The sequence below is a fragment of the Calliphora vicina genome, chromosome 4 (assembly GCF_958450345.1).
Source record: "Calliphora vicina chromosome 4, idCalVici1.1, whole genome shotgun sequence".
Lineage (NCBI taxonomy): Eukaryota > Metazoa > Arthropoda > Insecta > Diptera > Calliphoridae > Calliphora > Calliphora vicina.
The window spans coordinates 8127137-8179657 of record NC_088783.1 but is presented as its reverse complement, the minus strand read 5'-3'; the positions used below and the strand labels follow the sequence as shown (position 1 = coordinate 8179657).

At 28.9% G+C, this 52521-nt stretch overlaps 2 protein-coding genes across 2 annotated transcripts; one reads left to right on the top strand and one right to left on the bottom strand.

Annotated features, from left to right (window-relative positions):
• Positions 1-545: 545 nt before the first annotated feature.
• Pdcd4 (Programmed cell death 4) lies at positions 546-41168 on the bottom strand. The gene is made up of 5 exons (XM_065506761.1): positions 40592-41168; positions 28158-29234; positions 27622-28049; positions 26777-26916; positions 546-2354 (listed from the first exon to the last, which is right to left on the bottom strand). The coding sequence occupies exons 2-5, from the start codon at positions 28969-28971 to the stop codon at positions 2282-2284; spliced, it is 1455 nt and encodes a 484-aa protein (XP_065362833.1). The 5' UTR covers positions 28972-29234; positions 40592-41168; the 3' UTR covers positions 546-2281.
• Positions 41169-44499: 3331 nt separating this feature from the next.
• On the top strand, positions 44500-46120 carry LOC135956749 (transferrin-like). Its single transcript, XM_065507320.1, has 3 exons — positions 44500-44933; positions 45378-45756; positions 46001-46120. Exons 1-3 carry the CDS (start codon positions 44500-44502, stop codon positions 46118-46120), a joined length of 933 nt encoding a protein of 310 aa, XP_065363392.1.
• The last annotated feature ends 6401 nt before the right edge of the window (positions 46121-52521 follow it).

Sequence of the window (52521 nt, the reverse complement as noted above, 5' to 3'; positions counted from 1 at the left end):
GGTTTTGGAAGTTATAGTCCAGGGGGGTTACTCTCTATTGCGATGCGAAAGAAAAATGGTACAATTGGTACCCTTTATTGCGTTTTCGCATCGCACAAAAAATTAATTTAAAATGTTTTTATTTACAAATTTTGACATTTCATTTTGTCATTCTTCGCTATTGTTTATTTTGTGGTGCCAGTATTGCTTCTTTTTGCGAAAGCGTTTGCGTAGACGATACAGAGTACAATTTCGTATTCTTAACGCATTTACCTTTCGCATCGAAATTGCTTTCGCATCGCAATAGAGAGTAACCCCCCATATCATGCCCCGTTCGACTACTATTTGTTTGATCGATGCAGAACGCTCTATCTGGGATACGCTTCACTTTCGAACAGAGTATTCGAAATTGGCTGGATTCGTTGTATATATCTACATTATAAAAAACGTAACGGACAGATCTCTCAAATATGTTTTTGGAGCTTCAAAAATGTGTAAGATTTTGTTAAAAAATCTGTTGTGAGCCTATGAAAACATAATTTAATTTAAAATAAAAGACAAGTGTATTTTTATTTTATTTTTTGTGTATTTTGTTTTTTTGTTTTTTCGAATATATAATAAATTTTTAAATTTTAAGTTTTATAAACTTATGATTTCTGTCTTATGAGTTTTTTATTTTCATTTTCCTCTTACGTTCTTCTTTTTTTTCTTAGTTTGTTTGTTTCTTTTACATCTTTAATTAAGAACTACAAATATTGTTATCATATAAATCGTGGGAATTTATTTGTGTATTTGTTTTTTATTTATTTAGCATATCAAGTGGTTTATAAAAATGTTTAGTAAAAAAGAAATCGAAAAAATAAGGAATATAAATACAATACATAAAAATAAAATTGAAAAGGAAAAATTCAAGTTAGGATTTAAGTTTTTCTTATATTTTCTAAGATTATTTATTTTATGTATTTCAAATTAATGCAAAAAAGTACAGTAGAATTAGAAAGAAATCAATTTAGTTTAATACATGAAATTAAATTAAAAGTTCATACATATTCAAAAAATAATCATAATTTTTCATAACTTTTAAAGTGCTATTTTTAATTATCTCACCATAGAAAATAATAAAAAATAGCATTTAATGGCTATTTTTAGTATTTAAAACTAAGAAAACTTTGTAATAAAACAAGTTGGAAAAATATGCAAAATTTATGAAATCTGTATTTTTTCCATTTTTGAAATTATATAAAAAAAAGTACATACTTAAAATTACAAACAAAATGTTCGAAAGTGACTTAAAATTAAAAATAAGGGATTGATGATTACAGTTTTAAGATTTACTTTCTTTTTTTGTTGGGATGATAATTTTTATAATTTGAATGAATTTTTAAAATTGTTGTTTGCAATGATAAATATTTGTTGATGAGTTTTTTTGTTTTTTGTTGAATGAAATATGATTATTAGTACAATTATTAATTATTTTTGTTTTTCTTTTAACTTTTTGATGCAGCAAAGTAATACATTTATAGATAAAAAGTATATGATTTAAAACAAAAGAAAATGTTATAAAATAGTTTAAAATATTTAAACCATTTCGAATAAGTAGTAAGTAAAGTTTAGTTTTATATATGAAAAACGTTTCAAATTTTTTTATAGTTTTTAACGTTTTTTTTTTTTGTTTTGTTGTCTTAATTTTCATGGTCTTAACTGTGTTTTTTTTAATTAATTAGGAGTTTTTTGCTATTTTTGTTGGTAGGAATTGTGTTGTTATTATTGTTAAATGTTGCTGGCTTTTTTCTATTGTTGCACACAAAAAGGAAAAAAATTAAACAAAACATTTAAATAGAGATCAATTTCTTAATGATTGTGTTTTAAATTTTTAAGGATTATAATTTTTTTTGTTTGTTTGTTTTTCTTGCGATTTTTTTTCTTTGTAAAATGTTTAGTAGGTTGAATTATTTTTGACTTGCAATTTGGCCTTCTTTTTTTGGGCTTAAAAATGTCTACCATATATAAAATTTCCAATTGTGTTGGGTTTCTAAAATAGAATAGTTTGTTTTGTGTTGTTTCTTCTTATGAGATGCATCCATTATATAAAGTTGTTGTAGCTTATTTGTAGTTTGTTGTTGTTGTATTAATAAGTAAAATTTTTCCAAGTGGTCAATAAAAAATGTTGATAGATGATGTTGGTTGATTGATTTGTTTGTTTGTAGTTGCTGTGTTTTGTATTTAAAAAATGCTTCATTATTAACTTGTTGCTGTTTTACATTTAATAACATCAGCTTACACAAAAAGAAGAAAAAAGGATTTAGTCACGAATTGGCAAAGTTGGTGGTTTAATATGGCCACCATCTCCTTCGGAGACAAAACGTTTACGTCCTCTGCAAAGAAATTAACAAAAAAAAGGAATAAAATTAGTAAAATTTTATAATTTTTGAGGATAGACGTAAAAAGTATGGCAATTAAATTCTTTAATATCAATTATGGACCGATCCTCACAAAAGTTGGAAGAAAGTTTTAGGTTCATGTATAACTTGTTTATTTCCAATTTCATCACGATATTAATTATTACAAGACAATTATGAATGTTCAAGTTAATTTCCGAGGGGGATCTTGTATGGGAACTGGGGACAAACGTTGCCCGAACAACGCCATACTTTACAGTATAATTTCGGGGTACTTAAAACTAATTTTTGTGCAAAATTACCAAACAATCTGAGAGTATTTGTGAAAATTTCCTTTCCTTTCGACCCTATCGTGTTATCAACAGACGAACGGACATAGCTAGATCATCTTAGAATCTAATGAGGACCCATAATATAACCAGGGATTTGATCTCAATTTATTTCTAGTCATTTTAATTTCACAAAAGAACTCTTTAATTCAAAAGCTTTAACTAACATCCATTTTGTTCTTAATCTCATATTTATCTATTCTCTCTTTCCTTTTAAATCAATAATACTTGAAGCTTAAATTTCACTTTCGTTTCCCACCAAAAAGTGAAAGTATATTTAGTATTTTTTAGGGTGGTTGGGGGTACGTACAGACGCATGCATTTAAAATGCATTTTCTGAAATAAAATCAACTGCAACAGCAACAAGAAAACTAGGTTACCACTGTTTTGTGTTGCATTTTATGTGCATTTTACAAAAGGAATGAAATGACATAAGTTTTTTTTTTCTATTTTTAAAATATCTACCTACCACCACAAACAACCACCAGCAGCAACCACTCCACATTTAAAAAAAAACAACTTAAATTTGACCGGTTTCTCGTGCAGCTTTTAATTTTCTTGTTTTGTTGGATACTTGGACGTTACGAACAAAAAAAAGCTTTCTTTCCTAAACTAGAGTTCAATGCGTTTTTGGTTTTGTAGCAGTTTATGGCAAAAGCTTTTTTATTTGCTTCTTTAGGTCATTGCAGTTTAATGAACTCAAGGAGGTATTTATAATGAAAAAAAAACTATAAGAAAATTGTTGGTCATCGAAGGAAGAGAAGGGAGTTTTTGTTATAGAATCAAGGATTATGTTTTTTAACTTTGATGTTGTGCAGCTGAAAAGCAAACGAAAGTGAAAGGATATTATAACAATTTACTTTAATTTGAATTGGAAAACAAAAGAGTGCTATCAGGCCTGTTACACATTTTGTTCGGAATGGTTTCAATTAGGTAGTTTTTATTCCAATCGATTTTGTTTTAGGTTCTTCAGATTCGGTGTAATTTATTAATTCCAAAAAATATTTAATAATACTGTAGGAAATTCTGATTTTAATTTGACTGAGTTTTTCATATTAAAATAAATGTGAAGGTTTTGGTACAGAAATTGATTAAGTTGACTTTGAAAACTGAAAGTGATTTCATTCCGAAAGAAATTTTCGTTTTACTTTTTCCGAAGAAGCAAAATACGGAATTAATTGCACTTTCGATCGGAATGGAATTCTGTGACATGCCTGTATATTCAGCTATGTCGAATCTTATATACTCTAGACATTATTATACTTAAAGGTGCCTTTAGACGATAAGACTTTACGTACGACTTTACGAAGAAAGAAAAAAATGATAAACCATTCGTAGGCCAAAAAATATGATGAAAGTCGTTTGACTATTGCTTTTTGCTTTTACAAGATCCTTTTGAAGTAAGATAATGACAGCAGTTAGTGTTTTTTTTCTTATGTTACATACGACTTGCTTGTTTTTTTGAAAAATTTCTAAAAATAAAGAGTCGACTTTATCCGTATTTTCTCTCAATACCAAATAATTTCATTACATTTTACATTTAGACTAGTAAGTAAATCTAGACTCTAAGTAAATCTTCTTAGTTGTTTTTCTCAATACCGAGTCTTAGGATATGAGCCAAAACAATAATAAGCTAACGATATGTCTCATCTTTCATTATAATACACCCCTAATTTACTGGGCAACAGATACTTTTGCTGCTTTAAGTTTACTAAGCGGTTTCTAATTCATATCTAATACATTTTTTAAAATTTAATAAATTGGATCGGTTTTAGTTCTTGAATTTGTATAACATTACATTGCAAACACTTAAAAATATCTATTCAAAACATTGCTGATTGTAGTTCATAGCATTTTCATGGTTTTACATCATTTACATTTACATTTACAAATTTTCAAATTATTTTGGATTAATGTGAAAATCATACAATTGTGTTTTGTATGCTCTGCTGCTACTGTATACAAATAATAGAAAATCCAACAGTTACACACATATTTAAAATCTTGTTTTTTTTTTTGGACTGTTTTCAAATAGTCAAATTGCATAATACCCTTCCGTCATACATCGTTTAAAACTGTCAACTAAATTGCAATTTTTATATTTATATTGTTGGTTTTTTGTTGTTTGCTGTAAATATTGCAAATTGACAAACACACAAGCTAGTAATTTAGTTTAAAAATGTTGTATTGGTGTAATTTTAGTACAATGTACAAATAATTACTGACATGTTGTATTTTTTAATAGAAAAATCTAAAATAAATTTTGGACATTCTCTTGAAAATTTTTAAGGCATAATAAGATAGAGAATGAAAACTTTTTTTGAAAATTATATACCGTAATTTCAGTTTTCAAAAAGAAATAATATTTCAGTCCCGAATTCTTTTTCTAAACAATAATATGTTTACAGTAGATCTTGGACATGTAAGTTGGCTGAAGACTTACTAGGGCAGAGTAGAAAATGCATTGCAATTGTCTAAATTACTTTGAAAATGGTATTCTTTGAATTATAACGGATGCGTTAAAATTATTAAAATTTTAGAATTTTTCTCCAAATTTATGTTTATATAAAATATTTTTTTTAATTTTAACTTGAATATAAATTCATTCAATTAATCGATTCATATTTTATAAAATTATGACTTAAAAATACGGGATTTTTTAAAATTTGTTGCTTTTATTTTGAAATATTTGTACAATCTAAATGTATTCATTGTTAGCTTTGATCTTTTCCCATCTTTCTGAATTCCGAGCCAAAATAACTGCTCATCTTTTGAGGCCAAGAACGAATCAAGCCAATTTCGGACACTCGGTTCTAAAATGAAGCGTATCCCAGAGAGAGCGTTCTTCATCGATTGAAAAATATAGTAGTCGGACCGGGCAAGGTCTGGACTATATGGCGGCTTAGGCAAAACTTCCCAAACACTTCTTTCTATATAGTTTTTAACAGGTATTGCGGCTGAGCGTTATCATAATGGAATATTATGGTTTCATGTCTGGCAGCATATTCTGGGAGATTTTCGGCAAATGCTCGCTTCAAACGAAAGAGTTCCATTTGGTATGGGTCCCTGTGATGGTCTGGCCACATTTCAGCAGCTCATAATAGATAAGACCCATTTGCTCCCACCAAATGCAGAACGATGGATATTTGGCTTTGGTGTCTATTCGGCTGGTTGGCTGGGCTTCATGAACGTTCTCTTTCTTACGTTTCGATATCGTATTGGATCCATTTTCATCGCTAGTAATTAATAGTTGCAAAAATGATTTTCTTTTATAGCGTTCAAGCTGCATTTCAGACATAACAAATTGTCGTTCAATTTCTCTGCCTTTTAATGGATCCAGCTTCTCGCAAACGTTTTGAAATTGCTTGAGTAGCAGCCAATGATTTTGTAAGCTTTTGTTGAACTTAACAACAATCTTCATGGAATAATGCCTCCAATTCTTGGTCTTCTAACTTTTTTGGCTGGCCTGTGCTATCTTTGTCTTCCGTGTCAAAATCACCACATCTCTCCCACGTAGAAACCGAGGGAACACATCCACCATAAGCTTTGGTGAGCAATCGATCGGTGTGCTTCTATGGCACTTTTTTTTTAAATTAAAGTAAAGCCAATGATTACACTATAATGATCAATAACTAAGTGAAAATAATTGACAGATATGTATCCTTCAAAATGACATATACGTTTTTAAAGACAATAACCGCGTTCAAAAGATACGCCATCTGTTGTGAATCCCGCATTTTTAAGTTATACAATATTTTTTTTAATATTAATCTGAAAATAAATTCATTCCATTAATCGACAATTATTAATCGATTATTTTTTCATAAATTTTTCCTAGATTATTCTAATGACAACCCTATTATTCAATTAAAAAATCAACAGTTTCAAATGAGGCTGGTCTTGGTTGCTATCGTTCCTTGCAAAAAAACCACAAAACCTACTACAATTTCAAAAATATCATTTAAGTTATGGGTCCAATTCAAAAAAATAATTCCATGTTTTTTTAAAAATAATTTGATAACTTTATTTTTAAAAAAATATTTTAAAACCTAAAAAATTATGCTGATTTTTTTAAAATTTGAATTTTACCACCCCACCTCAAAAAATGAAAATAAAAATAAAAACATTTCAACAACTTGTTTTATATCAAAAAAAATAAAACCTAAAGCTCTCAATGCACAATGCAATAAATTTAAGCTAAAAAAAAAACGTGTTTTAAAAACTGCATCACACAAACAGAAAAAAAACCTGCTGGCTGGCTGCACGTTCTTTGCATTTAAACAGTCTTATTTTATTTGATTTTCTTTTGTTGCACAAGAAAAAAGGTCAATGGGTGAATGAACTTTTGCCAAGAAAACCAAAACATTGCAAGTTTATTTGTTGTCGCTTAACGTTAGACAGCAAAACGTAACGTCACGTTAAAATTCTTTCGTTTCCCTACCTCTGTAACTCAACGTTGCTAATTTATTTGTTGGCACAAATTATTGTATAAAAAAAACTAAAAAACAAAGAAACTTTAAATAAAATTATGTGTTTTTTGTTACTAGCGATTTTCTTTATTTCAATTTTACAGCTGAAAAAAATTTATAATTTCTTAAAAAATATAGTGTTTTGCATACTGCCTCAAACACATAAAGACCGAACTATAACGCACAGACGGACTTGATTTCTTGTTTGTTTTAGAATAAGTTGATGATGATAAACATCGGTTGTTTGTGTCAGTTTTAGTTTTTCTTTCGTAGTCACTTTTTTTTATTTGTTTGTTAAATATTTCTGCTTAAATGAATTTTAATTATTAGATGTTCTAGTTTATTTTAATTTGGTGTTGCTTTTGTTACAGAAATAATATTTATAGTTTTATTAAAGACAAATTTCAGTTTTTTATTTATTTTAAAGTTTTTTCACAGCACACCGTTTGCTCACCAAAGCTTATGGTGAATGTGTTCCATATGTTTCAACTTGAGAGAAATTTTTGTGCGGTTCAGAAATGGTGATTTTGACACGGAAGACAAATATCGCCTAGGTCAGCCAAAAAAGTTTGAAGACCAAGAATTGGAGGCATTACTCCATGAAGATTATTGTCAAAGAGCTTACAAAATCATTGGGAGCTACTCAAGCAGCAGTTTCAAAATGCAAAAAAAAATCCAAAAGCAGGAAAATTGGGTACCATATGAATATTGAATCGGAGAGACCTTGAAAAAACATTTTTCATATCCAAAATCATTACTTGTGATGAAAAATGGATCTATTACAATAACCCGAAGCGTAAGAGGTCGTATGTGAAGCCCGGCCAACCAGCCGAATCGAGACCAAAGGTTCTTATCTATTATAAACTGCTGAAATCAAAGTATCCGATATTGGCTTGCATCGTTCTTGACCTCAAAAGATGAGCAGTTCTTTTGGCTCATAATCTTTATGTTGCCAGAATGATGGGAAAAGGTCATGGCTAACAATAGCCAATACTTTGAATAAAATTGTATTAAGCAAATGTTTCAAAAAATGCTAAAATTTTTAAAAAAATCTCATTTTAAATTCAAATTTGTTTAATATACGAAAGTTGTAATACTTTCAGTTTTGTTATAGTTTTGTCACTGTTATAAAGTTTAGAATACAGGAATGTCTTCTCTACGATTTGTTATCCAATTTATTTGGAAAACCCCTTGTTCATACATAAGGAGTGAGATAGAAAAAACCTAACACACGTTTTTCCTTAAAACTTTTAACCCAATTATTATTTGATTTTTTTTTTGATCAAGTTACATTTGAAAATTATGCCAGTTATTATGTTTAATGTCAATTATGTTCATTTGTAATCTGATTAAAATGAGTTACAAGAAAAAAGTGCGTACTAAAATTATTAAATATTTTCATCAAAACCCAACATGGTCCTACAAAATGGCCAAACAATCAAAGAAGGTCTGCCGTCGAACTGAATCCAATGTTATTAAACAGTATCGGGAGAACTTGTCCGATGATAGAAAACCTTGTTCATGTAGAAGGAATGGTCCACATGATGTTTCTAAGGCCAATAAATAGAAAGCTTTTGAAAAGATCTCCCAACACATCCGGTAGGAAAGCCGTCCGATTACCTCAGTACTAGGAGGACTATTTGGTACGAAATGTTAAAGCCATGCAGTTTTAAAATAGCGAACTTTCGAATGTTTGGTTGCATGAACAAAGGAAAGAGGTTTTACAATGCAGTTTACAATTTTGTTGTTGCTAAAGTTGAATTCGGCAATGTTTTGAATGAGGAATAGGCTTATGTGAAGGAAAAATTGCAAATTTTTTGTAAGAATATCTCAATAAGATGGAAGAGTTCCCGCAATATTGGATCCGCCATCTTGAATTTGAAAAATTTTACATCAGATTTGAAATTAGCTACCCTGAAAACCTCCATATACCAATTTTCATGTAAATGAGAAGACATTTTAAATTTTACGCCGCCATTTTGAATTTGAAAAATTTTACCTCAGATTCGAAATCAGCAACCTTAAATATCCCCATATACCGATTTTCATGTAAATCAGAAGTCATATTGGATCCGCCATTTTAAATTTGAAAACTTTTACCTCAGATCTGAAATCAGCAACTTTGAATATCCGTATATACCAATTTTCATGTAAATCAGAAGACATTTTAAATTTTACGCCGCCATATTGGATCCGCCATTTTGAATTTGAAAAATTTTCCATCAGGGTTTCCGGAAAACGTTCATAAATTCATCACTATTGATTAGAACTATAAAAATAATATTTTTCTAAGTTGTTTTGTAAAATAAAAAAATCATTACTTTAGGTTTCTTTTTTATTAACATTTATATATGTTAAGATTTAAACTGCATCATTTCATTTCAAAATATTTCCATACACATTTACAATTCTAAAAAAACTAGAATAAAGTTTTAATAAATCTAAAGAGAACAAAAAATTTTGTGCATACCTCAAGGTTGTTTTTAGTTTAAAACAAAATAATATCCAACACAAATCCAACACAAAGAAAGACCTAATTGAGGCATCCTTGTGCAACCATCATCATACTCGTATAAGGATTTCACAAAAGTAAGCAGTAAAATATGAGAATTAAAAACTGTTGCCTAACTCAAGGCTTATTGCTATAGCTCAAAAACAAAGCAACAACATCAAAGTCAACTTTTAGGCTACACTAGAGAAAGTATTTGTAATATGTAACAACAAGAAGGCACAAAACAAATTAGAAAGAATATAAATTATGAATAGAATAAATTAAACAAATGGTACAGAAATGGTATAGAATTATTTTCCATAACAAAAAGACAAAAACCGAACCTTTGTATAAACAAACAAAATATGAAAACAAAGTAGAAATTTCTAGTAAAACAAAAACTGAAGCACAAAATAAACAACAACAGAAACAAGAATTATTTGTTTATTATTATTATTTTGCACTGACGCCAATAGCTGCAAAAAAACCTAGAGACAGACTGACAAATCATCAGCGTCAATGTAAACAACAACTGGGTTTAACTATATGTACGTACAACAACAAACAACAATGCATTACAAATACAAATACATCTAAACTTATAAATGTGTATGAATGCACTAAATTACAACAAATATGTTGCATTAAACCAGTAATGTTCACGCCATACAACAATTGTTTGAAAAATTTACACACATTTGTTACGCTCTTTTAAAAACTTTTGTTCATTCATCGTTTAGCTCTCGATGAAAACACATGCGACGGACTATCGTCATTTTTTTCAGACATTTACTAAGCATTGTTGTTGGTTGTTTTTGGACGAAGCATAGCAAACACAAGCGTTTCAATTGCAATTGAACACATAATAACAAAGTCAAAAATAAATACAAAATTAAATAGAATTTAGGCCGTATAATGCATATTTTTTCTTTTCCTTAAAATTTAAATTACATTCATTAAATAAATTGGTTATATGTGACAAAAATTCTAAATCTAAACTTTCATTATTTTGTTCTTATTTTAAATGTTTGACATTATGTTTGCTGGGTAGCTCTCTCACCAATACATCTTCATTTTTATTTTTGAACATCACTGCATTAAACTAATGTTTGTTGTTTTCACTGCAACTTACATATATATTTTTTTAAGTGCAAAGTGCATTAGCCTCCTTCAAAGCTCAAGGCAATATAAATTGCAGTGGGTATGGTTATGGTTATGATGACTGACGACTACTTCTAGTAGTAGTTTAGTATAGAAAAATAGCTTGAAAAAAGCTTTTGAGGTAAAGCTTTGCATTTTTTGTTTTTCTTAAAGGGGGAGTGTTTATAATTACAAAAGAAAGAAAAAACTGTAGTTATAACAAACAGCTACTATGTACAAGCATTTGAAATCAGAAAATAAAGCTCTTTTAGCTCGTAGTACTTTTTGCAAACGATCTTGAACCATATGCAGGTTGTTGCACTTAGAGAAGCAAACATTAGGTTTTACCGCAAATAGAAACAAATAAATAAACAAACAATAAAAGCTTTATTATTTGTATATAGTAGATACATCGCTGCACAACTATGAAAGAGACATGGACGACTACGTGTTGTGTATCACAAATACTATAGATAATTGTGTTGTATTTAAAGAAAATAACAAGGTGCAATTTGTTTATCAACAAATACATTTATTTTAGTATATTTTTCAAAAAAGATACTGAAACAATTTATTTATTTATGTATATATAGCCAGCTAAATATGATAAAAAATTAGTTTGACTGTATGAAAATGTTGTAAATACAAATGAAAAATTATGTTGCTCGCATCAAAAGTTGTTGCCTTAGGCGTGATACATACACATCTCAAAATAATAGATACACCTAATTGGAAAAAATTTAAATGGCGGTAACATTGAAAATTTCCTCGCAAGCGTTAAGAATACATCATATTATTAAAATTTCTATCTGGCAATGTCATGTCAGTCAAAAATCTGGCAACTATTTGCTTTCATGTTGATTTTTAAAAACGAATTTATTTGAATTACAAAAAATTATTTGCTCATAAAAATAGATACACATCAGTAATTTGTAATTTGTTTATATACAATTTTTTTTTTGTGCAATTTTTTGTTCCTATTTACGTGAAACAGTAAGTATAATTTAAATTTTAGCAACAATTTTATAAAAAATAGGACTCTTTTGAAGAAAATGGGACGAAATCATCATTGTACCGAAGATGAGAAAAAAATTGTTCAAACGATGAGAAATCAAGGAAAATCATTACGGGAAATAGCAAAGAGCATAGGAAGATCTTTACATTTTGTCCAAAATGCTTTATCTAAAAAACAAAAAAGAGAAACTCGCGGTAGACCAATGAAAACCAGTCCAGAAACAGATAGGCGGATCGTCCTTATGGTTAAAAAAGACCCTTTCATATCATCGAAAGCTATTTCTGCGGAGCTATGTAACGAAATCAGTCCACAAACAGTTCGTCGTCGTCTTTTACAAGCTAAATTGCCGGGAAGAATTGCCAGAAAAGTGCCACTAATGCGCCAAAAAAATATCAAGACAAGATTAGAATTTGCTAAAGAGCACTTACAATGGTCCGGGTGTGAAGGCGAAAAAAAATGGAGAAATATTTTATGGAGCGACGAAACAAAAATAAATTTGTTTGGAAACGACTGCCAAAGAAATGTACGCCGACCAAAAGGAAAAGAATTCCACGTTAAATTTACAAAAAAGACGGTAAAACATGGCGGGGGAAACATAATGGTTTGGGGTTGCTTTTCATGGAATGGTGTTGGTCCGATATTCCGAATAGAAGATACCATGAATGCTAGTGGGTATAGAGACATATTGGAAAACGTAATGCTTCCATATGCATCGGAAAATATGCCATTAATATGGACATTCCAGCAGGACAACGACCCAAAACATAGTTCAAGATTAGTTAAAAACTGGTTCTTGGAGAATAACGTACCTGTTTTAAGCTGGCCCAGCCAATCCCCTGATTTAAACCCAATAGAAAACTTGTGGAGTGAATTAAAGATAAGGCTTTCGAAGGAAGTTTTCAAAAATAAAGACGATTTATGGGAGAAAACGCAAAAAATATGGTACGAGATTCCATTGGAGAAGTGTCAGAACTTGATATCCAGTATGCCCAGAAGAGTGGAGAAAGTTTTACAAAACAAAGGTGGATATACTGGATACTAGCTTTACTTTAATAATAAACTAATTTTTTTAAGATAAAATTTATTAGCTTTTGTTTAATAAGAATTTTTAAAAATGTATCTATTATTATGAGCACCAAATTTTTCGAAATTTAAGAAATTTAATTTACTTTATAATATTTATTATTAATTATGAAATATTTTGTTTTTGTTTTTTACTCTCCTTTTAACTATAAATAAAAATCGACTGAATTTTTTTTATAATTTTACAATATACCATTATTTTTTTTCGTTTTTAAAAAATAAATTTTGGTGTATCTATTATTTTGAGCAGATGTGTAGTTAGATTTTCTTTTGTATAAATTTTAGTTTAGCTAAATTTTTTATTAGTATGTTACTACTTACAGTGCCGGTCAATATAATAGCACCACAGAACCTTAAAGCAATTAACATGACAAATATTTTTATTTCCATAGTAATTTTAATTAAATATAATATAAGATCGTTAAGATCTTCTATGAGTAAAGCTTTCTTTAAGAAATATTAAGCTTTCAATCAATTATACGGTATTTTTGAAAAATACCCAGATTTTGTGCAGTCAAAATAATAGCACCTTCGTAAGAAATTGTCGAAAAAATATAGAATATTTATGTTTTCGATTTAAAAAATTTGCCATTAAAATATAATTTGAATTAATTTATATCGAAATGAAAAAAACTAAAAACAAAAAAATTAATTTTACTTTTCTAATTTTGTTAGTAACAAAAAAAGTCGTGTATATGAGCTCTAGTTTAAAAAATTATGATTTCTGAACATACAAATTAGCTTAATTCAGAATAAAACTATTTATAGATATTTAGAAATGGTTTTAAAAAACATTTTAGGTTGCGAAACCGCTTATCGCTTTTAATCATAACACTCTTGGTCCACCGTTTCGAAAATCAGGTTTTTATGTTCTGCACGGTGGTCAAAAGTGGCGACTAGTGTTGCAGTTATTCGCTGACCATTACAACAACAAAATTTAAATTATTTAAATCCTAGAAAAGTTTCACCAATAACAATATATCATCCTCTATTAAAGGTAAAATTTCCAAAGTCACATTACAATTTTTCAACATTCAAGTATCAAAAAACGTCTTGGTCAAATAATTAAACAAATTGTATTGTTTGATATCAGACTTCTATAGAATGTCCTCCGAATCCAATTTCAACCAAAATTTAAGATAATATATCCATCTCATCTTACAAACACACATATTTAAAATTATAGTTTGATTGTGGTTTTTCTACTATAACATTCGAAGAATATATTGAATATGTGGAATAAATAATTCAATCTTATATGATCAAATGCTTCATAAAATCATACTCAGATATAAATCAAAAAAATTGTGACCTTAGGAATGATCTACGGAATGATAAATTGATATAAATTTGGCCAGAATTTTATTAAAAATTAATAGCCAAGAGACACAAAAAGGATAAAAGGAAACCAAAAATATTTAAGAATTTATTTTGGGGAATGAAAAAATATATTTGGCTTGTATTCGTTACAAAATTTTCAAAATTTTAGGATCTTTATGGGTAGGAGGCAGCAATATTTTACTTTTAATAATAACGTGTTAAGAACGTTACAAACCATAATAATTGTTACTAAATTAAATTTTGTCCTGGTTAATTTTTGTTTATTTTAATCGATTTCTATTTTGGTGCTATTTTTTGACTGATGAATTTCGTGGGTAGTTATATATAATGTAGTTTTTCTTTAAAATTTGCATCTAATTTTCGAAATTATTTTTAATGTTTGAAAGTTTATTGAATTCAGTATAAATTTATACAAAAACAACAAAAATTTATTTAACAGTTTTTACGTAATATTATTATATAACAATGTTTTGGAGATATGGCAACAACATGTTTGAAACCTCCAATTCTATATCAGATTTGTAAAATTTAACAAAATTTCTAGCATTTCCAATTGTATTTTTATTATTTTTTAGAAATTTCTAATTGTATTTCAGAAAATTTCAATTACATGATACATGGATTCCGCGCCAAAAGAACTGCTCATCTTTTGAGGACATGAACGAATCAAGCCAATTTCAGGTACTATGTTCTGAAGTGAAGCGTATCCCAGAGAGAGCGTTCTGAATCGATCTGCATCTTCTCAACCCCTTCTCTCTGAATAGTTTTTAACAGTTATTGCAATATGTGCCCTAGCTTTGTCATGATGGAATATTACATGTCTGGCCGTTTTTCGGCCAATACTCGCTTCAAACGAATACGTTGCGTTCGGTACAGGTTCCCAGTGATGGTCTGGAAATATTTCAGAAGCTGATAACAGTCCCACCAAATACAAAGCATTTCCTTAGCCCCATTGATATTTGGCTTTGGTGTTGTTGTTGTAACAGTTCCGCTGTTTTGGAAGTTCTTTCCTGGGGCAAAACACTTCAGCTTGATCCAGCTGTTGCTGAGTTAACAATCTTTGACCGATTTGGAATCGGTTCGTTCCGTAGCGAAGTTCCAATTGTCGTGGGAACGTAGTGTCGATTCGACTGGTTGGTCGGGCTTCACATACAATCTCTTACGCTTCGGGTTATCGTAAATGGATCCATTTTTAATCGCAAGTAACGATTCGGTGCAAAAATGATTTTCTTTCATAGCGTTCACCAGCATTTCAGACATACAAAATCAACTTTGAAGGTCTCTCAGCTTCAATACGTATGATACCCAATTTCCCTGCTTTTGGATGAATCCTGCTATTTAAAAACGTTTTGAAATTGCTGATTTAGAAATTCCCAATGATCTTGCAAGCTATTGTTGAGTTTGACAACAATCTTCATGGAGTAATGCCTCCAATTCTTGGTCTTTAAACTTTTTTGGCTGGCCTGGGTGATCTTTGTCTTCCGTGACAAAATCACCACATCTGAAACCTATGAAACACATTCACCAAAAGCCTCTGTGAGCAATCAGTATGCTTCGATGGCACTTTTTCTTTAAATTAAGGAAGTAAAGCAAACATTACCGCAAATGACGCTTTGTTGGCACAAAATTCGATTAAAAATTAAATTCTGAAAATAGAAAACCTTATCCTATTGGATAAATATACTTCAAATATATTAAACCAAAGTAAATCGATTTGTCCTGGATGGTAGAACTATTGTACATCGACCTAAAAACCAATCATTAAATGTTAAGTACACACAGAAAACATTGAAGGATCCTGCCGTAAAAATCGATGGTAAAATTAAACGATTTCAATATTTGTTTGCCTTAAAAATGTTTGGCGTTTGAAAATATCCCATTATCTTGTGACATTTATGTATGATAATGATCCAAAACATTCACAAATTGTGAAGAAGTTGTTTTTAAAAGAAAATATTAGAACTCTGGACTGACAGCCTAATGTCCAGAACTTAATCTCATAGTAAACCTGTGGAATAACGATAAGAAGAAACTGGTCAAGGTAGTTAAAACAAAATACAGACGACCTTTGGAAGGAAATTCAAGAAGCAACACCTAAAGTATAAATTCAAAAGTTGATTGAAAGTTTGAACCGCAAATGAGATCGTGTTATTAATAATAATGGGTTTTACAAAGTGCTAATGCAGTTTTAACAATAAAACTAATTTTTACTTTTAATTTCTTAACCTCTTCTGTCTTTTTGAATAAACGTATAACTGCGATGGTTCCTATAAATATGTTCATCTATAATAGTAGTTGTAGTTTATATTTTAATTAATATAAAGATTGTAAAAACTAAATTAAAATTTATTTATTCTAATACTAGCAAGAAATTATAATTTTTTTCTTCAAAGGAATCTTGTTATCGATCATAATACAATCGCTGTTATCTCTCTTTGTTTTTAACTCTTTAACAACAGATTTTCATAATATAAAGTTACAAATACATGCGTACTTTAATCATCAATCCTTTCTTCAGAAAATTTTCTGTGTAATAAAAACTCAAAAAATGCAACTGTCACACAAACAATAAACATTTTTTTTTTAAATTAAAACTTGTTAGTGTATTTATAAATTACGTGCTGTGAATTTTATTAAGACGGTTACAAGATATTGCAATAGAAATTACTGATGGACAGAAAAATAAAATAAAATGTTTATAAATGTTCATTTAATTATAAAGAAAACTGAAAAACATAATGAATAAAACAAATTATTAATAGTTATATTAAAATTAATAAATAGAAAATTTCATATTAACAGCATATTTTTTTAAATTCTTAATTTAATTATTTTGAATTCATTTGTATCACATTTTATGCCTAAATTCATTCAAGTCGTTTCCTATTTGTCATACTATGTGAATTATTTTGCAAGAAAATATTGAGATATGGGTTCAAAAATTATTCGATCAAAATTCATCAAACATTTCCAAGCTGTTAAAATAGTTAAATCTTGAGGATTCTAAAAAAAAAATAACGGTTATTCAGAAAATTTGAAATTAAAAAAATCTCTATATTAGAGTCAACGGAGACCTATACTGTTATATACCAATAGATTCGTATTGACGTGCTCTTTCAGCAGCTATGATGATATTAAAAAAATTATCTCAACTCCAAAGTTAACAGTTATTTTTCAACGTAAAAATAAAAGTTCTCATGAAACTCTTAAAAAAGGAGTTTTATTAAAATAAAAGTTCTCATGAAACTCTTAAAAAAGGAGTTTTATTAAATAGCCGTCATAAAAAAACTCATTTGAGGAGTTTTATTTTTTCCGTCATGAAATAAAAGTCATTTGAGGAGTTTTATTTTTTGACGTTTGGTTTCTACTTTCTTTATTGAGTCTATCTGATATAACGTTTGTAGTAATTTGTTTGTTTAAGAAAAAAAAAAAACAACAATTTCATGATAGGAATCAAACAATAAGAAATTAAAATCCCACTTGATTTTATTTTAATGACAAGTTATTCAATTGCAATGCAAGGTGCCTTACAAATTGTAATGATCTGAAAAGCGGCAAGCTTTATGTGTCAATTTACATAAAATGAGTTTTATTTTCTGACGGGAAAAATAAAACTCCTCAAATGACCTTTATTTTATGACGGAAACAATAAAACTCCTCAATTGAGTTTTGTTTATTTTCTGACGGGAAAAATAAAAGTCCTAAAATGAGGTTTTATATGACTCTTTTTTAAGAATTTCATGTGAACTTTTATTTATACGTTGAATAATAACTGTTTGTGATAAATTTTTATTTTTAAAGTCACAAAATAACTTTTTTGATATCACTTATAACCATTACGGTCCCTGAAAATAGCCAGCCTATTCAACTGATAAAGTCTAATAGATTATCTAGATCATATCTAGCTATATTCCAAAGTTCATCATGGTATCTTTCCACTAGTCATTTTAGCTTGAGAGCATGTAATCTAGGACAGTTACACAGAATATATTCTACTGTTTCAAATTCATCTATATCCTCCCACAACATACAGAAGTCCTGTGCGCCCATATCCAATTTACCAATGAAGGCTCCAATTAAGCTGTAACCGGTTATTACGCCTACTAAAGACTTGAAACTTTTGCTATCCAACCCAATTAGTAATATGGTTGCCATTGCATTCAACTTTGGCCAAATATCCATGGACACCCTGCAGTCTGTCCAACTACACCAGGATTGGTTCGTAGAGTCCCGAAATTTTTGGAATATCAACCTATAGTAGTGGCATATAGGAGATTTAACCTCCCAGTCTCTATTAATATAGTCCAGGTCTTGTTGTTGTTGTTGTAGCAGCAGTGTTTACTGAGTTGACAGCCCTTGGTCGAGTGAACTCGGGTCATTCCGGTGCGTAGAACCGGCTGTCGTAGAACAGGTCTAGTCAGTTCATCTGCTATCTTATTTTCCTGTATGTTACAGTGCCCAGTGGGCAAAGATATGCGCCGACTAAATTTCACGTAGACGAAGGCTGACTCAAAAAAAAGGTCGGCGACGGCTCAAAGCCGGCTGTCAGCCGACTAAAAAATAATTACTCAAATTCTAAATAACTAAAAATTCAAAAAGTAAAATTCCGAAAATGTTATGAAATTACTACGAACATTTTATAAAAAACGGCGGCTTTTAAAATTTATCGGCGGCTCGGCTCAGCCTTCTTCTGGAGGTCGAATCTGGGTCTATGAAACGGTGAAATGAAAAAAAACTTAATTTTCGTTTTTATATTATCATTTCACAATTACACAAATTGGTAGCCAACCCAATCTGATTGTGTTTAGTTCCATTCCAACATTGTAATAAATAGTTTTATTTAATTTAATGTTTGTTTTCTTCTTTTTAGAGCATTTAAATAAAAGATTGGTTTAAAAATATTTTTTTTTTATAATTCATTTATGTATCATATTTTTAATTCTTTAGTTATTTTAACGATTCTAATGTTATAATAATCTTTTTTTAAAAAAAAACAGGCTCTAAATATTTAAACTTTATTCATAATATATTTTTAAATTTATCAAAGGTTAATTAAACAAATTTTGTTTGAAATCTTGTTTTATATAAAAATTGATTATGAATATTTTAATAATTTATTCCTTAAAAAAAAGTTTATTTTACAATACAATTTTATTTAGCCTTGAATGAGTTTTAAATATTTAAATTCAAATTATCATTATTAAGAATTTATTTTACTTTATTCTATTATATATTATAGCTATAATATACATTTCACAAACAAAAAAAAAACACAAATTACAGTATTGCAATAAGTTTTTGCCGGCTGTCTACTTAAAATAAACAAAATCAAGACAAGACATTTTTATTGTGTAATATTTGAAAATACCAAAACTAATGCAATATTTATTTCCAAGTATTAGTATGAGTATATGCGCAACAATAATACGATTGTGTCTAGTGAAAGTGTTGCCATTGGAATTTTCATTTCTAAAACTAAACAGCTTTTCAATTTATTAGAATCTATTGTGGGAAAAGTTTTACATTCTAAGAAAAAAACTTTCATTTTTAAATAATTTGGTTTAAATATTTCTAATTCAGTTTTCAAAATTTAATTAATTCTGATCTCTTAATCATTCCTTAAACCCATTTATAACAATTAATTCCTTTGTACTTTAAAAGTATTGAACTCACAACAGAAATTTAAAGGTCAACCAACCTCTCAAGGTAAGGAGTGCGTCCATAAAAACTTGTTTCTTAATAATTTCTTCTCTCAATAACAAAATACATTCTTGTTGAGCAAAAAATATTTGAAAAATCCCTTCCAATGTTTGTTGGTTCACTACAGAGACCCAAGTACAAATAAAAAAAATCGAATTGAATAATTAATTTTTCTTTTATTAAAATCTAGTGATTTTTTATTTTGTTTATAGCGAGAGTCATTTAATATGAAACAACATATCAATTATATATATTATCGCTTTAGTAAACGATCAAGTTCCGGCAACTCTAATTCAACAATGTACACAACTGTACAACATTGTACTAAAATACAATAATAATAATAAAGTTGAGTGCATGTAATATACAACCACAACACAACAAAAAAAAAAGAGGCAATTAATTTAAAAATGTTTGCAAAAAGTTAAACAAAAAAAAAAAATACAAAAAATATTTTATAGAAAAACAAACACAATAAACAAGAAAGAAGGTATTACAAATAGCAAATATAAATACAACTACATAAACAATTCAAAATTAAATAATTTACCGGCTTTAAAAGCAAAATAAGGAAAACAGACAACAATAATAAAGAAATTCTCATAATAAACAATAATTATTTAACAAAAAATAAAAAAAACAAATCTGACTGAATAACATCATCAGCTGCTTGCTATAATAATAAAAACAACAAATTGTTTAAATTAAAAATAATTCTTTTGCTTATGTAATATTCGTTGAAAATTTTGCCGGTATATGGTTTTTTTCACTCTCTCGTGTGTGTTGATTTAATTATAATTAGTATCTATTATTTTGTATTTAACCCGCGAAAATTATTTTAGCAAATTATAAACAAATATAGAAGCTATAGAAATAAACAGATGGAATGGATTGAATCTTAAAACATGTTTAGAATCCAAGTTATGTTAGGTTAAAAACGCATATCTCACATTAAATTCTTAATTCAATTCAATTTTCGAAATCTTTTAAATATTCCATTAAACCAGTCAGCACGAATTAATTCGTTGCCTTAATTCCTTAGTTCACCAAAGGTATTGAATTTATTTCTTTAAGAATTCTTTTTTATAGAATTTATTCCTTATTGCAAAAACCACAATTCAAAACCAAATTCAAATCTAATATACATAATAAATAGGCTTAAGTCAATTTCTTTCAATTAATTTTGCAAATTATTTAAAATACAACAAAAACAAATTCAATGTAGAAAAAAAATTGATTAATTCAATTTGTATTAGATTTGAATTAACATAAATTGAAATCAATAATTCCGCGACTTATTCGAATTTCCCGGTTCTTAACTGAAAGAGCAACACTGCTCCTGTCAACAGGCATCTGTCAGTTGAACAAGCTGCGCCATCAAGTTTGTGTTTGACAGCCATTGATAGCAAACTACATCGTGACTTGAGGAGAAAGTAGAAAATGGTGAAGGGTATACAAATCTGTCTTTAAAAATCCTGTCTGTATTCTCAGACTATACAGCTTACACATGATCGGCTATGGGGTCTGGGAAAGGGCACTGTTTTCTGTAGAAGTTATTGCATTGTGTATTCGAATTTGAATGCTTTATACAAAGAAATTCAAAAAGTTTTTCTTCGAATCGAATTACACAATAACTCTCATACTCTCCCGCGGACTAGGATCGCGACAATGACAGATGTATGGGGGGTGCATATTCAGAAAATGGATTCGTTCATTCTTACATCGAACCGAAACATGATACTGTTTGGATATTATGAAGGAACCAGATTATGGCCACAAGTGCAGAGCTTCAAATTAATTAATTCAATTTGATCTTAATTTACTAAAATCTTAATTCCCTACGCCAAATTATACTTCAAAATAAAAATTTTAAATATTTTTAGGTAAAAAATAATTTTTTTTTAATTTTTTGGAAATTTTTTTTTCGAATTGTTATTTTAAATTTTTCAATTTTTTTTTTAAAAATTTTCAAATTTTTAATTTTTTTTGGTGAAAAAAAAAACAATTCGGGTAAAAAAATATTTTTTTTTTTAAATGCAGGTTTCGTCAAATAAGATTTGTCGATGTCATCAAAATATGTAGGTATTTTTTGTGAGATAATTTCATCGTCAAATCTCTTTCCGCCGCGAAATTTCTTCAGGTTTGGAAACATAAAAAAAAACCCGGAGAATAGGGCGGTAGAGGGAGCATTTCGTAGCCTAATTCATGGATTTTTGCCATGGAAACTGCACATTTGTGTACCCTTTCTCATACCCAATTGTTTATTCAAAATTGAAACCGATGAGTCATGTGAGATGCCTATGGCTTCCATAATCTCTCGCTCTATCAATCATCGATCGTCTGACACCATATCGTGATTTTTTTCAATTGTTTCTGGAGTAGAGAACTCAACTGAGCGTCTTACGTGCGTGTACGTTCACAACGAAATTTAAACTTTTTACCTTTATTTAAGCAAACGAAATTCAATGGCTGTCAAACATAAAATTGATGATAAGTTTATAATTTTTCATTTGGGACTCCATAATGTATATATTGGCATGCCCATCTTTATGTTGAGATCAGCTTACCGAATCACCAAACTGATAATAGACATTTCAAATGAGTCAAAATTGTGAAAAAAAAATATTTTTTACCCCGAATTTTATTTCATCAAATTTTTGTTTCACAAAAAAAAATTTCATCACAAAAAATTTAGTTTCAACTGAAATAATTTCTTAAGGAATACTTTATTTTATCTTAAGGAATACTTTGGTGGAAGGAATTTTTCAAATTCTGTACAAAATTTTACATTTATTTATTTTTATTTATTTTCATTTATTTAGAATCAAGCCCTTAGGGCCAAATATGATTCATATTCCACTCAGAAAAAATTAATTACATAAAATTAAAAAAATTATACATAGTAAGAATAGAAATTAAATACTAAAATTTTTTAAAAAAAATATAATAATCAATAAAAAAAAAAAAATTGTAATATAAAGTATAATAATTATACGATAACAGTATTAGGTAATATGCAAAGGGGAGAAAAATAAAGTTTTAATTTATTAACTTAGTTCTTTCTCAAAAATGTCCCACATGCTCATTTGTGGGTTAATTGTGACTTTCGAATGAATGTATTGCAGTATAAATGAGTTCGTCTCGTTTTCTTAATGTTTGATGGTGAATTTATTTTTATAGCCATTTTATTTTCTACGACGCAATTGTTTGTTTATATTTTTTTTCCTTACTTTATCATTTTATTTATGGTTTATTATTTGTTTATGTTTTAAATTTTATTTTTGCCGGTTTTTTTTTTAATCAGATGTTATTGTTTAACAATAACGCATGTATTTATAAAAATATTTAAAAAAAAAATACATATAGGGTGTGTATAGCGGTTAGATTGATAAATAATACACTTATTAAAATTTTAATACATTTTAATTAAAACAAACAAGTAAATAAAATTCATTTATGAGACATTATCAAGTCAATGTAGTTTATGCTCTGGCTGTGAATGAAAAACCAATATGCCTTGAAAATAAAACTTGTTGTATTATGTTATAAATTCAGATAAAATAGATTTGTTTATAAACAAAACAAAATTTAGGTCAGCAATTTGTTTCGAATTTAAAAACAAAATTCTTAAAAATCCAACAAAAATATTGACCATGCTAAGAAGCGTGTGTGCTATTTTTTTAATTTTTAATATATTATTAAACAATCCAAAAATATAAATTGATATCGATAGTTGTATATATGCACAAAGTGTGTTTTATTAAATGTTGTTGTTTACTATTAATTTTAATAATTATACGAATTCGAAATCTTCCTTTAAGTTTCAACATCAAAACAAGTGACATTTAAACATAAATAATGATTTTAAAACGAAATATTATATTCGAAATTGCGTCTTAAAGAAAACATTTTCAAATTCAATTATGGTGTGACCCCTGAAGGTTCTGTGATATAGGTGCTATTTTATACGTATTTGTCATAAAAAAGTAGCATGTAAATAGTTGTATTAAAAGAACATTAAAAAAGACAGTACCGAGTTATTTTTGAAAAACTTACAAGTAGTACCATTTATGGCCATTATTACAACTTGCCTTTATAGTTAAAGTTACCTTTTTCTATTGCTTAAAGCTATCTTTAACTATAACTATAACGGCAAGTTGTAATAATGGCCCTTAATCTGAGAAATCTGCGGATTTAAAAATGTTGATTTCAACCAACATACGGACAGAATATATTATGTATGATCGCAAAAATAGGACTTTGTTAAAATTACAATAAAAAGACAAACAAGTAACAGTGTGGTGCATACCACTTTCAGAGTATACAGCTTATAAAGGATCGGCTATGGGTTCTGGTAGCTTTGTTGACAGGGCACTGTTTGATGGGTACTCATGCGAGGATATTGAATTTACTTTTAAATAATTTCTGCATAAGTTCTCTTCTGACTTTGCCCTGGGGGGTTATTTTGTATTTGAATTTGTATGCTTTATACAAATTCGAAAAGGTTATCTTTCGAATCTAATTACACAATAACTGCCTTTCTCTACCGCGGACGTGGACAAGGGCCACGACTATGGTCAGCCGGTTTCTTACATCGAATCCAAACGTGATACTGTTCGGGTATTATAAATGAACTTCATTACGACTTCAAGTGCAGAGCTTCGAATCAATTAATCATTCCCAAACGACTAATTCTTTAGCTTCATTTAAATTTGAGCTCTCTACACTTTGTCCAACGTTTCGTCAGTTTTTTATCCATTTCAAAAAAATGTGTCGAGGTCATCAAAATAGATATATTTTGTGAGATGATTTATTTCATCGTTGGAGTCAAATATCTTCAGGTTTGGAAACAATAAATAGTCACTCGGGACTAAATCCGGCAAATATGGCGTAAGAGGGAGCATTTCGTAGCCTTATTCATGGATTTTTGTCATGGAAACTTGCTTAAAACTTTCCCATACCCAATAGATCATTCAAAATTGAAACCACTGAGCCATGTGAGATGCCTATGTTTTCCACAATCGAAATGTTTTCAGTTGTTTCATGTGTAGGGACCTCAACTGGGCGTCCAGAACGTTCGGCATTTTCCGTGCTTGTACGGCCACAACGAAATTCAGTAAACCATTTTTTTCATTGAAATTGATGGTGCAGAGTTCCCATAGTAGTTATCATGCTTAGCCTTTATTTGAGTGATGGTTTTTTTCCCGCAAAAAATAATGCTTAATGGGCAGACGAAATTCACTTTTTTCCAATTTCTCCTCAAGTCACGATGTAGTCTTCTATCAATGGCTGTCAAACGTAAACTAAATCACGCGGCTTTTTAAAATTTTGACAGGAATCTACTGAGGATGCCTGTTGACAGGAGCAGTATTACCCTTTCAGTTAAAATCCGGGAAATTCCAAAAGTCACCCTCGTACTTTTAAAATTCGTTAATAACGTTAACAAATTCAAATGATTTTGCATTTCAACCAACAAAGAATGCATGACAAAGCATTCATCTTTTAAAAACACATGTTCTTTTTAATTTAATTAAAAAATATAGATAAAAATAATACATATCTTTAACATTCTTCTTAATTCTTAAGTGTTTTGTCACATTTACTGTATTTTCCTTTAACCGTATCTTTCAATGTTATTTGAGGTGAATGAAATTGCAAGTGTTTTTCATTTCATCATTTTATTTTTATCATAACAAGTATTTTCGATAAATTATCTATTTTATTATGTTTCGACATTTGAATTTGTTTACTCACTCATCCATAAAATTAATATATAAATAAACGATTAATTTTTTTTTTGCATAATTAAGACAAGTACTGAGGTAAACAAAAATTGGGTCATAGTTTTATTATATTTACAAATAAGTAATTTACTACATTGTATAAATCCCGTCTAGTTTGCAGTTTAATGCCTCTTTCGTTCAGTGTTTAGAGGCGATAACAGTATTAAATTACAACCAAACACCCCAAAGGTGGTGATAAGAGAAATACAATGTGATAGTAGTTGAGGAGAAAACAGATGTTTAATTTGTATTAAACCTTTAAGTGGCAGTGAAAGGAAAACTTCATTAAATGGCTCTTAAGTACACCAGGGTAGTAGGTTCGAAAAATACGTAATTCGTTTCGAAAGAGAACTTCTTTAAATCGGAATGTGTATAAACGAATTTAACCACTATTATTCATATCATATTATCTAAATTCTAGTAACGAAAAAAATTGTCCTGGAATTTCTAAAAAAATATTACCAGAAATTCACGGGAAAATTATTCCGATTGGGATGATGTCCTGGATATCATTACGATAGCATCGGAAGTCTTTCAGGATATTGAAACATCAAGATGACAACATAAGCTTTTGATGCGGTATCCACTTCAACGAATATCCGTTTGCAAGTTGGTGTGTATTATTCTGGGTCTTATTAAAGCATTAACATAATTTTCAAATATAATAATATAAAGAAATCACAAACAATTTGCCATACTTTTCCGAATAATCCTTAGAAATCACTGTTACTTTGTTTTGTAAGCCCCATTTTCTCAATCACTAGTTATCTTTTTTCGTAACGATTTCTTCCAATTAATCACCCCTATCGCGAATCAATATTCCACATGAAATATTTTCCTTTTTTCGTTCATGGGAATATCACGATAGCAATTTTCCCTTCGAGGGAAATGGATATTTTATGGGAACAAAATTTCACATTTTATTGCCGATAGGGGTGAATATAATTTTTGTATTAGAACTGTCAGTATATCGTCACGATAAAAATAACCTGAGATTGAGAAAATGGGTCTAAGAGTTTTATAAATTAAAGAAGTAAAAACACTTACCTAGACGGCATGTTACTTAAAATCTTATCAGTTATAAAACCAGCACGATTGCAACGTTCCACAAAACGATCTAATATAATATAAGCAAGTGGCACATCCAAAACAATATCAGCCATATCATCAAAAACTCGCATGAAACCCTTGAAAAAAGTTGGAAAAAAAAGAAGAAATACCAAAACAATTAAAATTTAAAACAAAATGAAGTGGATAACAAAGTTTTTAAACAACTGTCTGTATGACTATAGGTTGTGAAAATCGGGATTAAAACTAATTCTATATTTTTAGCAACAGAACTACATTCGGCTGTGCCGAATCTTATTAACCCTTCACCAATGTATGAAGATTGAAAACTATTATTTGTAAAAAAAAATATTTTGTTAAAAAAAAATTGTGGACCAACAATTTTTTTTTTTTGGTGAAAAATAATTTTTGGGTGAAAAATTTTTTTGGTAAAAAAATATTTTGGTGAACAAAAAAATTAGGTTTAAAAAATATTTTTTTTTCGTTTTGATCCATTTTCGTTCCAAATTTCCATGGCAATATGTATATGACGTCTATGGAAAGGTATTTGAAATGACTTTGATATCCATATTGTCAATATTAATGAATTAGTAGATATAGATATACAAAAATAGGCCTAAAATCTCTGCAATTTGTGGGCCTATTTAGATAGCAACCGAACCAGCACTACAGCGGATATATTGATGTATTAATCATTTATGTAAGTTAATTGGAGGGCTTCAGAAAGTTGATTTCAACATACAGACGGACATAGCTATATCGACTCCGCTATATATAACGATTCTGAATCATTATATATAAAAAGAATGTAACTCAATGCTTACCTGTTCCATACCAGCTGGAAGTACCAAACAAGCTTTATCCAATGATGCCAACAATTCACACATTGCCTCCTCGGTAGTTTGCGACAATGATTCGAGAGTCATGACTACAGACTCGTAAACCAATTCATGATGGAAATGAGGAACTTCAAGGGCACGTAGGCAACGATGAGCCTCTTGTATATCACGTGATGACAAATACTCTTTAAGTAGCAAAGTCATTTGCTTAGTTATAGTTTTGACTGGACGCAATGGACCGCCCATGCCCCAGACATTGTCCAAGTGAGCCCAACCCTGTTTCATGTGCAACAGGGTGTCGGCACGGCGTATAGCGGTCATGGCATGCTCATTTAATTCACCATGATCTCCAGGTTTTGTGATGAATTTCGGTGGAATACAATCGTCGGCCACGCCACGGGCTAAAAAGTTGCCTGTAGATAGCAAGAATGACAAATTATAGGATGCAAATATTAAAATAAGAAAAAAATATTTTTAAATTTTGAAAAACTAATTTTAAAAGGTAGATTTAGTTATATTACCCAATATAGTGGGTGCTTCAGGTGTGTCCAAAGTTAGGTCGGGCAAATTCTCCAATAGTATTTCGAAACCCTTCTCAATATCCCTGCCCGTTATGACACGTCCATAGAGATCGGATATTAAGACCGAAGTCATTTCACGCTGAGAATCTTTGTGATCCAATGCAATTTCCACTATAACACTGGTAACATAAGGACGCAAAAATCCAGTTAGGATCTCATCTAAATTAACAGCCACCTCATGGGTATCACCATGCTCGTAGTATTCCAAAACAATAGGCTCAGCCAATTTGAAAAACTCTTCGGGGGTTAGTTCCGGAATGACTTCAGTTAAAACAATATTCTGATCATTAGTTTCACTATCATAGTTGGGATCGTTTTCATCTTCGTACAATTCCTCCAAAGCCTCAGAGCCGGGTAGACCCCAGACACCTTTGCCGCCAGCACCACCCTTTTTGGGTAAGCCACGTCCATAAGCGCCACGTGAACGACGACTATTCTTCCAACGACGATGGGGTACAATGTAATCTTTGGCATGACCATTCATAGCAGCAGGCAGCCCAGCAGCGCCATTGCTTTCACCACGACTATTTTGTCGCTGTATAAGACGTTTAGCTTTACGCTTAATACGTACATCATGGCTATCAGCTACGCTATGGGGTTTCTTCATCAAACCATTTTGACCCCTGGGCGAACCCGAGCTGCCATTAAGCTCCACAGCCTTTATATCACCATTAAGCTCACGTTCAACGGAGCTTTCGCGTGAACCATCACTACTGCCGGCATAACCGTTTTGACGTGCAGTTTCTACCTCCATTTTATGCTTGAACTGATAGTTTCTGTTCTTTATTTGTTGCTTTAGGATAAACTTATGGAAACAAGTTGTACTTTTTGTATTATTAAGCAGGTGCTGTAGCAAACAAATGCGCTAATTCTAATTGGGTTTTGTGCTTTTTTTTACGATTTATATACAAAAGGTAGAGCAGAGCAAGTAAAGCAAGATTTGTTTAAGAAATCAGTTTACTTTTACTTCGTCTAACCTTTTTTAGTACAAGGGTTTTTAGAAATCCAGTTTTAAAACTAAAATTGAAAAATTAAAGAAGATAATTTATATTTAAAATTGTTTTTTAAATTCAGTTTCTTTAAATTTTCTAAACTTTTAGCAATTTGTTGACAAAACAATATTGTCTATATTTAGAAAAATAAAATATTTAGTACAATTTAAATAAACAACAATACATGTAGTATAAACAAACAACTTTGCAAGAACTAAATAAATTTCATTGCACTTTCAATAGAGTAAAATAATGCACAAGACAAGAAAAAAGGTAATTCAACTTAGGTATCTTGAAAAACCATACGACAGAAATATTACATTATCGACAATCGAAGTCGCGGCGTCAACAACGACACAATAGCAAAGGCATTGTGGCATGGCAGTTGCCACTATAATTTTTTAGTTTTATTTTATTTTATCTAATAGAATTGCAAAGTGTTGTAGAATAAAATACGAGTACTTGAGTGCAAGTACGACTGAAACCTTCAGAACGGTCTTTAACATTTTATTTATTTTTTATTTTTTTGCAAACAGTCTCTTACTGACTTCAAGTGACTATAAAATGTCTAATAAGTTGATAGCCTTACTTACATGTATTCGAACTTATATATAGACAGACGTACGTACTACTTAACATTCATTATTATAGAATAACTCGTGAGCCATGTCAATAATTAAATGTTATTTTTGTAAAACGATATGAACAAAAAATGCTAAATTATACAAAACATTTCAAGGCATACATACCAAAAGTCTTTATATTGTTTTTTTTTTTTTTAATTTTAAAAGTTTAAAAGAATGTTCTGAAAATGTAAATTACTTAAAGATTGTACTAAAATTGTGTAAATATATTGAGTCTCAGAATTATTTTGTACCCTTACACTTCATGGTGACACCCAGCTGATAGTAGAAGAGTTTTGCAAAAAATAATGTGGTCCACACACGTCAAGTTTACTTGAGCAAGTTTTGAGTTTATAGAGGAGAGATTGGAAGAAATTTAGGAAAATCTTTCCAATCTCCTCTCTCTTCTATAAACTCAAAACTTTTCCTTCTTGAACAGCCGTCAAGTTTGAAATTTAAAAATACTACATTTTGCTACATACATGTCTCAAACGATTAAAAAAAATTTGCTCAAGAAAATATGTTTTAAAAAAAGGACCAAGCTGTTTACCCGGATTAGGCAAAATATACACCTATGTAGTTCAACTCGAGTTCCAAATAACACCCTGTTAGTTAATTTAATGTTAAAAAAAATTATCAAAATATTTATTTTCCCGTTTTTAACCCTTTTTATGCACATTTTTGATCCTCATTGCGGTGGTAAAATTTTATTGAAATAAATTTCTATATCGTGGTGGGATATCATAATAAAATATTCGTATGTCTATGTCAATTTAGAGAAAAACATATTTTATGAATAAAGTACCAAAAAAAATACAACTTTTATCCCTTAATGGTTCGAATTTCAAAAAAGTACCAAATTTATATTTGTTATTTTATGATAAGTAAAGAATAGATACGATTTAAATACAGTTTTAACCCGTTTTCTCTTCATTAAAGTTTTTTAAGTGATTTGTTAAAAATAAAAAGGCCCATAATCATAGTCAAACACTAAAGTCGGTTCTTTTTAAAAACAACTTTAAATTTAAAACTGGGTGCCACCTCAAATGTAGAAAATGTTTTCATAAAATATACAACAAAATACAGACAAGTGGCACCGCTGAACAGCTGACATAGAAAATTGAAACCAAAACCAAAAAAGGTAAACAATAAAAGTAACCGGGACAACTAAAGAAAAAAAGTTTTTTGTGGTGGAAAAATGGAAAAGATAAGATTAATATCATATTTAGAATATGTTGGTACTAATTTTATTGATAACTGTTCAATAATTACAAAATCTCTGCCAAATTCTTGTAACTTAATTTTTTTTACTTTTTGCAGAACTGTTTTAAATGGCGAAGAACAGCTGATGCTGTTGTTAAATGAGTTAATAACAGCTTCAGCTTGTTTTATATTTACAATCGACTTTAACGTCAAAAATATACTTTAACTTGTCTATGGTAAAGACGACTTTATTTCTATTAAAATATACTTCATTTCTGACTATGATTATGGTCCAAAGAGTTTAATTATTAAAACTATAAATAAGATCTAAAGATTTTTAGAAACCTATGTATTTAGTAAACAAAACTATTAAAAAAATTTTGCTTTGATAAAAAAAACTACGTCTTGTTTTGAATGAATAGAATTTATTTTTTGGCTGCGCAATAATTTTATGCTGCTGCTATGTAACAACACAAACATTATTCATACATACAATAAAAAATCGTAAACATAGAAACATAACAAACGCTATAAAAGCCGGTGGCGGTAATTTGTTATGTATTTACTTGTATATACATAAATAAATAGCAAATGTTATGTAGTTTATATGTATGAATTAAAAAAATATCCAACTTTGATATTCAAAAAAATCCATGTTGGACAAACAATAACAAAAACATTGAAAGGAAACTCCCTTTTGGAAGAATTCAAGGTCATGCGCTATGATTGTACACATTGCGTTCCTTTTAAACTTGAATTGTTTTCTTTTTCAATGCTCTTGCCATAGATACTTATGTATATAGTGAGAAAGTACATAAATAAGGTTTCCTATTTCGTAAAGCAGCCAAAAAGTATGCTTTAAATACATGAAGTTAAAGGTTACCTTAAAGTAGGCTTCACAAAGGTAAGAATCTTACTTACTATCAATTACATGCATATTTTAAAACATTATGGGCAACGTTTTTCAAAAAAAAATTAAATTAAAATCCAGAAAATTCTTAGGCGAATATTTACAAACATACAAAGTAAAAGCAAGATTAAAAAAAAGAAAATCGTACGATAGTAATTTTTTTGTTTATTATTTTGTTGTCTTTTTTATATTTTGGTACATTATGGTGTGTACGTGATAATTTAAAGACCGGTTATATATCTACACAAAATACATAATACATACATATTGTTTACATATCCATATAAACAGAATATGTATTTGTTCTTGTTTTTATTTTGTTTACTCTTATTTACGAAACGAGTATAATTTTGGGTGAAGCTTTAGTTTGTTTTTGTTTTTCTCTATATACCTACCAAGTATGAATAACAAAATTTCTTCTTTTTTATATAATTTTTGTTTTGGTTTTTTTGTTGTTGTTATTGATGTGAGATCGGGGTATACGTGCGAATAAGTACACAATTTGTAGGTCTGTATGTCTGGTCTGGTTTTAAATATGTAGTGATTCTGACGTTGACATGCTCGTTGTTGAATTTTGTTGTTGTTTCTACGTTTAAGAGTGGCGTTTGTTATTGTTTTGTTTTTTTGGCCTCCCCGAATTTTATAAAAAAAAAAAAAACAAATATGTATGTATTTTTTGTGTGTGTACCTATACAGATTTTAATATTGCGACGCAATTTTTCTTACATAAAAAAAGCACACAATCAATGAATAACAACATTTTTTCTTACAAACCATAGAAGAACAATAATGCATTCGATTTTGTATTATTTCATAAATTTTGTTTTCTTATGAAGTTAAAAAAAAAAATTTAAATCTCATAATTGCATTAAATTTAATGTTCTGTAATAAAAGTTCTTAGGAAATGTTAATTTTGCAATAAAACACAACCAAAAGAACTCATTTACAACGCATTTTGTTTTATGTACTTAATTATTTCAAGGTTAAACCGGGCAAAATAAACATTAAAGCAAACAAAAGAAATAAAGCTAAAGAATACAAAAACATACAAAATACATAAAGAGAAAAAGGGAATAAGTATGAAAGAAACAACAAACAAAACAACAAAATGTAGACAAAAACAAAACTAAACCGGTTACAACTACATTCACAAATCCTTATTAAAAAGTAATGAAGAGAAAAAAAGCTAAACAACTGCAAAACACATGACAAGACACACAGTTTTAGTCAACAGGGTCTGTCAACCATGCAGACGGACAGAAAAGTAGGCAGCCTGTATTTTCGAAGCCACTAAATTCCGAATCTACTAATAAATATTTAGGTCTGAATTTTTTGTATTGTAGAAAAGTTATATTGAATACCTCAACCCTTTAGTTTTTGTGCATTCACAATCTTGTAACTTTTACCCATCACAGCTAATGTGTGAGTGTATTGCAGTTTTTTTATTTTTTTTTTTTTTTAAAAAATTATGTACCTATTAAACTTTTCAACTCTTTTCCCACTCCCTCTTCTTGGCAAAAAACCAATCTCCGTTTTGTTGCTATTTATTGTTGTCAGATATAAATTTGTAAGTTTTGCCCTACGTTGTTGGTTGGTTGTGGAGAACAAAACAGATATGTTAAAGAATTAAGTTTAAATATGAAAAATAAAAAATCCTAGACTAAACTTTTAATGCAATATCTACACACCTTTTATCCTCCATATCGTCATTTCCTATTTCAATGTCAACAAATTGGAAGATGTAGTACAAATTGATTGCCATGTTGACGCAATTACAATTCATTTTCAATGCCTTCTTAAATTCGTCAATAATGAAGCACTTAAAAATATCCATCAACAGTTTCTTAAGCATTATATCTTGGATTAAATATTGCAATAAATTTGAAATTGAATATATCGTCACCTAAAATGCAAAATAACGTAACATCACTTTTCATAAGTTTATAGGAGAAGCAAAAAACGATATAAAATGAAAACTACTTGAGATATTGAAACAAAATTTTCAAATCTGAATTACAGTGACTCTAGAAATATATTTTATGAAAAAAAAACTAATTTTTTCAAAGCACACTTTAAGTTATGTGGCTTACGTTTTTTTGAATTGTTATTTTCTGAAACAAAAAAACGTATCATCAATATAAATTTTTATGAAGAAATAAAAACTTAAATAAAAATATTTTTTTTATTTTAAATAAAAGCAGTTTATATATACATTTTTAATAGTATTATGTTTTTTAATTTGAATTACTAACAACTAACTTAAATTTTCATTAAGACTGCAAAAAATATTCAATTGCAACAAATTTATTTAAAAAAAATTAGGATACTACCTAAAATAAGGTAAAAACGATTTATTAATTAATTACTCAAAGCGTATACGTTATTTTGTTTAAGAAAATCATATACTTGATGATACTTTAGTTTCAATTTTGGTTATAACTTGGTTATTTTTGATAGTAAAAGTTTAAAATTTTGCACACATATGTAATATGATGTAATGAATCGTAATCAATAATAAAATCAATTTCGAATTTTTTGATGATAAGTTGTTTTGCATTTTAGGTGACGATATGTACCTAATTATACCCTACACCACCATAGTGGGATGACGATTGCCCTATCTTAAAATAGTTAAGCTCTCATAAATCCCTTAGATATATACTGTGAGCGTCAAAAGAAACTGTACACCTTAAACTATTATATTTACAACTTTATTTTCCTAATATATTTTATAATTTTATTAAACATTTTATATTTTTTATTTAATACATTTATTTCTTTCTCATTTTACTATAAAAGAATAACAAAAATCTAACAACAACAAAAAATACACAACAAAAACAAAAAAATTGTCATATTTCTAGCGTCAAAAGTAATTGTACATTATTATTGTTTTAAAATAATAATGTTATTTTAATAAAAATTAGGATTTAGTTTGATTGCCATTTGATTTTATTACAGTTTGCAGTCTTCGGGGCATCGATTCCACTAGATTTTTAGTTACTTGCGGGAAATTTTTTGACATTTCTCCATTATTACCGATTTGAGAGAATCCTTGCTCGTAATTTCCCTTTTTCTTATTTTACGGTCCAGATGCTCCCACAAATGCTCGATGGGGAGACTGGGGAGGATGTTTTTTTAGACTATGGTAAAGTAGTCATTCCTTTACTATTTTGGCAGTATGCTTGGGATCGTTGTCTTGCTGACAGACTCGAGTTCGACCCAAGCCCAAATTTTCGACTCTCTGTGCCAATTTATCATTTAAAATGTTGGAGTAAACAGTTGTATTGATAGTGTTTTCTATGAAGACCAAATTACATACACCATTGGATGTCATACATCCCCACACCATAACCTAACCCAACTGAACTTAATTTTCAGAAGCAGTTTAGTAATAGCTGATATATACATAACTACTTGTTTACGAAATTCGAAAATAATTCAAAATAAAACTCTGAATCACAATAATTTTTTAATTCAAATCTAATCAAATATTTTTTCTTCATTAAATTTTTATTATTTAATCTCTTACCCCCATTAACACGAAACCTGGTTATGCCTTAACTAATAATTATACTGTCGGTTAATATAATTTTTGTATGAAAACTGTCAGTATAACTATTAGTTAACACATAACCAGCCTTCGTGTTACTGGGGGTTAGATCTTTTAGTTTAATCTAGAATAAATGAAGAATATTTGTAATAGGTTAAGGACCTGTTTTTGACTTTAAGATCAATTTTGAAAATTCATTCTTTATAGAATTAATTCCTTATTTAATAATTTAAATTTTCTTTTACTCAAAATTAAATTTTGAATGAAGAAATTTTTAACTGGCCAATACTGAATTTTGTGACAAATTTGGGTAATATTAACAAATTTAAAAAAATCTGAGTATTTTGATATTAATATAGAAAGACTGCTATATTTCCTTTTATTATTTGTATTCACAGAAATATCTAAAAGAATTTTATTGAATACATTCCTTTACTTGCGAATTGTGGCAATGTTTAACATGAAGGAAATTATAAGGGGAAGGAAAATAATGCAAAATGAAAAAAATTAAATTAAAGAGAAAACAAATTAATAAAATAAAACAACAATTATAAAAAGAACCAACACAAAACGAAGCCAGCAGCTGTGGTTTAAAGTAATCATGGTTAATTTAATTTTAAAATACAAAAATATAGATTTTTTTAAAATAAAATCTAGAAAAGGTTAAATGTTACATAAATAGATTAGAACTTAAATAATAATATATAATTTATTAATAAACTCTCTTACAAATATATTTTTCAAAAACTTATAGGTATGAAAATGATACTCTTCAGTTTTGAATAACATAAAATTAATGATAGGTATGTATATAGCGCAAATTTTGAAGAATAGCTTCAGAAACTCTGCAAACATATGTATGTACATTAGAGTGCTCCAAAAAAATAAAATTGCGAATTTTGACCGTCCCCCCCTCTAGAATTGTTCTATGTATTGTAGAAACACATTGTGTAAAATATTAGGATGATAGGATAACGTTAACTGGTGGCGCAACGACGCTGAAGTTTTGAGGTGCATTTACAAGGGGAAAATATGCAATTTTTTCAGTTTTTGTAAAAATTTTGCCATTAAATAATGACTTTTACAATTTAATTTAAAAGAATCGAAATGTGTACGTAATTGTCGTTATAATAAGATATAAAAGACAAAAATTGGTGAAAAAATGTTAAAGTTATTAAAAAATCGCCAGGCCATTAACGTGTCTCAGGCCACTAGAACAAGAAATTTATGAACAAAATTAACATATTTTGAGAAATATTAAAATAAAAGCTTATTTTTACTTAAAATATATCCACATTTACTTGTATATGAGTTTTTGCCCTCGTAGGATACCGTTAACCTATTCGCAGGTATGACCAAAAAAAATAAATTTTTTTAACGGCAATTTCAAAACTCCAATTTCAAATTTTTAAAAATTTTGTTAAACAAATTTCAGAATTTTTTGATCATCACATGGGGATTTATTGACAACATAATAGGGAATAAAAATGTGAAAAAAGTATGTCAATACCTCCAATAGTTTTTCCGTACCTGCGATATAAATTTTGCGATTTTCGAGAAAAACTAATTTTTTGGCCATATTTTGGGGAATGACCAGAATTTCCTTACTGTAATGATTTTTAAGTAAAATCTATTCAGAATAATATAGTCCAGGTAATTTTAAATGTAGTCTGAAAGTTTTTCTAAAATCGGAAAACTTTAACCCTTAAATCGTGAAGGTCAAAGTCAATTTTTTCAATATTTGGAATTTCTCATGGAAAGATAGCGAAATATTATATATTTTTGGGCCGATTTTGATGAAACTTAAGAAAAATATAAAATGGAGTCTAGTATTCACAATGACAGTACAAAAATGGAAATTAACCCTTAAGAGTACTTGGGGTAAAAATTAATGTGTTTTTCGTGATTTTAAAAGTTGAGGGTCATTTGGACCCCAAGTGCTATTAAGGGTTAATTTCCATTTTTGTACTGTTATTGTGAATACCAGACTTCATTTTATATTTTTCTTAAGTTTCATCAAAATCGGCACAAAAATATATAATATTTCGCTATCTTTCCATGAGATATTCCAAATATTGAAAAAATTGACCTTTGACCTTCACGATTTAAGGGTTAAAGTTTTCCGATTTTAGAAAAACTTTCAGACTACATTTAAAATTACCTGGACTATTTTATTCTGAATAGATTTTACTTAAAAATCATTACAGTAAGGAAATTCTGGTCATTCCCCAAAATATGGCCAAAAAATTAGTTTTTCTCGAAAATCGCAAAATTTATATCGCAGGTACGGAAAAACTATTGGAGGTATTGACATACTTTTTTCACATTTTTATTCCCTATTATGTTGTCAATAAATCCCCATGTGATGATCAAAAAATTCTGAAATTTGTTTAACAAAATTTTTAAAAATTTGAAATTGGAGTTTTGAAACTGCCGTTAAAAAAATTTAATTTTTTTGGTCATACCTGCGAATAGGTTAACGGTATCCTACGAGGACAAAAACTCATATACAAGTAAATATGGATATATTTTAAGTAAAAATAAGCTTTTATTTTAATATTTCTCAAAATATGTTAATTTTGTTCATAAATTTCTTGTTCTAGTGGCCTGAGACACGTTAATGGCCTGGCGATTTTTTAATAACTTTAACATTTTTTCACCAATTTTTGTCTTTTATATCTTATTATAATGACAATTACGTACACATTTCGATTCTTTTAAATTAAATTGTAAAAGTCATTATTTAATGGCAAAATTTTTACAAAAACTGAAAAAATTGCATATTTTCCCCTTGTAAATGCACCTCAAAACTTCAGCGTCGTTGCGCCACCAGTTAACGTTATCCTATCATCCTAATATTTTACACAACGTGTTTCTACAATACATAGAACAATTCTAGAGGGGGGGACGGCCTGTACCTAGAAAGTTTTTTTCGTCCATACAATCTTGGAGCACTCTAATGTACATAAAAGTCCTTGGGAAATTATTAGAGTATCCAAAACCGAAAACCGGTCAACCGGTTTTTTCATCATTGTAAACTCCACCGGTTTCGGTTTTTTTACAAACCGGTTTTTGCAAGACGGTTAACCGGTTTTAATGAAATATATTTTCTTTGACAATATTTCGTAAAAGATATAAAATAATTACAAAAAGATAGATTATTAAGAATTAAAAAATGCAAAATTTCCGAAGATTTAGTACACAATCATAACACATTTCCCAATAGCATCCACAAATAAAAATAAATTTAAGGAGAACTTTTTCATATTAAATAAAAATTGAATATAAACCGGTTAACCGGTTTTTTGAAGACAAAAACCGAAACCGTTTAAACGGTTTTTTTAAAATACTATAATCAAAACCGGTTTTTTCAAAAACACACTTTTTCGGTTAAACTGGAAACCGGTTTTTTGGACACTCTAGAAATTATATATAGAATTTCAAATATGTATAGGTATATATTGCTAACTAGTAATGCACAAATCATTTGCAAAGGAGCATAAATGTTCACGATGACGATAATTTAAATTGAAACAGTTAAGGAGTGTATGTAGCAAACCAACCAGACGACAATTTCCGCTATGAGTATTTGAAAAAAGGTAAAATTATCTACAAAAATTTCAATACAGGTAAATGAATTTAAGATGTTTCTCACTTCATTATAATAAGTGGAATTTAAATTGTAATTACATATATGAGTTCGATTTTAAATCGAATCATAATTAAATGGTTTTTTATGTATGTATTAGCAATCATCATTTTGTTTAACTTAATGCCATGCAGCTAACACTAGAGTAATTTAATATGTAGGTACCTATTATATTAAAAATTACCTAAACAACCACCTGTCATTGTGACATACATATGTATGTCTAGATTATATTTACATAAGTATTATCTGTACATACATAATTATATACGTTTAATATCGACCCCTAATTTAATACATTAAAATCTGTTTTAATGAGAAATTCCTTGAATTATGAATCGTTACATTGTATAATTCTTATAAGAAGAGCGTATTAGCTAAATTTAATTAGTAACAAAAATAATAAACGTTTTTAATGCTGGATTAAAGAAAAAAAAACTACCTATCTGTCAGAAATATTTAATTTATAAAGCAGTTTCGAAAATTATAAAATTCTCTTTAGAAAGATAATGTAAAAACTCAACATTTGGGAACACTACTGCATTAAAATAAAATTTTAGCAAGAATACTTAAGAAATTTTACTACCCAGGAGCAGGTTTTTAATAATCTCAAATAATAAATTAGTTATTGAATTGTTATTCACAGACAAAAGAGGCTGGTTTTGGTTGTTATCACCCCTTGAAAAAAATATATTCTTAAAAATCGTACACAATTTGACGAAAAACATTAAAACTGGTTGAAACAGAAATGGAATACTGTTCTCTTTTCGGATGAATCCAAATACAATTTAAAAGTGATGGAAAAAAATAAGACAGTCCAATATACCCATAGTTTGAATATTCCAGCATGACAATGACCCCAAAGAAATCTCTAGGGTTATAACCAAGTGGTTATAAACAAATTAGGAACTTGTATTGAAGAGGCCTGCACAATCGCCAGATCTCAATCCTATAGAAAACATATAGAAAAATCTAGATCCAAATTACAGACTCAAAATTATACCATGAATGAGGCTTTGATTCTTTTATTTCTTCAATGTATTGTTGCTGTCAAATAGTAATAAAAACAAGTAAGAGAGATATATTCGGCTGTACCGAATCCTATATACCCTTCACCAAATTATACTTCAAAATAAAATTTTTAAATATTTTTATTCAGGATGCATGATTTTTAGGTAAACAAAATTATTTTTTTCCAAAGCAGTTTTTTCATTTTTTGGGAAAATTTTAAAATTCCGATACAAAAAGTAGAATTGGTAAAATTCCTTGCATTATTTAAACAAATCTGGCAACTCTAAACACATTTAACAGCGCAAACATCCTGAAACAGCTGACATGACAAACAAATCCTTTGAAAATGTTCCATTACATTCTATAGAAATCTTATTTGATTTACAGCCAACTAAATATAAAGATAAAAATAAACTTTTCCATAAAAACTTACCTTTGTGTCCACACTCCGACAAAATTTCTTGTGCAGAGAATTTATCGATTGGTTTAACAATTTTACAAATTAATCAATTTTTGTACTACCGGTTGTCAAAATAAATATGACAACGTTAGGAAGAGATTTTTTACACAATTTTTTTTTTTTTTTGAATGCACTTTGTTAATTTTTCTTTACAGAAAAAGTGCATTCGTCAATCTTTCTGCCTCCTCTATGATGAGTGCCTGTGTGTGCTTTAAGAAGACTATGAGAAAAACTGAATATTGTTGTTGTTGTTTTATTGAGTTTTCTGTGCACTCTTTTTCAAGAGTAGGATAATTTTGTTGTTGGTTTTTTTTCTTTTTATTCGGTACTTTTTTGGGGAAAAAAGAACAGGAAACGTAAGATAAATGCAAAAATAAAATTGCGTTGTAGTTTAAATTTTGTATGTGTCTTTTGTTTCTTTCTAATTCGTCTTTTTATATCAAAGTTTATATAAAAAGAAAATACTTTTTTTTATCAGCACAAAATTTAAATACCGAAAGAAAACTAAAACTTAATTTTCTTCAGTAGATGTTTGTAAAAATTTAATACGAACACTGATGCAGTTTTTAAGGAATTTCTTTTAAAACAGATTTTGCTTTTCTGTTAAAAAAAAACAATTGTAGTTTTTTAATTGTTCTTTTAGAAAAAGAATGGTTTATTTTAAAGGTTCTAGAAACTTTTATCACAATTCTTTTTTATATATGTTGCACTTCACTAGCTTTTTTTATGTTGCTTTAAAAGGTGATGTTTTTTTTTTAAATTTTAAAACCGCTTTTTACAACTTTTCTGCTTGAAGATAAATCTACTTCTGTTCGCTGAAAAATTACAAATGAATTGCATTCGTTTTTTTAGTTCGTTTTCAGCAAACAAATAACAAGATGGTGTCAGTGCGACAATAACAACAAGAAATAAATAAACAACCGGAATTTTGTTTTTGTAGACGATTATAATTCTGTCAAAGTTTGCCTGCTGATTCCAAAGCTTTTGCTTTTGTTGTTTTTTTTGCAACAACAAACAGCAGCTAACATCATAATCATCAGTACGAAAAACATCACCCAGCTACTTTGCGTTATAACGTAAGTTCAAAAAAAGTACTAAAGTAAACAACCCTGATTAACACTGGGTATGTTGCCATATCTACGAAAAAATTTAAAAACCGTTACAAACAAATATGATTATTCTAGAAATCAGAGAAATAATAAATAATCGTATAAATCAAGATTACCAAAATAACTTGAATTTTAATAGTCTTAATTTTGTTGTATGTTAGTTTAGGAGTTATATTTAATTAAACAAATAATTAAAATCTTAAATATTTGTATTTTAAAGCTTATTCAAAAATTAAATAACAATTTCAATAAACCAGTTATAAAAGTTGATAAAAAGTAAATTTTTTGACTTTTTCTGAAATTTAGGCTTCTCGAAAATGATTTTTTTGATATGTCGTAGTGGAAATTTAATAAATCAATTATTTTTAATAAATAAATCCAAATTTTCTCTTTAAAATCTTAATATTCAAGTTTTCAATAATACCAAATACTGTATATGTCTACCCAAAGCGAATTTAACTAGGTGGCTGCAGTACAGTGGGAAAATCACCAATCCAAACTATTGATCTGAGGCGTAAGAAATGTATAAAGCGATTGTAGCGAATATATTGATCTTTAAATATATTGTATTTGTAGATACCCTGTTTCATTACAGGGTCAAAAGGAAGATTTTAGTGGAAATTAAAATTGAATCATTCACCATGTAGTAGCATGTCAAATATGATGTAGCTCCGAATAGCTTGATATTAAAGTTAAACAAAATAAATCAGAATTAAATCATATCAAAAGATTTTTGCAATAAAATGTATCAAAATGAGAAATTACTTTCATCACATATGATGATCAGTGAAATTTAAAAAAATTATATTTTCGTATTTTCTTTAAAAAAAAATATACATATACAATTTTAGTTCTTTTATTTATTCGTAACAAAAAGAGATAAGAGAAAACAACATTAAAGTTCATATTATGACAAAACAAAATTAGTTTCAATCCATTTATTATTATATTAATTTATATTTATTTAAAGATCAATAAAAAAAATTCCTAAAATAATCTAAATACATACATATGTATGTATATGATACAAATTAAGAAAAGAAAATATTTCATAAAACCAAATTCAATAACAATTTTTTTAACTAAATATGTAAATAAAACTTATAACTAAAAGTCTTAAGCTAATGAAAAAATTTTTAAAAAAAAAAATTAAAATTTTTTTTAGAAATTATTCGCTTTCAGAGCCTGAGTTCTGGGCTTCTTCGCATTGTTCGGGAATCATCGGGTCACAAAGCAGCTTTAGAACTTCGTTTGAAAGAGGATTCAAGGCTCGATAGTTCATGGAAGATTTTTTTAAAAATGATGATTTATATGGGTCCGATAAATAGAGCCATGTATTAAGTAAATCTCATATGTTTTCTCATGCGTCATTTTTCGAGTGTGGAATTCGCGGTTATTACGGAAATATTTATTGCTGGATTCCATTGCTTCTTCTGAGATCATTTCTGTTAGCAAACATGCGTGTTTTATAATATCAGCCCAATGTATTAAAATTTTATGAACACTTGAATATCGGAAGAGTTAAATTATACTTTGTGGCAAAAATTAATTTCTTTATATTTAAGAAATTTTGTTAAAAATATACTTTTATGTACTTCATTACAACAAATCATGTACTCGTACTCTTTAGGACTTGTTTATCAAAAAATAAAATGTTCAATAGCGCAATAAAACTTTTCACATTGGGTGAAAAATGAAACCAAAATTGCATACATTCACAGCCCTATATTTTCATATTTATCGAAAAATGTTGAATGCATTTTTTAGTAGCAACTATCATTGAATTATTGTATTTTAAAAATATTTTTTATAAGCTTTAATATAAGCTTTATAAGATTGGTAATTTTTCCCACAGTGAGCAGTGGCGAATTCAAGTAAATGCAGGTGAATTAGTTGTGGAGTCGGTGACAGCTTATTACATGCACTATGTGTCTACACTTTCTATTAAAATTTTTAAAATGTATATTCTTTCTGATTGAATTTTATTATACACATAAAACTAATAAAGAAATGTCTTATTATTTTTGGAATTGCAATTGAATCAACTATTCCATCTCTGTGCACATATAAATGTTAATTTTTTTATACAGTAAGTAAGTAATGCAGTGTTACGTTATCACGTAAGTTTAAAAAGTACTAATACTTTATCTCAATGATAATGCGGTTCAGTGTACAAAAATACAACTCTAGCAGATAACGCAGGATAGAAATTCACAACATCGATAAGAAGGTGTTTGTATATAACGGAAAAAGTGGTGAATATACTATTTGATTTGTTTTCCGCTGAGAAATGGTTATTTAAAAATTTTATGTTAATTTATAAATTTTAAACGAAATTTGGAATATATTATTTTTGGCTGTTTCATTAGTGTATAAATAAACAAAAGAATAATTAATTAATAATTAATATAATTAACAGTAAATTTGTTTATGTTCAATTTACGTTGATTTTCACCAAAAATTATTAAATTTTTATAAAAAATATACCGAATTTTTAATTTTTGAATTTACATTAGTACGAATTACTGACCTTTCAAAACCCCAAGAATGTTGAATAATGTTTAAAAAAAACCTTTTTTTCACTATTTTCAAATGCTTTGCGATCATAAAAAATGATTTATTTCCGTATTAAAATATTAGTAAAAACTTACATTAACCGTTTAAGTAATTAAAAATAGATTAGTGAATAACTTAAAAGACCCTATATAAATACGTTCTTAAACGAAAATTAATTGAAATATTTTCTAAAAAGTTTATTTTGAAAAATTCGCTATGTTTAAATTGTTGGTAGCTTTTGCCTTAACGGCACTTTCACTAGGCCAATATGTGCATTCTCTAGTGTTTCGACACTATCCTCAAAATTTTATACAATTTGGTCCATTAGTTAATGGTCAACGTGTACATAATTTACATTTATGCACTTACAGTGACATATCCTTTGAAAAATGCCTTCATACTGTGAATGTGGCTCGTAATAATTCAATACCTTTGTCGTTATACTGTGTTCGCAAGGATACCAGGGAAAACTGTATAAATTCTGTAGAGAGTGGAAACTCAGATATGGTTGTTTTGAATGCGCATGGTTACAAGCCGGCCAGAAGTGCTGGCCTAACACCGCTGATTTATGCCAAAGAAGATGATAACAGTTTATATATTGCTGTGGTTCCAAGGAATATAACATTCATCGGTGTCCAGGAGGCACCCATGTAAGTAGTGGGTAATTTGGTGATTTGTTCAGCGATTAAAAAACGTAATTAATCATTTCCTAAAGTAAATTAGATTTCTAAAATTTTTAATAATTTTATTAGGTTTTTTTTACAAATACACTTTCAACACGCAGGTTTTTGATAACTGAGTTAGGTCCAAAGAACGGAAACGAAAACTCAAACAAAAAAATTACTGAAAATCATTACACATACGAGTGTTACTTTTGTTTTCACATGTTTTTTTTTACTAATACATTCTCACCACTAATGTTTTTGACAACTGAGTTAGGTCTTTGACAGGAAAGTTTCCTATCTATGTGCATTGTATGGTGTGGTCTTTAGCAGGATAGTTTTTCTGTATATTTATAAATTCAAATTTAATTTATTGATAATTGAATTGAAAATAAAGTTTCATATAATTTAAACTTAATTTTTACTCCCCAGTTACTTTGATCAATCCAAACATCGTCCCTTCCATGCCGCCACCTATTTCAATCTACGCATGGGTCATAACATCTGTAATTTCCTTAATAAAGCCTCTTTGACAGAATACATTAAAATAGTGGATTCAGCCAAATATGTGCCAAGTGACGATGAAATTCTTATTTGTCCCAATCGTGTGCCAGATGAATTTGAAAACTTTAAAAACTGCAATGTGGAAGCCGGCCTACAAAGAGCCGTATTTGTCAGATCAAATTTGTCGTCGCAGCAAGAAAGCGCCATACGTAAGGTATTTGAAACAATTTCACAACGTTTCGGATTTAGCAGCGAAAATTTCAAATTCTTTGATACATTCCAAGGCCAAGACGATGTGATCTTTAAGGTAAGTGCGGTACTATTTTGTCGGGGAATTTATTTTTATCAAAATTCTTATATAGAACTATGAACTAGTTAAAAAAATCTAGCTTATCATTTGTTTCATTAAGCTGGGTTCTTTTTTTGGTTTTATTGTTTGTTTACCTTAAAAAAAACGTCCATTTACTTGGTTGTTATCTCTTAAACCCCTCAAGGGGGTTTTTAGTTTTTAATTTCCAATTTTAATTATTTAAATTTCATGTTTGTTCTAGAAAAATACAATATCGCTAGATTTAGCACCGACCTATCGTAACGATGTGGACGAAAATATGTTTAATTATTTACACTGTAACGAAGATGATCAACCCCATGATCCTCGATTTTTATTGTAAACAAATTCTGAAAAATGTTTGAAAAATGTATTAAAAAATATATACAGTTATATTTAATCTAAATAAATATCATCACCTGGCACTAATTATCAATAATTTATATTGTTTTTTTGCTTAGCTCCGTAAAAATATTATCAGTCATTAATTTATAATACAATTTGAAATGTTAATTTAATCTCTGACTTGAACACTTTTTTTTTATTATTACAGTTCCGCGAAAAGGTGTTTGTTTCTGTGTAATTTATAATTGAAACCTTTTTGGTTTTGTAATAATATACATAATTTTAAATACAATAAGTAGAGTGTTATATTCGGCTGTGCCGAATCTTGTACACCCACCATCAATATGTGAGAATAAAATATTTTTCTGACTAGTTGATCGCCTCGGCTTCGCCCGGTAGCATTTACTAATGTTAGTTCTTCAAGTTTCTCCAACCCACGCACATCAGCCTGTTCTTATTTATTTGCAAATGAAATATCTATATTTATACTGCATACTTTAGGGAGTTTTTTATTACAGTTGACTGGACTCACAAAAAAAAGAATTTCCGAGTTTTACCCGGAATTTTTGAATTTTTTTTCTGTACACACCATCTGAAAATTTCGAACCGAATAAAAAAAAAACATCCAAATCGCTCCAGCCGTTCTCACGTGATGACATTACATACCATTTTAGTTTTATATATATAAAGAAGATATAGTGGTATATATGGTGGCTAGAGTCCTCACAAAAGCTGGTAGAAAGATTTAGGTTCATATAAGACTTGCTTTTATGTCCAATTTCATCATGATATTATTTATTATAAGATAATTATGAATGTGCAAGTAATTTTCTGAGGGGGACCTTGTATGGGGTCTAGGGAAAAATTTTGACCGATTTTCGTTATACTTTACAGTATAATTTCACAGTACTAGAACTAATTTGTGCAAAATTTTATGAGAATTGCCGTATAATCAACATATTATGGCTGTTCAAACAGTATTCTGGGGGGACAATTGACGGCTAGGTGAAATCATGGGCCGATATTGCCCATTTTCAATAGCAAATAAACCTTATAAATAGAGAGTATATGTGGAAAATTTCAGTCATCTAGATCCTTTCGTTTGACAAACTTAAAAAAATATACGGACGGACATAGCTAGATATCGTTTTGAAATCTTATAAAGATCCAGAATATATATACCTTTGTGGGTCCGCGGAATATTTCGATGTGTTACAAACGGAATGACAAACTCAATATACCGCCCATCTTTTTTGATGGTGGGTATAAGAAATTTAAATTTAATTTTCATTAGAATAGATTAAATTTGTTTTAGCAATGGGTTTTTCCAATTTCATGTGTATTTTGATAAACGTTTAGCAAGTTTCTTAAAAAAAAGGTTCTGATAATGTGTGAGATTGGTGGGCTGGTTTTAAGGCCAACCGAATGTTTATGCAATGCAAAATTGGATTCTGTTCAAAAATGTTTTTCAAAGATTTGTTTTTTAAAATATCTTTCTATGTATTTTACCTGACTCTCCATCTAAACTACTTGCGGGATTGACAATATTACGCCCATTTCCCAAACAAAGTAAACATTTAAATACCTAAGATTTATATATTTTTCAAGGTTCTCACTGATTCGAAAGTGTTAAAAGGTGACAATAACACTAATTTTGAATACTAGGTTATCGTTATTTTATCTTTTTCCGGTAACAGTTTTTTGTGATAACCTTAATTTCGACCTGGCTAAAAGACAGCAGTTAACTTATGTAGATTTAATTAAATAAGTCCCTAGTCTGGAGATTCCAGCCGACACTAAAAAGGCCGGACAATTTCCATTGTTTTGTCAATACCAAAATACTTTTCAGTTTTTTTTTATATTTTCAGAATTTAAACAATTAAACAAGTGATACAAAAGTGAAGGAAAACAAGTTACAGTTTTATATTCGGCTATTCCGAATCTTATATACCACCTATTTTTCCATAAAAATATATATTATACCCTTCACCTTCGTGAGTTTGTCATTCCGTTTGTAATTTCTACATTTTTCATTTCCGACCCTATAAAGTATATATATTCTGGATCCTTATAGATAGCGGAGTCGATTAAGCCATGTCCGTCTGTCTGTCCGCCTGTCTGTTGAAATCAATTTTCTGAAAACCCCAGATATCTTCGGGATCCAAATCTTCAATAATTCTGTCAGACATGCTTTCGAGAATTTTGCTATTTAAAATCAGCAAAATCGGTCCACAAATGGAATATGAGGAAAAAAACAAGACAACCTCGATTTTTGACCTATATCTGGATTACTAAGACATTAATATAGACAATATGGATATCTAATGATAGATATTTCAAAGACATTTGCAACGACGTATATAAGAGCATAGTAAGTTGGACCTACAATGGGTCAAAATCGGAAAAAAATTTTTAACCCGAATTTTTTTTTAAAAAAAAAATTGAAAAAACAAAAAAAAAAAAATTTTTAAATTTAAAAAATAAAATTTTAAAATTAACAAAAAAAAAAATTAAAAAAATTTAAAATAACAATCAAAAAAAAAATTTCCAAAAAATTAATAAAATAACCAGAAACAAATTTAATTTTGTTTACCTAAAAATATTTAAAATTTTGAAGTATAATTTGGTGAAGGGTATATTACTTGTTTTTTTTATCAGATTTCGATTATTTTTAATACACAATTTTGTATTTATCGTTATTTATGTATAATACAGCCATATTCCGGGAAGATATTTGTATAAGAGCTAGAAGATATCATGAACCGAATTTTACCATTTTCAACAAAAATTGTTCTTTTTAATTGGTAAAATTTCAATGTATTGTCTGCAATATAATTAAAGAAAATAGTAAAAATAGTTTTTCAAAATACAAACTTTCTTCGAGATTATCTCACATGTTGGTCTACTTGACCGATTTTGTCAAACATTTCTGATCAACAGAGAATATTTGAGGATGATATCATCTCCCTAAGTCCTTCACTGTAGACCAAAGATCAATGTTGGCTTACAAGGCATCAATTGTTGCTGGCTTATCAGCATAAACCAGTGACTTCACATGGCCCAAAGGAAATAATCGAGAGGTGACAAATCGCTCGAGTTTGGAGGGCAATCGACAGGATCATTTCTCGAAATCAAGTTATCGCTAAATTGTTATTTCAATAAATTTATGGTTATCATCCTGTTGAACCACATCTCGTCCGTATCAGTGTCATCCATATTTGCAAACAAAAAACAAGTAAGAAAGTATGGTCGGTCAATACCGACCATATAATACCCTACACTAAGTAAAAGAGCAAAAACATTTTTCTTTTAAAATTTCAATAATTTATGTTTTTGAGTGATTTTTTTTGAGTGGGCCTTATATGGGAGCTATGACCAATTATGGACCGATCATAATGAATTTAGGTCGTGTGATTTATGTCTATATTAAAGTTAATTATGTTGAATTTTTTGTGTATACCAACATTTTTAAGCGATTTATGCACGTTAAAGTGATTTTCGGAAGCGGGTCTATATGGAAGATATGACTAATTATGGACCGATCGTAACAAAATTTGGTGACATGAATTTTGTGTATATAACACTTATTTGGAGTGGAATTTGTGGAGATACATATATAAATTAAACATTTATGACCGATAAAGTCCAATTTCGGAAGGACATTTGTATTGGGGCTAGGTGAAATAATGGACCGATTTCAGCTATTTTCAATAGGCTTGGTCCTTGGGCCAAAAAAATAATATCTACCAAATTTGATCGAAATATCTTCAAAATTGCGAACTTTACTCTGCGCACAAGGTTTACATGGACAGCCAACTAACCAACCAGCCAGCCAGACGGACGGACATCGCTTAATCGACTCAGAAAGTGATTCGATCGGTATACTTTAAGGTGGGTGTTAGACTAATATTTTTGGGCGTTACAAACATCTGCACAAACGCATTATACCCTTCCCACTATGGTGGTGTAGGATATAAAAATCATTGATCATAGTGCGGTAATGATCTTCATTGATCATAACGCGAGCTCCGGCTGCATTTTTGAAGAAATAAGGGCCGATGATGCCACCAAAACGTAAAAAGCACCAAACGGTGCATTTTTCTGGATGTAATGGAGTCTGTATGCCTCACTCCATTATTAATGATATACTAAAAAAATAAAAATTTCTTATGTGTTTTTTTTTTTTTTTTGGAAAAGTTTCCATTGTATTGTCAACCACTGTATATACTTTGGCAGGTCTAGTCTACGACCGATGTATCCCAAGCGTAATAATAAAACCAATATACAGAGGGTCTCAAAAGTGAGTAAACACCACAAATTATTTTATTTTTTAAGATAATGAAAATCCTAAAATCTATTTATTGATTACAATTTAAAAGTTTCGTTTTTTTGGAGATTGGGCTGAATAATAGATCCAGTTCTGAAAAAAAGATTTTAGTCGGACTATAATGCTTTTTATAATCTAAAAAAATCAAAAAATTCACTGGTGTTTACTCACTTTTGAGGCTCTCTGTACTTCCTTGAATCGTTTATTTCAAAAACCAGTCAAGCAACAAAAAATCATAAACTTACTTTTTGGACAATTATTGTTTTGTAAATGTAAATACATACATCGTTTAATGCAAAACAAGTACTGCCCCCTATTATGGTGAAGCAAAGCCGAGAAATCCGTGTTTAGTGCAGAAAGAAGTCAAGTGCCAGCGCTTGACTGGTTTTTGCCTATGTAATACTAGGCCCTTAACTATTTTTTTTTATAAAAATAAAAGATTTGTAAGGCCTAAACCCTACTTGGTTGGATCTGAAGAGTTTTATGGGAAAATTTTTCAGTGGTTTACAACAGAAGCAGAATGTTTCCGTTATTTCAGAACAAACATGATGTTAAACTCTATAAAATTATCATTTATCATTATACTTTTGAAGTTCCTAAAACAATTAGAAAATTTCGTATGAAATTTACAATAGTGATGGGTGTTTGTTTCAAAAACCAGTCAAGTGCAAACTTTATATTATTATTTAAATATATGTTAATATAGTACATAAAACAAAGTTTTGTGTTTATCAAACAGTTACAGAAATGGATTTTCATATGAAAACATATTAATTTTGTAAAAGTAATTTTCTGCCTAGAAGTTTTCTTTGATTTACTTAAAATCGATAATTTGTTGCTTGACTGGTTTTTGAAATAAACGATTCAATTCCCGATAAAAGTTGAAAATTTTATTCAGAGCAATGTAGGGAACCATTAACATTTTACAAAATCTATATTAATTTCAAAATTTTATTTACACAGTGTCAAAATTTAGCCACCATATCGGTGTCTGAATAAATATTGTTATCGCATCATTTCTAAATGGCAGTCATGTTTTCTTTTATTTATTAATTTATATATAATTTCTCGTTAAGTTGTTAGCAAGAATCAAGAACAAGTCAACAATAATTACATTAAAACAAATTATCGATTTGTTTTTATTTTTTTATTTTTGTGATCGTTAATAAATAAAATGTGATCTATCTGCTACTTGCTTAAATGGGGGACAGACACATATGTCTCTAATTTCTTATTCTTTAGGTGTTTCCGTAGAAGTTCTTTGGAATTATACAAAAATTGCACGTTTTTTAAGCTTGTTGTTTAATTTGTTTCGCTTTTTTTTTCTTCATTTTTCGATTTGAGTTGAACTAAAGCCAAGATATCTGATGGGGAAACACCGTTGATTTGTTTGTTTAGATTTTACTTCTCGTATCGTTTGGAATATTGTTCTCAACTCAAGTCTTTATTATGGTATTGTATTGCAATTGTAGGCGTTAGTTGTTTTAATTTGTTTACGTTTTCGCAGTTGAAAAGTCTAGAATGAAATTATGTACTGCAATTGAAATCAACTTTAATTTATTAAGTTGAATAAGTTTAATTGACATTTTCAATATAATTATTTAGAGAAAATAAATACACATAGATGAGAAACTCTTCTGTCAACGACCTAACTCAGTTGTCAAAAACCTATGTGCAGAGAATGTATTAGTAAAAAACTATGTGTTATGCAGCAAAGAGTAGAATTGTAGTCGCCATAAAATAATAATTTCAAAATTGTGTTCCAGTCGTGTTTCTGAATCTCAAAAACTCAATCAAAATAATCACACATACGAGTGTTGTTTTTCTTTTCATATATTTTTTTCCTAATACATTCTCTTATGTTTCTTCTGTCAAACACCTGACAGAAGAGTTTCCGATCTATGTGTATTTATCTCTGATTATTACTTTTATTTGTTAATATATTGAATTATTATTATTGCGCTTTTCATACATGTTCTTCCATAAACTTGTTTATTTATTTTTAAATTTTGTTTTGAATTCTGTTTACCGGCCGGCAAATGCAAATTAGAAAACAGTGATTAATGTTTAGT

What these genes read in the sequence shown, in the direction of transcription:
- Pdcd4 (XM_065506761.1), bottom strand. Translation starts at nt 28,971, where the DNA reads ATGGAGGTAGAAACTGCACGTCAAAACGGTTATGCCGGCAGTAGTGAT. An exon ending in TGAAGCACCCACTATATTGG is followed by an intron (nt 28,050 to 28,157) that starts GTAATATAACTA and finishes TGCTATCTACAG; the next exon opens with GCAACTTTTTAGCCCGTGGC. An exon ending in TTAAGTAACATGCCGTCTAG is followed by an intron (nt 2,355 to 26,776) that starts GTAAGTGTTTTT and finishes ATTTCTTTGCAG; the next exon opens with AGGACGTAAACGTTTTGTCT.
- LOC135956749 (XM_065507320.1), top strand. Translation starts at nt 44,500, where the DNA reads ATGTTTAAATTGTTGGTAGCTTTTGCCTTAACGGCACTTTCACTAGGC. An exon ending in GGTGTCCAGGAGGCACCCAT is followed by an intron (nt 44,934 to 45,377) that starts GTAAGTAGTGGG and finishes TTTACTCCCCAG; the next exon opens with TTACTTTGATCAATCCAAAC. An exon ending in AAGACGATGTGATCTTTAAG is followed by an intron (nt 45,757 to 46,000) that starts GTAAGTGCGGTA and finishes TGTTTGTTCTAG; the next exon opens with AAAAATACAATATCGCTAGA.